General features: G+C 41.9%; 1 protein-coding gene and 1 long non-coding RNA gene across 5 annotated transcripts; one reads left to right on the top strand and one right to left on the bottom strand.

Moving 5' to 3' along the window:
* Nucleotides 1-11,940: 11,940 nt before the first annotated feature.
* On the bottom strand, nucleotides 11,941-54,670 carry FAM193B (family with sequence similarity 193 member B). 4 transcript variants are annotated; one of them, XM_069077494.1, is made up of 11 exons: nucleotides 54,465-54,558; nucleotides 45,358-45,536; nucleotides 38,267-38,491; nucleotides 36,805-37,039; nucleotides 34,113-34,527; nucleotides 33,141-33,336; nucleotides 32,574-32,813; nucleotides 18,396-19,383; nucleotides 17,910-17,985; nucleotides 16,382-16,479; nucleotides 11,941-12,366 (listed from the first exon to the last, which is right to left on the bottom strand). In XM_069077494.1, the coding sequence occupies exons 2-10, from the start codon at nucleotides 45,391-45,393 to the stop codon at nucleotides 16,383-16,385; spliced, it is 2,508 nt and encodes an 835-aa protein (XP_068933595.1). In that variant the 5' UTR covers nucleotides 45,394-45,536; nucleotides 54,465-54,558; the 3' UTR covers nucleotides 11,941-12,366; nucleotide 16,382. The 4 variants fall into 4 exon arrangements, with proteins under 4 accessions (XP_068933595.1, XP_068933598.1, XP_068933596.1 ...); XM_069077497.1 differs by lacking the exon at nucleotides 45,358-45,536 and having other exon boundaries at nucleotides 11,941-16,479; nucleotides 54,465-54,670; XM_069077495.1 differs by lacking the exons at nucleotides 45,358-45,536; nucleotides 54,465-54,558 and adding an exon at nucleotides 53,366-54,067 and having other exon boundaries at nucleotides 11,941-16,479.
* On the top strand, nucleotides 12,600-31,172 carry LOC138153402 (uncharacterized). Its single transcript, XR_011166372.1, has 3 exons — nucleotides 12,600-12,707; nucleotides 17,487-17,672; nucleotides 30,011-31,172. It is a non-coding gene; the product is annotated as an uncharacterized lncRNA (long non-coding RNA).
* Nucleotides 54,671-72,089: the final 17,419 nt, after the last annotated feature.

Genomic DNA, 72,089 nt, shown 5'->3' with positions numbered 1-72,089 from the left:
AAGCAAAAATATTTTGTAGAGTGCTCAACAATTACATTCTCTCATTCTACCACAAAAGCCTTGTTAGGGAGTTGGGGCAAGGATTATCATCTCCAATGGGATACCTCCCATTTCTATAGTACTTTAGGGTTTATAAATAATTTCTGTACAAGAATCACATATGGTAGGTAGTGCAAGTATGATTATTCACTTGCCCAAAGTCACAGAAGTATTAAGGGACAGAGCTGGGACCCAAACTAGGTACCTAACTCTAAGTCTAGGACTATTTCAACTATATCAGACTAGGAGAAAAAGGTGGTGAGGATGAGGGAAAGAATGAAAATGACTTATAAATCACCTATTATGTACCTGGCACTGTGCTAACTATTGTTTTTAAAAATGATAATCCTTGCCCTCAAGGAGCTTATATTCAAATAGGGAGAAACAAGGGGATGGGGGTACAACAGGTCAACAGCCATAGGCAGATGGTAAAATGGCCTGGATGGATGGCTTTGTGACACCTGAAGCTAAACCCTAGTCTGGTGTCCAAGGACATTCTGTAAATTTGAAGTGGGTTTAAGTGGGCAAATTTGCACATACTTAAATACCAATCATCTGGATTGGGTCTGAGGTCTGGAGCTCCAAAAGTTAGTATATTAATTTCTTTGAGTACTGGAGGTATGGATTCTGGAAGAACTGGGTTGGAGGTCTATATCTCAAGTTTAGTGTGCTCAAATCCAGAGAATGCTGGTTCCAGTGGAGAAGTACGGGTCAACAATGGCAAGCAGAGTAAGATGTCTTGGGTGGATGAAATGTGCAGCTAAAGCATGGTTTGCTGTATAGAGAAAGAGCTCCAAAAAACCCTAGCAGATTAATTTCCCCATGGCCTGAGGGAGAGGGAATGAATTCTGGAAGACTTGGATGAGAAAAGATTAAGATCTGAGTTGCCTGATAAAACAGCAAGAGTAGCAGAGGGGAAAACAAATTTACAGACAGCTTGATGAGAGAACCAACTAAGCAAAGACATCCCAAGGGCACTTAAGGATGAAGCTGGAAGTAAAACAGACAAAAAAATGGGAAAGATCTGTAAAAATAAACAAACTTTTTTTGCCATAAAAGACAGTAGTCACCACATTTGGAAAGGATCTTCACAATCCCAGATATGTTGCATGAAGAAGTAGGAAAGGTATTAAAGAAAACAAAGGTAGGAAGGAAAGCTGGACTAGACCAATATATACCTTCTTGATGGAGGTGAAAAAATTTGTCAAGGGATTAATTTTCAACAGAGAAAGATCTTAGATCTTTTTATTACCAAAAAAGTTCATAACCACCAGCCCAAATGACTACTTTTCCATCTGCACAAAATTTTCATGTGAACACTCTATACATGCATTGATGGCATTCTTGTTGAAGGTTTAAAACGGGAACAAGAAGGCTTTTAAAAATCATACTCTAGCTGAAATATCATTGTTCTGTAAGAAATGATGAAGAGGATGGTTTTAGAAACACCTGGGAAAACTTATAAGAATCAAAAGTGAGAAGAACTAGGAAAACAATGTACACAGTAACAATATTGCAAGAATAATCACCTGTGAAAGACTTAGCAATTCTTATCAATACAATGGTCCATAGTCAAATGGTCCCAAGCACTAAAAAAGTTCTTGGAAGAACAGAAAAAGGACTTTAAAAATCAAATAAGAGAGATCAAGGAAAAATTAGAAAAAAAAATAAAAGCAATCCAAGAAAATTATAAAAAGAAAGTCAACTGGGGGCGGCTAGGTGGTGCAGTGAGTAGATCACCAGCCCTGGCGTCAGGAGGACCTGAGTTCAAATTCGACCTCAAACACTTGACACACTTACTAGCCATGTGACTTTGGGCAAGTCACAACCCCAGTTGCCCTCCAAAAAAAAAAAAGCAAAAAAAAAATGAAATAAAAAAAGAAAGTCAACTAACTTGAAATAGAGAATCAAAAACTTAAGGAAGAAAATAATTCCTTGAAAACTAGAATTGGGCAAAGGGATGCTAATGATGTTCTAAAACCAAGAAATAATAAAACAAAATTAAAAGAACAAAAAAAGAGAAGAGAATGTGAAACATCTCATCAGAAAAAAAAAACAACTGATCTAGAGAACAGATCAAGGAGAAATAAAATAAGAATAATCGGATTACCTGGAAATTGCAATTTAAAAAAAGAATCTTGATACAATATTACAAGAAATTATCAAGGAAAATTGCCCTGAAGTTCTAGAACAAGAAAACATAACAGAAATCAAAAAAATCCACTGATCACCATCTGAAAGAAATCCCGGGGGAAAACTTACAGGAATATTATAGCCAAGTTTCAAAGCTCCCAGCTTAAGGAGAAAATATTGGAAGCAACAAGAAAACAATAATTTAAATATCATGTAGCTACAATAAAGATTACATAAGACCTAGCAGCTACTATGTTGAAGTACCATAAGTCTTAAAATACTATGTTTCATAGAGCAAAAGAGCTGGGGTTACAACAAAGCATGATTTACCCAGCAAAGTTAAGTACAATACTGAATGAAAATAAAATGGACATTTAATGAACTGAAAGATGTCAGGTATTTGTGACAAAAACAGCAGAGTTTATGAGAAAATTTGACATATAACATCAGGAGAAATATAAGGTAAACATTAAAGACCAATTATAAAGACTCAGATCAAATCGTTAAATTCTCATATGTGAAAATATTATGAATACTCATTACTGTTATCGTTATTTGGGTAGTTTGAAACTAAGGCTTGGGTTCAGCTCAATATGATGGGATGGTTCTAATAAAACTGTATAGGAAGAGATTATCTCATACAGATAAGGCATAAAAGGAAAAACTGATACTTTAGCTAGTATCGGGAGGGCAGATAGCGCTGGTACCTTACTCTCATTGGGAATGGGTTAAAGGAACAACATGTATATCTAGAAGGGTATAAAGGTCCTAAAAAGAAATGAGGGCAAGGGGATAGGGTTGAGGGAGAGGATAAGGAAGGGACATTTGGAGAGGTGGATAGGTTAAAGAATAGGAGGGCAAGGTAGGGAGTAGAAGTAAAATACAAGGGAGGAGGGATAGGAATCAGCTGAGAAAGATAGAGAATAAAAGTAGAAAGGAGGAAAATACACAAGTTACCATAGCTTATAATGTGAATGGGATAAAATTAACCATAAAATGGAAACTATTAACAGATTAAAAATTTGAATTCAACAATATGTTGCTTTCAGGAAATGCTATAAAAGTGAGAAATATACACAAAAGTAAATAAAAGTCACAAGTAGAATTTATTCTGATTAAAAAAAGCAGGGATAATAATCATGATCTCAAAGTTAAAACTAAAATGTATTTAATCAAAAGAGAAAAACTGGGAAACAACACTGTCACAATATTATTCAATATTGTTTTAGACAACTTAAAATAAGTAGACAGTATAAAATACTACAGGGTGTACCTGCCAAAACAGACACAAGGATTATACACATAAAACACTTTTTATACAAATAAATTCAGATCTAAGTAATTGAAGTAATATTTATTATTCCTGGGCAGGTAAAGCCAATATAGATTTTTAAAATGACAATTTTACCTAACTAATCTATTCATTCAATGCCATCTCAATTAAATTACTAAAAAAAAAAATCTGAGTTGGAAAAAAATAAAGTTCATTTGGAAAAACAAAAGGTCAGGAACTTCTAAGAAACCAGGGAGAAAATATGTAAAAGAAGCAGATTCAGTAGTATCAGTCCATAAACTATATTATAAGGCAAGAGCATTGTTGAAGAGTAAAATGGATAATTTTGATTATTTTAAATGACAAATTTCCTGTGCAAATAAACCTATGCAGCCAAGAAGAGATGGAATGCAGAAAATTGGGGACTTTCATAGGCACCTCCTCAGACAGGGTGTGATTAGTTAGAATATTGCTGTTGTGTAGGAAATGATGAGCTGGTAAATTCAGAAAAACATGGAAAGACTTGGACTTGTGAAGGAAGATGCAATCCACTTTCAGAGAAATAAGCATAGGCTTATATATATGTATATGGTATGTGTGTATGTTTACAGGGGTGTGTTGTGTGTGTGTATCCATGCTTAATCCTTTTGGAGGGAGTGGGAAAAAATTTTAAAATGTACAGAACAGAGAACAAAAACTGGGCAGCTTTGAAAACAATGTGTAGTGTTTATTTTACAGGTTTTCTTGAAATGGAAATTTATTGTTTTATATTGAATCCTCTCATGTTCTGCTGTGTACATGGCAATGTTTTCTTTTCTCATATTGTATTTAAATTTAAATTAAATAAATTTTAAAATTTACAAAGAAACAAACAAAAAATACAATGATCCACAATACTTCCAAAGGACTCATGATGAAAAATGCTATTCATCTCCAAAGACAGAGAACTAAGGGACTCAGTGCAATCTGAAGCACATTATTTCTCCTTTCTTGTTCTTCCCCTTCTTTTTTTTTTAACAGCATGGCTGATGTGGAAATACGTTTCACATGACTTCATATGTATAATGTGTATAGGATTTCTTGCCTTCTCAGTGAATGGGGGAGAAAGAGAAAATAAAGTTTTTTTTAAAAATTTAAATGATATTCTATAAGAGTGGAAATTAAAATTAATTTGGAATTAAAATGGAAATTAAAACCAGTTTAAAGAACGCAAGATATCCAACTAAGCAAAGTCGTTCCAAGGCATTCAAGGATGAAAAAAGAAAAAAAATACAAACAGAAGAAAATGGGAGGAAATTTTTAAAAATTATAAGAAACTGTTTTCTCTATCAAGGACAATGGAACAACTACACTACGACTGAAGCATAACAGTCCCAGATATGCTTAGAAAGGAGGTAGAATGGGGCAGCTAGGTGGTGAAGTGAATAGAGCACCAGCCCTAGAATCAGGAGGACCTGAGTTCAAATTTGGCCTCAGACACTTAACACTTACTAGCCGTGTGACCTTGGTCAAGTCACTTAACCCTAATTGCCCTGCCCTTCCCCCTCCAAAAAGCAAAAAAACAAAAAAAAGAAAGGAGGTAGAAATGGCAAGAAAGGGAACCAAGAAAGAAAAAAGTAGCTTATTAGACAATGTATATACGTATGTGTAAGGGTGTGATGACTGATATACAAGGGACATAAAGGAGGTGATGATAGCCAATGTTGTGGGGGAAAAACCCAGACATTATTATTACTGGAAAAAGGTGACCAAGAGAACATGGATAATGACAAATCTATTGTTCCAACTCTACAAAAGCTTTACAGGAATAAGCTATACATGAATCCAGAGCATCCTCAATGAACAATTAGTAGAAAACAAGCAAGCTTCTGCTAGTGATATTCACTCCACATCTTCATCATTTTACAATGAACTTAAAGATGAAAAAAATAAAAGATTCCATTGCTCTTATCATCTATTATGAAAAAGCATTTGATTTAGCAGAACAGAATGCTGCCTTAAAGTCTCTTGAAATTTCTCCTATCCATACATCAAGATCATCTAAGATTCTTTGAAAAACATAACAGAAATAACCCATTTCAATGACTATCTGAAAAGAAACATCAAATGATGAATAAAACTGAGAGATGGATGCACCTCAATGGTGTTCACCATTATGATACACCACAGAGCCCAGGTTAAGGAGAGTTTTTCTGTGGATGGTGAAGTCCTCCAGTTGCTCACTGGTGGAAGATATCCTGCTTACTGCATCAAGTGCCAGGATATATGGCAAAGGTTTCCTGGATGAGATCTGTAATCACCCAAAGACAGTTTGGCTTTTCCATTCACACTTGGTCTTTCCAGACCAAGTTGATGAAGAGTGTTTATTGATTAGATTTCTTTTTTTTTTTTTAAGCAATCGGGGTTAAGTAACTTGCTCAAGGTTACACGGCCAGGTGTTTCTGGGTGGGTGCTAAGTGTCTGAGCCTAGGATTCGATCTCCAGGTCTTTTCAACACTGGAGCCGGTGCTCTTACTCGCTGTGCTACCTGGCCGCCCCTATTGATTAGATTTCAACATGAATTTAGATGGACACCCTAAAACACTTGTTCATAGTTTTACAGATTTGAGATAGACAGTACAGATGGACCAGTTAAAACTAGAGTTGAACACTGGAGGAGAGTAGACTGGATAGTATTCAGGAAATTGCAAAGCTCCTTTGCTGAACCAAGTTTCCCCTAAAAGAAAAGGCCCATCTTTTTTACTATTAATGTTGTTTGGTGCTACAATGTGGTAGTCAGAGACAAAGAATACAACTGTTTCTGAAATGAGCGTCACACATAAGGCAATAGAGAGACATGCAGTGTGTATCACCTCCAACAGGAAAAAATAACTTCTTAAAAATATGTGTTGGCCATTGTTAATTAAAATGTTCTCTTCCTTTTCTTTCTTTTAAAGAAAATTCTTTGTTATAAAGATTGGCTATGATGAGGGGCAGTGGATAAAGGAAATCTAAAGATTATATAATCCAGTCCTTTCATTTTACAGGAAAGGTCCTGAGAAGGATTTTGATCTAGTATGTTCTCTCCTGTTTATGATGTGGCAGATTATTTTCCACGTCTACAACATAGCCTCTTTCCATGCTTTCCTACTGACACTTCTTCAGCATGGTCCTGCTCAGGGACCATCTCCCCCATAATGGATTTCCTAATCTTCCCCAAGGCAGCTCAGCAGAGGTGTGGTTAGAGCTCTGGACCTGGAGTCTAAGACCTAAACTCAAATACAGCTTCAGATACTTACTGTGTGACCCTAGGCAAGTCAATCTCTGACTCATTTTGCTCATCTCTAAAATGGAGATAACAGCACTTAAGCCTCTCCCTACCCCCAATAACCCCAGGTTATTGTGAGGTTCAAATGAAATATCTGTAAAGTGGCTTGCAAACCTTAAAGCACTATGTAAGTGGGGTTTTTTAAGCTAGAAGTAATCTCTTTCTATTGTAATCTCCTGACACTTTAGTCTTTCCTATGAACTTAATTTTTGAACTTGGATTATAATCATGTATTTCTCCATTAGATAATATTTCCCTGAGGGCAGGGGTTGTCATTTTTTCATCTTCAGTCACCTAGCACATTAATATATCAAATAGCATGCACTCAGATGCTTGTTGGTCATTGGTTAATGAAACTTGAATGGCAAGAGACACGTGCAAAATAGATTTGCCAGTATTTTTGTAGTTATTGCTTTCCACTACACTATAGTACAACCAATGAATCAACAAATATGTATAACATATATTATGTACCAGGCACTGTGCTAGACACTAGAAATACAAAGACTAAAGGGAGTTTGTCTTCAAGGAGTTTATAGTTCAGTTGAGGCAGAAAACATGTATTAATATATGTATACATAAGATAGACAAGATAATTTTGGGAGGAAGTAGCAGCTGTAGGAATAAGAAAGACTTCACATCCAAGTGATTGTTGATTTGAACCCTTTAAGGAAACTAGAGATTCTAAGAGGTAGAGATGAGGATGGAGTGCATTCCAGGCATGAGGGAGAGCCATTGCAAAAACACAGAACTAGGAGATGTGAATGACATGTGTGAGCAACAGAAAGGTCAGTTTGACTGGACTACAGTATGTAAGAAGGTAATACATAGTAAGGTTGGAAAAGTAGGTTAGCGCCAAGTTGTCAAGGGCTTTCAGTACCAAACTGAAGAATTCTTAGAGCTAACAGAAAGACACTAACTGGTTTTTAACCCTGGGTCCATTAATTTATTTTTAAAAATATTTTAATAAATATTTCAATATAACTGATTTAGTAATCTTATGTATTTTGTTTTGGGGGGTTTTGGGGGGGAGGGGAAAAGGCAAGGTGATTGGGGTTAAGTGACTTGCCCAAGGTCACAAAACTAGCAAGTGTGTCAAGTGTCTGAGGCCAGATTTTAACTCAGATCTTCCTGACTCCAGGGTCAGTTCTCTATTCACTGCATCACCTAGCTGCCCCTTATGTATTTTGTTTTGTGAATTAAAAAACATTATTCTGAGAAGGAAGGGCAATCAAAAAAAAGTGAAGAATCCCTGCATTAGAGTTTACTGAGGAGAAGAGTGACATGGTTAGAACTGCCATTTCTGGAAAATCACTTTGGTAGCTATATGGAGGATGATGCTTGGAGATTTGAGGCAAGTAGACCAATTAGGTGGCTGTTACAATAGTCTAGGTGAGAAGTAATGAGGGTTTGAACTAGGGTGGTGGCTGTGTAGATGGAGAGAAGGGAACAGATTAATAGAAGTGAAAATAGAAACAAGATGTATCAACAAATTGGATATGTGGCGTGGGAATAAAGGATGGGGGAAGTAACACAGAAGTTGTAAACCTGGGTGTCTAAAAGGATAATGGTTTCCTCTGCAGAAATGAGGAAATTCAGAAGAGGAGTGGATTTGGAAAAAAGGGTTTTGGATACCTATATTCCTGTGCCCATCCAGTTTGGCATGTACCAAGGGTGATATAGGACTAAAGCTTGAGAGAGACACTAGAGCTGGATATAAAATTCAAGACGGGGGGTGGGAGGGGGGGTGAGTCTTGTTGGCACAATTGAGCCTATGGGAGGTGATGTCAACTAAAGGGAGTGTAAAATGAGAAGAGAAGAATGCCACTTTCTCTCTAAACCACAGTAAGACTACCACAGAAGTGGTACTTAAGATGGAATCTGGAAAAGCAGCCACATCTGATCAAATAGAGAATAAATCAGCATCATCCACAGTCAGAGAAAGAATTGTAGTCTGAACACAGATCGAGGCATACTATTTTCACTTTGGTTTTTTTTTCCCCTTTTTGTTCTGTTTCTTCTTTCACAACATGATTGATATGGAAATATGTTTAACATGATTACACATGTATGACCCTATATCAGATTGCTTGCCATCTTGGGGAGGGAGAAAAATTTGGAACTCAAAATCTTATAAAAAATGAATGTTGAAAACGCTTTACCTGTAATTGAAAATTCCATTTACAAAAAAAGAGGTGACACAATTTTAAAGGCACTCAAGGATTGATTCTTCAAGATATCAAAATAGTGTCTACTCTCTGTGTATGTATATATACATACATACATGTTTCTAATTTAACATGGTAATTCCTATACGATCTTACTTGTCTGATACTTCTGAATTTCCTTCTACTCCCTTCTAATGGATTCAAAATAATCCATTGATGCTCTTTTCTTTTTTTCCTCCCCTTTTTTTGGTATCACTATCAATAGCAGCTAGGTGGTGAGCTGGATAGAGCACCAGGCCTGGAGTCAGAAAGACTTTAGTTCAAATCCAGCCTCAGATACTTATTAGCTATGTACTCCTGGGCAAGTCACTTAACCTTTCTATTTGCCTCAGTTCCTCATCTATAATATGGGACACACCAGAGAAAGAAATGGTCAACCGCTCCAGCAGGTTTGCCAAGAAAACCCCATGGACAAAGTTCATGGGGGTCACATAGAATTAGACACAAATGAACAACAAAACTCCCCACTACCACTTAACTCCACCCACCCCTCTCCCAAACCCTCCCTTGTAACAAGATTAGTCAATACTAAATAAACCTATATATTAACAATGGATAAAAATGTATATATCTCATTCTCTGCCTCCTGTCCATCATCTCTCCCACCAAGCATAACTTACTGGTCTTTTAGACTGATCATTGCATTTATCCTACTTCTTAAGTCTCTCACAATTCTTTCTTTTTTTTTTTTTACAATGTTGTAGTCATGGTGCAATACTATTTAATAACATTCTTATACTACAATTTGTTTAGCCACTCCACAATTGATGAGTACTGTTTCTAGTTCTGTTACAATAAAATATTGCTACTATAAATATTTTTGCATACATGGGTCCTTTCCCCTTTCTTTGATCTCTTTGGGTTGTAAGTCTAATATTGGTATGACTGGATCAAAGAGTCTGCATAATTTAGTGACTTTCCAAAATGACTGAACCACTTCAAGACTCCATCAACAGCAATAAAAAGTGTATCCTTCCATGGCAACTCCAACAATTGTCATCTTTGTCAATCTGATGGGTGTTAAGTGGAACCGCAGATTTGTTTTAATTTGTATTTCTCTTATTATTAGTGATCTGGAACAACTTTTCATATGATAAGTTAAAAAGCTTGATTTCCCTTTTTTGAGAATTGTATAATCATATCCTTTGACCACTTATTCTCTGGAGAATAGCTCTTGTTCTTCGGTATTTCTATCAATTCCCTAGTTATCTTAGAAATCAGAACTTTTTATTAGAGAAGCTTGTGGCAGATTTTTCCTGGCTGTTTCCCTCCTAATTGAGTTGACTTTTTTTCAACTATTTTTATAATAAAAACTGTCCATTTTTATCTCCTGGGACCCTTTTTTTCCCTTGTTTGATCAAGAACTCTTTCCCTATCCACTTGTGAAAGATCTTTCCTTCTATGCTTTGATGATCTATTATATCTAGATTATGTATCCATTTGGAGTTTGTGGTATGTGATGTCAGATGTTAGTCTACATCTAATTCCTGCCAGACTGTTCTTTATTTTTCCACCAATTTTTAGTGAATAGTGAGTCATTACCCCAGAAGTTAGTCTTTGGTTTTATTGAATACTGTTTTGTTATATTCCATTACTTCTGGGCCTTATGCACCTAGTCTATTCTGGAGATTCCAAAAGAAAGTACTATATAGTGTTTCTTCCATAAAAAGGTAACTAAGAGATTGGCAACTACTAACACATATGCTTATTTTCTCATCTCTATGTAAATATTTATGAAAAATTTATGTACATTTTTACAATATCCTAGGTTGTTTTTTTAAATGTGTAAAGGAAACAGGCAGGCTTTCATAGAATTTCCTATATACCACACCTTTATGGTCACACAAATTAAAAGGTGAAAAAATAAAGATGGCACCTTTTAAAAAAAAGCATTAAACCTGGAAGAAAATAAAACCTTGAGGTTCTCTTGAGAAGATGTATCCCATACATGTTAAAATTTAGATAAGACTACATGGCTTTGTTCAATGATCCACTGAGTGTTAATGTCAATCAAGGCATAAAATAGAAACATACTCAATCTGAGCTGTGTTACAGCAGCGTGAAAGAGGTGGACTTTGGAAAGGGAGAAAAATTCACAAATATACTCATTACAGTCAGCCCCACCAAAGGGCTCCTCAATAAAATTCAGTGATAGGAGACTGGTTTGACCATCTACACTGAAAAAATTAACTTTTTAAAGGAATGGCTATTACCCTGATCACCTCTATCTGGACCAGCTGCCTGCTGACCTATCAGCAAATCTAAGTAATTTATGTATTTATTTATCAGTAAATATAAGACAGTCAGGGGACCCTTGCTCTTGGTCTCAGTGTTCCCTCCCTCCTCAAAATATCTTGTACACAGTTATCTACATAAATGCTGTATCCTCCTGGTAGAATTCACACTTGTATACAGGGACAGTTTTTGTTGTTGTTGCTTTATGTGCCTTTCATGGAGTTGGTATTACCAAGTATGTTTGTTGAACAGATGGAAGTAGATAAATAGTGAACTGGATGCAGAATTCAGGAGAGCAAGCTGGATTTTGTCTGGGAAACTGTGCCGTGTTTTTAATGATTCTGATCTGCTCCCCACCCCCAGCCCTGCCACCACCTCCCCAGCTCTCATCTCATGGTGAAGCCATGCTGCTATGCATCAGAGAGTTCAGCAATCCCCTTCGTTTAGAGAATGCTGAAAAAGGAGGCTGAGATGGGCAGAATGTGGACACCAAGGGGAGGTGGTGAAGACACAAAGGTAGCCACTGGAGATAAAATAAGCTTTGCATGTCCAGTGCCCCTCCCCCCCATCGCCAGCACAGGGAGGATGCGTGGTCAGACCTCTGCTGCCCCCTCAGCCCCATGAAGGACCCTCAGGCCTGTGCCTGAAGCAGACCTTGGCCTGGTGTAATGCCATGCAAAGGCATTTGATCCTATGCAAGATGAACAAATCACTGTGCACACTGCCTGTGTCCAAATGTCATTTAATCTTTCAGCATGAAAGATCTTCACAGTATCAAAAGTAAAGAATAAAAAAAACCAAACACAGAGAGAAGCGCTGGGCAGGCAATTCCACCAGCTCCTTCGCCCCACAGTGCCCTGGGGGAGCAGCCCGTCCCAGTCCGGGCTCCAAGTATGGAGGCTGGCTAGCACCAGAAATCGGTTCGAAGATCCAGAGTTTGTTTCCATCACGGCTCAGTGTCAATCCAGGTTTTGGTTCATCCAGGGAGAGGGGTTCTTAGGTGATCAAGTGGCAAATGGACAGGTATGAATGACAGAGCCACCGTGAGGGCAAGAGAGGGGAGGGAGAGTATTTTCTCTCCAGATATTCAGCCAATACCCAAGAGCTACGACATCCTGGAGAAGAATAGTTCAGTGTGGACCAGGCAGGGGCTGGGGAAAAAAGAGGGTGATAACAACCAGCTTCTCTTCCTGTTCCATAGTTCAGGCTTTTAACATACATCAGGAATGGTTTCAATCCCTTCACTACCCCCACCTCCACCCCGTGATCACCATGGCAACAGGAGCAGGCCTGCCCACCATTTCCGCTCCTTGGGTTACAAAAGGAAATCAAAAACATTTATCAGGAGATCTGAATTGCCTTCAATCCCCACCCCCATTTCCCCAATCACAGGTGGGAGAACACATGCCTGGGAGGAGATGGACAGAACAGAATATACTGGGTGCATTCAAAAGGCATTCTAGGCCTCAAGGAAAGTGGATCCGCCTGTGGGGTGAGCACAAAGGGTCCTCTTTGCTACCAAGGGCATGAGGGCACTATCACCTAGGGCACTACCTCCACCAAATTCTGCTCCCCTTGGCTGTGGCAGAACCAGCGTGTCATGCTAAATGCCAGGCTCCTGTCTTCTCTGATGGAAGAAAGAGCCCAGCAATTTTTACTGAGGCCACCGGCCCCAGCAGTTAGATGACCTCTGGCTATGGATCTTTAAGACCCTGAGATTCTGCTCTTCTCTATAGGTGTTTAGCTCTCTGGTACCTTGACCCCTGCTCCTCTAGCTTCCCATCCCCAGACATTTCCAGATAATTATCAGAACCTGTTATTAACAACCCTGGCTGCTTAGCTCTCCATACCTGTCAGAGGGGAAAGGGGAAAAGGAAAGGGAACTTGCCTTCCAGTTTCCAGCCACTCAGCCAATTAGCCCAGAAAAGACTGGTGGGAATGTTGGCTCCACAGATCCAAGGGAAAAGGACTGAGATTAGGGAAGGAACACAAGAGAAAATAGGGGCAATAGCTCCCATAAGCCTATTGGTAGAGTTAGAAGGAAACCAGGAGAAAAGTCAGAGTAGTAATTCTGAGCCTGTGTTCTTTGTGCTCTGTCTATTCCTTCATCCTGCCTACCTGATTCCCCCCTAGAAGGGAACTTGGGTAATAGGGGATAGAAGGGAAGGAAAAATTTGTAAAAGTGAAGAGTTTCATAAAGAACTGAATCTCATCAGCAAGTCCATGTCTATCCTGAGGAAGGGCTTTCCCCACAGGTCAGAAGTATTTGTTCTGCTTGTAGAAACTTGATCCTCCTTAACCTTCTACATCCTGGATGAGCTAGAGAGGGCAATTCTGATTGCCCAGAGGGATGCTTAGGAGTCTGTGGACAGACTAAGTCTCCCAAATGGAAAACTGGTCAAGGGAATCCCAGCTTCACTCGAAGGATACTCAACATTCTTGCTGCATTCTGTAAAGATTCCTTACCCTACCACTGATGGCTAAATTGGAAAAAGAACCCTAGGAATTTCCAGTGCTCATCCCAGGGTAGAAAAGAGAGAATCTGGAATGAAGTTGAGGGGCTGGGGTTAGTCAGCTAATTGGGCACATGATGCAAAGGGATTTTTAAAAAGAGAGCATCAGGGGCAGCTAGGTGGTGCAGTGAATAAAGCACTGGCCCTGGAGTCAGGAAGACCTGAGTTCAAATGCGGCCTCTGACATTTAATACTTACTAACCATGTGACCTTGGTAAACCCCAATTGCCCTGCCCTCTCCCCTCTAAAAAGCAAAAAAATAAAAAGAGGGCATCAGTCAGGTCAATGTTTAGCAGCTAGGGAACCTGCTGCCACTAAACTCTCAAAAGCGGTTATCACCTCTGTGTTCAGCAAGTCAAGTCAGAGGCCTAAGTAGCTGGTTCAGGGGACACTGATAGAAGTAATGAATTTGGAGTCCAGTTAGAACCTGGGAGGTTCTAATTCTGGCTAAACTACTTATCAACTTTAGCCTTGAGCAAGCTACCGTAAAGGTACTAGGGGTGCAAGGGGTGGTCTAGATGATTTCTAAAGGTCCTTTCAGCTCTGGATCCTATGATTGTGTTCAAGGGATAGAAAGTGTCCCATTTTCAGAGGAAGGCAGGAGTTTCAGACAGCACTCCTAAAGGCAAGGGGGAGGGAAAAGGAGGAGCAGTGAGGGAGATTCCTGGAACCATTTATTCTAGAATGAAAATGATTCTGACTGTAGCTAGTTACTTGGGATGGTTCCCAACCTCACTGGAAGGGAAGAGAGGAGAGCTGGTGGGTAAGGGACAAGAGAGAGCAGGCTCTTGCTCCATTTCTGAGGACAGTATGCAGCTGCCAATGTGTCAGGGACCTGATCCAGCCCCATACTGCTGAGTGCAGCTGTGCAGCCCTGATCCACTCCCCCATCCCCAACCCTCCACTCCCCACTGCAGAGGGTGCTACAGAGGTGGGAAGACAGGCCACATGGCAGCTGGGGCCCTGTGCCAAGTTTAACAACAAGACCATTGTCCCATGAGTTTCCCCTCAAGAAATGGAATCCCACTTTTCTCCCGTTTCCAGTCAGTTTCCCCACACCCTGAAGGACAGCTGCTACAGCCTTCAGTATAACAATCTAAGCTCTCAGGCAGACAGCTGACCGTGGAGGCCAGAGGCCAGTAGGGTGAGGGACATGCCTAGAAGGGGGAAATGGGAGGGAGTGAGGGAGGGAGTGGTGGTTCTCTCAGTCCACAACAATGTAGGGTGGGCGTGGTGCTTTCTAAAGGCTCCCTCTTTCTGGGGGCCAAGCTCCCTATTTTCAGACAGTTTTCAACCATCCTGCTGATTCCTACAAAACACTCCTCATATCCCAAGGACCTTCCTTTCTCTTTGATGCCCCTGTTCCTGGCTTACAGCATAAGGTTTAGACTCAGGGCCTGAGTCCAAATTCTAGCTCTATAGATTTACTACCTGGTTTAACCTTGGAAAAGTTCCTTCCCTCTCTAGGCCTCCGCTTCTTCAGCTGTAAAATGAGGGGGCCAAACAAGATGATGTATAAGGTGCCTTCCTGCTCAAACTCTTATGACTCTACCCAACCCAGACACTCCTGGGTTGGGGGTGGGGGAAGGAAGCTGGCTCTGTATAAGGGTGTCTTATTACTTTGCATCTGATATGCTTTGTGTGTGTGGGAAAGTACAAGGAAAGCCCTTCCCCTGGAGTCCAAGCTGGATATGAAGTGAAGGTTAAACACCAGGGTTCCATGCTCCCTACAACCTCCCTGTCAGCAGAAGAGATGCAGGGTAGCCAGGCCTTCTGGCCTGTGCTGGTAAGGTCATGTAGGAAAGGGATGAGATGATGCCCAGTGACTAGTGTTCCCATGTATCTCAGGAACCCATAGAGAAGGGAAGCTGGAGTAAAGGAGAACAAAAGGACCAGGCAGGAGGAAAGGCAAGGAAAACCAATAAGAAACAACAAAAATTATATCCTTTTTTTAAATAAAATAAAAAATTAAAAAGTTTTTTTTATTGGGTCCAGCATGGCCCTTCTATACACTTAGTGGGAGGGTCAATGTGAGTATGATACAGAGAAAGGACACGACCAAGGCCCCCAATTCTTGGGGTCTGTCAGTATTCTACCCCATTTTATCAAAAAATGAGACATGAAAAAGACAAAAGGGACCTGGACCCATCAGAGTATTAACTCTGGGGACTTGGTAGCTGGGGAAAGAGAAGGCCCCAGGCATCCATATTAAAGGGTCCTTTAGAAGCTAAGTCACCCTGGGATGGGGGAATGGAGCATAGGACACGATCTCCTTTCCTCCTAACTCCTTGCCCACCTGACCACTAAAGACAGATCCAGAGTAAACAGGGCTCAGAGTCAAAGAAGAAAGGAAGGGCAGGAAGAATACCTGTGCCTTCAGGCTCACAGAATGATGTGCAGAGGGGAAACAATGCCACAATGGGGAGTAGGAAAGGGGAAGGAGACAGGAATGCTACAATGGATGCCAAACTTTCCAGTCCACAGAGCGTGCATACGGGGCCTCCTATAGCCAGGCCAGTCCTGGCAAGAGGATGCAGTGAGGCAGAGTGTCTGGGAAGAGGAGTGGGTGAATGGGGAGGAGAAGCCCTCCCTCTCCTCCCCCTTGCCCCAAGTGGCACACCCAGAGGCCTACAATGCCCTGCCCCCATCACACCTCACTGAGCTGCGCTGGAAGTGATTTTCTTGAGGGTGAAGTTGGTCCAGTTCACAGCCACTTTCTGACGAGTCTGCTTTGCAGAATCTAGGCAGAACCTGGCAGGAAAGACAAAAATCAGAGGATCCCTTATGTTCCTCCCATCATGCTATGCTGTGGCTTCTCCACAACTAAGATGAAAACCAAACTGATCAGAAGAGTCTGCTACACTTGTCCTAGCCCCAAACCAGCAGCACCACTTTCCCTCCACTCCTTTCACAGATCAAATAATGCGATGTACTGGAAAGAGCACCAGACATGGAGTCAGCTTCTGTTGTTGTTGAGTCAGATTCTGTTGTTGTTGTTCAGTCATGTCCAGCTCTTCATGATCCCGTTTCAGGTTTCCTTGGCAGAGATACTGGAGTGGTTTACCATTTCCTTCTCTAGCTCATTTTATAGGAGAGGAAACTAAAGCAAGCAGAGTTAAGTGGACTTGTCCTGGGTCACACAGCTAGCTAATAAGGGGAGCCAGATTTGAACTCAGGAGGATGAGTCTTTCTGACTTCAGGTCTGGCGCTCTATTCACTGTGCCACCTAACTGCACTTGAATCAAAAGACTGGTATCAAATCCCAGGGCTACCATTCACTACTGTGGGAAATGTTGGGCTAGATGATCTCTAAGGCATATTCCAGCTCCAAATGCTACAACCTGGAAATGCTATCCTATGACAAAGAGATGGAAAATTGGAAAAATTGAGCACTCATCTATTCTGATTTCCAGGAGGGTGGGATCTGGGGGAAGTGTAGGAAGACAGATAGGGGACTATTCGGAGGCCAGGTATAAACCCCCCAAATCTCAAGTTAAACAGGGCTCCCTAGTCCATTGCAGATTTGGTACAGCCTAGTCCAGGACCACCCAAGCTGGCCAAGGTATTTTTTGTTAATGGACCAGATAAGAGTAAAATCCTAGTCAATGGGAGTTACTTATGACTGGGATATACGTGACCACTCAGTGAGAAGCCACAGATGTCCAAGGACTTAAGGGACAAACCAGGAAAACTATTAATACTTGGATCCTCATAGATACCTCACCTAATCACACTTTTTTCCCTGTCATGTATTCTAGAAACAAAAAATAACTAAGCTGACCTTGGTAAACCTGGAATCAATTCAACTAACATTAAGTAACTACAGAGAAGAGGGAGAGGAAAGAGGAATAAAGGCTACTCCAATCATCCTGATTGCAGCACAAGATGGGATAGGAGGGCTCTCCCTATACTTCCAACTCAATGTCACCCAAAGGAGAACACAGGTAACACAAACTTTGGGGCAGTATTGGCTAGAAGGGAAAGGTTCTCATCAGATTTCCCTGTTAAGAGTGTCTAAAATTTTAATAGCTCTTCAGGGTCTAAAGAATGATAAAGGCAGCTGTATGACAAGAGTTTCCTGATGGAGCAAAGGTCCTAGGCATTAATTTTAAATGGAGAAGGCAGTGACAGGCCCTCAGACCCAGGGTGTCCCCATGGATTGTATCCCCTTCCCCACCTACCTCTTGAAGTATTCCACCTCCCGGTCTGTCTCATCCATCTCTACTCCATCCACATCCTTGGGCAGGAACACATCATCTAGTAACACATATCCAAAGCCACTCAGCACCACTGTCTAGTTCCCTGGTCCCAAAGTACAACCTACCCAGAAATGGCCGTTTCTTCCAGCCCAGGACTCCCCAACCACTCCCCAATAAGGACTTAAAACCTATCATCTCTGCCTCATGGACAAAGACAAAGTCCAAGACAGAGGTTTGTCTTGTGACAAACAGAGCCAGTCCATGGTCAACAGGTGGCCTCCTAGGCATGGAAGAAGGGAGGGTCACTGATGAACGAGGCAGGACAATGTTTAGCTTCATATTCTGACAAGTCCCCTAACTCATCCAAACTGAAATCCAAAGCTAGAACATACCTGTCCTAAGGTGACACACGTGGGGGAAAAGGGCTGAAAAAAAAAATGAAGTCATCTGGCTCTTTTTTGCACTCACCTAGAGAGGTGGTAGATTTCTCCATCTTGTTCCGGTTCTTCCTGTGCTTTCCCTTGGTCTGTGGTGAGGCCCCCAGGCAGGCTGGGCTCCCAAGTAGCCCATGGCCTGGCCCAGGTGGCTGCATGGATTCCTGCTCTGGCCGGTCCATTTTGGCCTCACTCTTCCGGCTTCTCCACAAGCTTCCCTTCTCAGCCTTGGCACTCCAAGCCCAGTTCTGTCCTGACCGGCTCCCCCGGGGCCCTTCTGGGGGCTCCAGGCCCTTGGCTGTTTGCCTGGCTCCTGGAGCCTGTCCTTTGCTGGGGGGGCTCTCCAGTTTGGCCTGATGCCCAGGAGCTACATATGTCTCGCTCTTCTTGGCCTGACTGTTCTGCCTCTTATTCTTCTTTTGCCTCCCTCCTCCTCCAGGTGGGGGCTCAGGGAGCTCAGGCCCATTGATAGAGACTGCATCCTTCACATTCCGGCCCAGCCCTTCAGGGGCTGAGTCAGCAGCCTTTGGGGACTGAACCCAGATCATCCGGGAGAGGTTGGGCACAGTACTAAGCCTTTTAAGTAGCCCATTCTCAGTGGTGGGAGGTGGGGGAAGAGGCACTCTCTCATCCTGGGGAGGGTCCAGCTCACTGGGGGAGTGTAGTGTGTGGTTTTGGGAGGAACCCAAAGTCAAAGGTGAGAGATCTAGGCCAATCTCCTGCAGGTCAGATGAGCCATTGAGGCGGGAAAGCAGGTCCCTCTGCTCTAACATGGCTGCCTTTTTAGGAAAGTCATTCACATCCAGATTAAGGTCATAAACACTGAAGCTGGCTCGGATGGACTCCTTGATGGTATTCTTGATTTCCTGCAAGCGACTGGTCAAGAAGCTGTTGACCCGCTCCAGTTCAAGCTGGGGCCACTCTAAGAGCTTCTCCCCTGATGGTTCTGCACCCCGACCAGCCATGGAGCTGCGATCACCACGCTTAGAACCCTCAGCTTCCAGCTGGGCTTTCTCCTTCTCCTGCAAATACAAAATGCAGTTAGCTGGGAGAGCCATTCTAGTAGCAATGACATAGGACTTGAGGTCATGATACCCAGGAGTCAATTCTCTTTAATTCATTCAAAACACATTAAGTGCTATGCACCATACTAGTCACTGGGGACACACAGACAAAAACAAGGGCAGTTCCCCTGCCCTCTAGAAGCCTATAATCTACTGAAGGAATACATTTAAACATGTATATCTAAAAATAAACAATACACAATAAAAAGTCATTTCTGGGAGGGAGAGGGTGCTAACAACTACAGGAGATCAGGATAGGCTTGGCACTTAAGCTAAGCTTTGAAGGAAGTCAAAGATTCTATGAGACAAAAGGGAAGAGAGAAGGCACCGGCCCATGCCAAGGCCACGATATGTGTCACACATGATGAACACTGCAGCATCATGGATATGGAGAGCTGCCAGTAGTTTATTTTGGCTGGAATATAATGCAGAAAATAATATACAATGAGCCAGGTAGGAGAATTTTAGTTTTATAACGTTTTATTAGAAATTGATTAATGCTGTCTTGTTCATATCCTCTAACAACTTGTCATGATGATGGTAATCATTGCTACCTTTGAGAACACAGAGATAAAAGCACAAAGTATAGAGTAATTTTTTTTTTTTGCTTTTTGGAGAGGGGAAGGCAGGGCAATTGGGGTTAAGTAACTTGCCCAAGGTCACACAGCTAGTTTTGTGTTAAATGTCTGAGGCTGGATTTGAACTCAGCTCCTCCTGACTCTAGGGCTGGTGCTCTATTCACTGCACCACCTAGCCACCCCTAGAGTAATTCCTGAAAACAATGAAGATCCATTTATAATTTCTAACAAATTGCCTTCTCAAGGAGGAGGGAGGGGATGGAGAGAGGAAGAGAACTTGGAACTCAAAATTAAAAAAAAAAAGAATGTTAAAAATTATTACATAATTGGAAAAACAAAATACAAAACTGTTATTCACTTGGCAAAAATAAATAGAGAGGATAAGGCATGGCACATCACCTCCTATATTAGATATCATATTGGGTTGTTATTTTAAAATTTTCTTTTATAGGGAATTTGCATTTCAGGGTCTTGAACCATTGACCTTAATGTATAATTAGCTGGTACAGCCTGGCACACTGGCATACAGAGCAGTTAAACTGGCTTTCATAGGTCATCATTAATTAACGCTTTTTTCTGATCTGACTTCCCTTATACCTCTTAGGAGACCTTGTAATAAAAACTTTTTTTTCCTCATAAAAAAACCCAAAGGGGCGGCCAGGTAGCACAGCGAGTAAGAGCACTGGCTCCAGTGTCAGGATGACCTGGAGATCGAATCCCGGGCTCAGATACTCAGCACCACACCCAGAAATAACTGGCTGTGTAACCTCGAGCAAGTTACTTAACCCCGATTGCTTAAAAAAAAAAAAACCCAAAAAGAAAAGAATGTGCAGACCACAAAACCTAGGAATATTTGGAATGTAATCAAAATGTGAGAAAGGGTAGTCATACAGTGCTTAAAAGATGCTACTGGTGGGGCGGCCAGGTGGTGCAGTGAATAGAGTACCAGCTTGGAGTCAGGAAGACCTTAGTTCAAATCCGCCTCAGACACTTAACACAAAACTAGACAGGTGACCTTGGGCAAGTCACTTAACCCCAAATGCCCTGCCCTCCCCTCTCCAAAAAGAAAAAAAAATGCTACTGGCACCAACATATATATGGAACTGTGATACCAGACTGTCACTATGATTGTGACCCTATAGGCAGTTGGCACTGCAGGATGCTCCTTATTATGCAAGCCCCTAGTATATAAGGAAGAATAAATAGTTTGGATAGAGACAATGGAGACCTGACAGATGAAAGCAAGGTGATGGGAACATATCCAGATCTAAGTAACAGCACAAGGTGAGTTTCCTTTACCATATTGAGGGTATACCAAGTGTCCAGTGTTAAGTGTTTACAACCCTAGAGCTCCATCTGATATGGGAAGGGTTTCCACTATTCAATAGAGGCTTGGTCCCAAAGGCCTTGAGGAACTAGACAATCTGAAACTACATGAGTTTCAGGTCTGGCACAGAGAATGTTAAGTCAAAAAAGTATGACATATCCAACTATCACCCCATTATCCATGTCATTCTAACTATTTCCTCCTGAAACAGAACATAGGGAGACCACCTCAAAAAAAACGAAAATAATGACCTTGGTACTATGTGGTGATTTTCCTGAGAGTGTTAAGTTTTGCTAGTGTTTTGTTTGAAATGGGGGAGACATATTTAAACAGAGGTTTGTCTAAAAAATTTCTGGGGGTTTTAGTGGACCTGTAAGTTCAGTGAGTTAGCAGTGTGATGTGGAAGCCAAAACAACTAATGCAATCTTGGACTGCAATGAGAGACAAGGTATCCGTGAATAAGAAGGTGATCATCACCAGACCATATGTGCAGTATTGTGTTTTGGGTGCCACAGTTTAAGAAGGACATAACTAAGCTCAGGAACATCCAGAAGAAGACAATAAAATTAGTAAAGTGCTGCAAATCCACAATGATAGGTTGAAGAAACTGGGGATATTTAGCCTGCAGAAGGAAAGACTGGAGGAAGACATGATAGCTAGCTTCAATTATTTGAAGGATTGTCATGTGGAAGAAAGATTACACTTGTTTTGTTTGGTTCCCGAAGTTAAAACCAGAAGCAATGGGTGGAAGTTAAAAAGGCAAATTTGGGCTTGAAAAACTTCCTAACAATTAGAGCAATCTCAAAGTGGAATGAGTGACAAGGGAAGTGGTAGCTTCCCCCTTATTAGATGTCTTCAAGCAGAGGCTGGATAAACAGTAAGGTGTAACAGGGACTCCTCTTGGGTCTGAGTTGAACTAGACTCCAGAGATCCATTCCAAAATTCTATGAAAAGTTTTCTGAATTAAATGATATTATAAATGTAAACGAGAAACCCAGAGAGCCTATGCACCTATATAGTGAATCTGAAAGAAAAAGACAGTGAACAGAGGACTATTCGAGAGGAGAGGTGAGGCCCACAAGACAAGTACACAGGAGCTGGTCATCCCGACTCTGAGTGTGTGTGTGTGTGTGTGTGTGTGTGTGTGTGTGTACATATGCATGTATGTGTGACCCCACTTTCACATGTCTTTTTAGATTCTCTGTGCAGCCTTGACTAAACATAGCCATTCCATCTATTAGCCTTCTAATAAATTTCAGTATCACACATAACTTGGTATAAATCTTACTAGAACTGCTTATATCATGGCTGAGATGTGAACCATGATGGAAACGAGTATCTGGCTCATAAAATCTGACCCCTCCTGCTGTAGTGGGTCAGTCCCTAATTAGCTGTGGGACAAAAGGCAAAGAGGTCTGGTCTTAGACTGAATCCCAGATCAACCATTTCCTAGCTATGTCATCTTAGGCAAGTTCACTTCCCTTCTCCTTGAGAGCAGGGACAGATTTTTTTGTTTTGTTTTTGGTGAGGTTTTTTTTTGGGGGGGGGGAGGGGGGGGGGTGTTTTTCTTTGTACCTTTGGCATTTAGCACAAACCTGGTACAGAGAAGTACTTAAATGCTTATTACTGACTTACACCGAAATGGGAAGACCTTTTCACTATAAAAAGGGGGATAATACCTGTTTTACCAATCTCACAGGGCTATTGTGAAGATAAAATGGATTGAGGATATAAAACTGCTTTGGGCACAGTAACTCTGAGTAACTCTGAGTATCCTTATTGTTGTAGCCTAAGATTGCAGGGAGAAATATCAAGGAACCTTAGACAAATGGCTTAATCTCATAGGCCTTGGCTTCCTAATTTCTACAATGGAAAAAGCACATCCCTCAGAGGCATGGTGAATTTTCAGATACTAGAGGCACTGAAACAGAGGACAGGTGCTATAAAGAGGATTTCTTCTTTGAAGATGTTTGGCTACAGAAGTCATAGAATGTAGAGATGAAAATAAGTCATGTAGTCCTACCTTCCAATTTTATATATGAGGAAATAGAGGCCAATAAATGTTAAATGACTTGCTTAAAGTCACACATATAGAAAGCAAAAGAGTCAGGACTCAAATTCAGGATCTGAGACGATAGTATAGTGGGGAAAGCACTCAGACTCTGGAGTCTATGGGTCTGGATTGAAATCTTATCTCCTACACTTACTACTTATGTGACCTTAGAAAAGCCACAACTTTCCTGGGCCTTCATTTCTTCCGACGTAAACCAGGAGAATAGGACTAGAGGACTTCTGATGAGCCTTCAGAAGGTTCTGTGACTCCAAATCCAATGCTCCTCCCACTACACTGAAACTGCCTTTTTACCAAAGATTTTCAGTAGGTGACACACAGTTTGTGACTGTGATGAGGTGCTAAGCACTGAGCTGACTCTGTCTGACCCTGCCACACCAGCTAGAACAGTGAACCTCCAGTCACTTAAGATACTAAGACTTTAGGTGAGTTAATTTGTGTGAAAGTATTTTTAAGACAGCCACACTAAAATAAGTGAGGGCTTATCAGTCTTATTCTCTCCTTCAGAGCCATCTGGGTCCAGTGGCAAGATATATTTTGATCATGACTGGAGATGACCCTGGATGCAGTGGGAGACTTGGGCTTTTTTAAGCTAAGGTCTTTGACAGGTCTCAGTTTGACTGAAGCAATGCCCAATCAGTGGTTAAAGCTAGGTAAGAAAGGAGGCAGAGAAGGGTCTCTTTTACTTAGTAAAAATAAAGCAAAACGAATACAGCACCAGCCCTGGAGTCAGGAGGACCTGAGTTCAAATCCAGCCTCAGACACTTAACAATTACTAGCCATGTGACTTTGAGCAAGTTGCTTAATCCCAACTGCCCTGCCTTCCTCCCTCCAAAAAGCAAAAAATAAAATAAAATAAAACAAAACAAAACACAAATCAAAAACAATTTGGGAGGGGAAGACCTTTACAATTTCTGGCAAAAACAGAAACAACTGCTATTTACATTCAGGAGTAGCCATCAGGGCACAAATAATGACAAAGTAATGCTTAGCCTGGGATTTACAGTTGGCCAATCAATGAAAACTAGAGTGATCTGGGATATCTTCTCAAGGGCCACACTAAATAAAAATAAATATGTAAAGGAATATTAAGATAGGACTTCTAATCTACTTCACAGACTTCTTAGAGCTAAAAGTTACATCATAAGAAAGTAAGGAAGAGGGGCAGCTAGGTGGTGCAGTGAATAGAGCACCAGCCTTGGAGTCAGAAGGACCTGAGTTCAAATCTGGCCTCAGACACTTGACACACTTACTATGACTCTGGGCAAGTCACTTAACCCCAATTGCCCTCCAAAAAGCAAAAAAAAAAAAAAAAGTAAGAAAGAGTAAAATTGAAGCTAAAAAACTACATACCCCTAAAGGTTCTGCTTCCTTAGGATAAGGGGATAAAAGGGAATAGATTCTTTATCCTCATCCCTCCACAGAAAGCAGAGATGCAGACCACCATCTTGTTCCCTTCATTATTCAATAACAGCATCAAGATTAACAGCTTTGCAAAGGGAACCAGTTTAGCATGATAAGGGAAATCTAACTCAAGATTATCTAAGTTTTTTCAGTGATCCAAAATTCATGTGTGCAGAATGCAAGAAATTAATTCAACAATAATTTACGTGTAGCTTCAGTAATAACTAGTAATGGAGCTGGGGATACTAGCATGCCACCTGGTGGCATGCCACACAATGGCAGGAGTACACAGAAGTCAGGTATACAGTCCAGTTTAGTATTGTTGTTGGTTAGTTCTTTTCCCTTGATCTTATAATGTTATCAGGGTAAGGAGCCTCCTGGGAGGGCATTCTGCCACCAGGCAGATCAAAATCTTGGTTGCAACTACTAAAGATGCCTGCCTCGGGCGCTGAGCAGTGACTTGCTTTTCCTCAGGTCACAAACCCAGGTGGTGTGTTGGGCCTCCTGTGGGCTTGGTCTATCCACTACACTAGGCTGCCTTCCATTAAGGGCCCATCAGAGCTCACCAATTAGGTAAATCTGCAGCAGGCCATTTTTCAGAGTAAGGGAGTTAACTTGCCCTAAGAACTATAAACCCTTCCAGGCTACCTCCTAAAATAGCTTCAGGGGCTTCAATTTACAAATCCTTTTAGTATCCATTAGCTCATCCAGTCCTAGGTAGTAAGCAAGACAGAGATTATTATCCCCATTATATAGGTGAGAAAATGGAGACTCACAGAAGTTCAGGGATTTTTTGAAGGTCACAGGACTAGTAAGTGACAGAACATATAAGAATCCAGGTTCAGATCTCTTTCCACTCTAGGCCAGGAAACACAAGAGCATTTATATGAACTCAGGGACATATCTAAAGCAAAGTGACATCAAAGTCATCAATCAGTAATGCTAACTATAATCAGCAGATTGAGGTTGACAGAATCACAGACCTCAGAATCTATTCCTACCTACCTCCCTCCCTCCTTCAATAGTTGAGGAAACCAAGGTTTAGTGAAGTGGTCCTGGGTATCTTTCCAAAGAAGTCAAAATCAAATACCAGCTTTCTCCATGAAGAATTCCCTGATCTCCCAGCCTCAAGAGAATCCTCCCCTCCTCTGAAGTCCTGCAGTATTTTGTTCATGCCCCTCCTGTGGCCTCTATTACATCTTAAATCCTAGTGTAATTATTTATGCCCATGTCTTCAAGACCCTACCACTATACTAGAAGCTTTTTAATGGGAGGGACTGTGTCCCTAACTCATATCTGTATCTATCCTAGCACCTAACACAGGATCTTGCAAACAAGAAACACTAAATAAACGTTTGCTGAATGAAGTAAATTAATATAACGGTGCTATTCTCCTCCAGTGGACTTAGTGTGGCACAGCAGAAAAAACAAGGGACATCAACTCTGGCTCAAGTTTCAGCTCTACCTCATTTTGTGACCTTGAGCAAGTCAAGCCTCTTAGGGCTCATCTATAAAAGGAGGGGTCTGACTAGAGAGCTCTGAGGTCTCTTCTAGCTTGAAATCTATGATCCCATGATCTGTAAAATGAGCAAACTAGACTAGGAGATTCTTAAAGTTCCTTCCAGGCTCATATAGTCTACAAATCTATGATTTAGATTCTTTTTTTTTTTTGCTTTTTGAAGGGGGGAAGGTAGGGCAATTGGGGTTAAGTGACTTGCCCAAGGTCAACGGCTAATTTTTTGTATTAAATGTCTGAGGCCAGATCTGAATTCAGGTCCTCCTGACTCCAGGGCCAGTGCTCTATTCACTGCACCACCTAGCCACCCCTATGATTTAGATTCTTTATGGATATTTGCTTCTGGCAGTTAGAATGTGAAGGAAAACTCAAAAGAAGCCAGATCCAAAGCAAAATGGCACTGGGTATCTAATTGAGACCTTAATTTTCAAGGTTATGTCAACAGACAAGCTCAGGCATACAATCTCTCCAAGGAGCCCTTTGTTACTCAGAGGGCAGACTGTGACTTTGCTAAGCCTGATACATCTTCAGTCTCTCCCTCTCCACTGGCTTCTTCCTCACTTTCATGGACAAACTTACTCGAAAAGCTATCTATACCCTAAATCTCTACTTCCTCACTCTCCTCAATATTTTTAATGTGGCTTCTGTCTCCATGTCTCTGCCTGGATTGTTCCTTCCAAGATCACCAATGACTATAGTAACCCATTACAATGGCCTTACTTCTGTTCTCCATCCTCTGTCTCCTCTGCAGCTTCTCTTATGACTGTTGAATACTCCTTCCTACTGGATACTCTTTTGGCTTTAGTGACAACACATGCTCCTGGCTCACCTTCCTTCATAGGCTCCTCATCCCCTTGAGAAAAAAGTGTGTCTCCCAAGGTTTTACACTTGTCCTTTCTACTTCTCTCTACAACTTTTCCATTTGCAACCTCATTAACTCCCATTAACTGCCCATCATTTGCCTACCCAAATGTCTTCCAAACCTGTATCTAGATCTGACCCCTCTGAACTCCTGACCAGCACCATCTACTGACCACCAGATACTTCCACCTGGATATCCCAAAACTTCAGTAGCTCCAAAGCTGAGCTTCAACCTTCCTTCAACATCTGCTTTCTCAGCTGACTTATCTTATCACCATTTACTCCATCATTCATGTTTATAATTTGGAGTTATCTTTGATTCTTCCCTCCGTCATATCTCCAGTTACCAAGTCCTGCAGATTCTTTCATAATACCTCTTGAATCTGTTCCTGTTCTCTCTTCCCATTGATTTCATTCAAGCCCTGATTACTACTTGCCTGAAACTAATGAAACAGCTTCCTAACAGGTCTTCTCTTCTCTACTTTTAACCCTCCAACCCATTCTTCATGCTACTATCTGAATAATCTTTGTTCTGCATGGATTTAATTAACACATTCCTCTACTCAAAAATCTTCAGTGCTCACAGGGAATCTTTGATTACCCATATATTTCTCATGTTTTCCTGCCTCCCTGCTTTTGCTAAGGCTGTTGTTGCCTCTCCCTGGAATATCTTCTCCCTTTTTTCCTGTTAAATTCTTTATTTACCCTTCAAAAATCAACTCAAAGGTCACCTTCTTCAGAAATCCTTCTCTTATTCTAACTTCCAATTGGTAATGACATTTCCCTGCTCAGATCATACAAAGCACTGTATGCAATTTCCCAGTGCAAAGATTATTTGCATGATAGTTGTCTCTATACCTGTCATACAGCTAAATTAAAACAAACTCCATGAGAGCAGGGACTGTTCTATGTTTTACATAGTGTCTAAGGAGTGTTTAAGAAGAATGAAGTAGGAAGAGAGCAAGTCTGAAACATGAGGGAGACTAGGAAAAGCTCATATAATGCTTAGTGAAAAGTGGCATCTTACATGGAGGAGAGAAGGAGCAACTGAGGCTTATAAGATATGAAGAGAGAACCATTCAAGGACAATATTATACTAACAATCACATGAAGAGCACGGAAGGAATGAGAAACGTGCTGACCTTGGAATCAAGAGACCTGGGATTCTTTAGGGCATTAGCTGTGTTGTCTCAAGCAAGTCAATTTACCATCTTAGTTATCTTGCCTATAAAATGAGGACAATATAACCTACTTCTCTGGGTGCTATATGAACTATTATAAGAAAGTTATCATGTAAAGGTGGAAGGAGGCTATAGAAGATGACTGCAAGAAGTCATTTCAATATAGCATGAGGCTCTAATTCTCATTTTGGGGTGAGATGGTCTTAAAGAGAGTTCAGTGGCCCCAGAGTAGCTGCCGAGTAAAGAGAAAAAGTAAGTGGAGAGTCCAGTACAGGGTGGCTGAAAGAGGGCTAGATTTGGAGCCAGAGGGTTTTGGTTTAAATATTGGTTCTCCTTTTACTACCTGTGTGACCTCTGGTAAGTCACATCATTGCTCTGGATCTGTTTCCTAATCGATAAAATGAAGCAATAGGAAATGATGACTGCTGAGGTGCCCACCACTTCTAAACCTATACCCTCTCACCCAACCCTTTGCCCTTAAAGAGGGGCTGATTGGGGCTGAGCTACATCAAAGCCCATCTGTCAACTCTAACAGCGAAAAAAAAATTGGTTGTCAATAGTTGTTTGACGAGCACAGACAGGACTGGCAAAGTGCTACATATATTCAAAGTCTAAGAGGACAAGACCTAATAGCCAAAAAGATGGTGGTACAAATGCTGGATAAAGAAACCTTCCCTGAGCAGTCTGAAAATGGAAAACATGGAAGGCAGCTAAATGATTAAGTTAGGTAAACATATCTATGTATGTGTATGAATGTATAGTTAGATGTATATCAAAACCCATTACAGTCTGATCTCTTATTAAAAGTAGCTGCAATTCTGGGCACCACCCAAGAAGTAAAGTACAGCTGAAAAGAGACAATGAAGAGTTCATTCAGCTTCTTCATTCACTCTCTGGGAACACCTCCATAAAAAGACAGACAAACTGGAGGCAATCTAAAGATTAAACATACAAAGATAGGCCTAATGCTAAGAAAGGAATGAAGCTATCTGGGTAATCAAGGATCTAGCTGAGAGCTTCTAATTGAAGGCAAAAAACTACAACAAAAAAGGAATACTCCCTTAGTCTGGTAAATAGGAGCTATATAATTAAAGGCAAATATACTTTACCTAACATGAAGAAGAGAAGAGTACTGGTTAATCCAGGGAATTTAAGAATACAACAATGGAGAAGCTATACACAGTGACCGTGAACTGGTTAGGGGGTGAGGGGAAGATGCACCAATGGCCTGAGAAAGGGGAGCTAGTCATCAACTGGGGAAAAGTTAGACAAACGGTAATACAAGAATGAAATGGAATATTACTGTTCCATAAGAAATGACTAGTATGATGAAGACAGAGAAGCATGGAAAAACTTACATGAACTGATACAAAGTGAAGTAGAGTCAAGAAAAAAAACATGCAATGACTACGACAATGTAAATGGAAATAACCACCACAAATCAAAAATGAATGTGACAAAATTACAAAGAACAAGCTTGGCCCCAAAAATAAAATATGAAAAAACACCCCCTCCTACTTCTTTGCAGAAATAGAGGCTCCATAGGTATGAAACAGGGAACATAACGGTATATATTTTTTTACTCACTGATCAGTTTTGCTGAATATTTTTCTTCTTTCTTTTTTATTTAAAAATAATTCTTTCTAGGGCAGGTAGGCACAGTGAATAGAACACCGATCCTGGAGCCAGGAGGACCTGAGTTCAAATCCAGCCTCGGACACGTAACACTAGCTGTGTGACCTTGGGCAAGTCACTTAACCCCAATTGCCCTGCCTTCCCCCTCCAAAAAGACAAAAATAAACAAAACAAAACAAAAAAATAACTATTTGTTGTAAGAGATAGTTTTCTGGAAGGGAAATCTAGGTAATAAACCAAAGAAATCAATTAAAATCTTTTTTCCCCCAAAGAGAGAGCTTAAAAAACACAGATTATTTTTTAGACTGTACTGTAAAGTTGTTTCTCCATTCAGTTTCTTAGATGCTTGACTGTGGTGTAAAGGTATCCTCAAATTCTCAGAAGTTATGGTGACAGAATTCAAGCATTGGCAAGTCTGACCAAGTTGGAAAGGCTTAAAGTACAGGCCTATTGATTGATCTCTCTTCAGAGGATCAATCTAACTAAATGTGAAGAGACACAGAAACAGAAGGTTGGCTAGTAGGTGAATTTTTTTCTGTCTGTCAAAGGCCAACTACTAAGGTGTGGCAGGGCTGTATTCTCCATCAAGTGAAGAATATACCTAGAGGTCATGTAAACTTGTAATGTTAAAATAAAACACTCTCATGCAAACTATATCCCTAAAGCAGTCATGGTTCCTTAAATATTCCCAGCTGGAAACCACCAATCCCACCCACTCCTGCCTGTCTCAATCCAAAAATTTTTCTTATGAAGCTTTATTCTGGATTAAATTCTCATTATTTTGTCTACATTTTATAAACTGCTCTTTCGGTAAGAATCAAATGTACGGTGGAAAGTACACTTTAAAAGGGCATAAAGTATATTAAGAGCAATATTTTTAAAATGACACTTATGTAAATGTGAATGGACAAAGATCAGATGTTTATATCATTTTCAGTGTCATTCTCAACTCCTTAACCTTTCTTCTCTCTCCCCATATCCAATCAGTTGTTAAGTCCTGTCCATTTTACCTTTGTATAAACCCTCTCTTGTCTCTTGTATAGACCCTCTGCTCCTGCAACTCTGTCACCACTCTGGTTGCAGGCCTCATCACCTCATGCCTGGAATTCTGGCCTGCAGTTCAGTGAAGCAGCTTTAGAGATCAGACATTAAGTTTCCTACCCCACTGGAGCTCCTTGGGAAATGAAGGAGTTCAATACACATCTCCTTTATCTTTTCCCTTATTCTCTATTTTTTTTAATCAAATGCTTTATTAACTTCTAGTTTATATCATTCATTTCCGCAAGATTTTGACTTACAAATTTTCTCCCCGTTTTTGCCCTACCCACTACCCCAAAATAGCGATCCCACTGGATATCCCCTCCTCTAATCTGCTCTCTTCCATATCTTCTCCCATACCCCCTCTGACTTTCCAGTAGGGGATGATGGATCTCTATGTGCCTATATGTCTTATTTCCCAATTACGTATAAAATAATATTAATAATAGTATATATAAAAACATATATATATATATATATACTTTTTTTAAAAAAAAACATTTGATATTAAAACTTTGAATTCCAGATTCATTCCCTTCCTCCCTTCACCCACCCTTACTGGGAAGATAGGCAATTCAGTATAGGTTGTACATGCCTCATTCTCTGTTTTGAGCTTCATGAAATACCCCAGGAGTACCCTGAGCTAGAGAAACACACAGTCGTTTCTGCACAGACCCTGACTAACTGGAATCATGACTGAGCTACAGCCAGGAGATTCAAATCTCCCAGGACTCAAAGCTATTTACTACCTGTGGCATGGCATAGGGACAATGAGACCATGATCATGACTAATAATAGAAGGTTAGGGACAAACTACAGAATTCCATCCACCTAGCCCTTATAGCAACAATGCCTGTGCTTCCTATTCCAGGAGAGCAACATCCTCTCCCTTTCTCTAGCATGTAATTGGCCCAAATGCCTTTCCCTCTGTGTCCAAACCTTCTCCAACAACATCTTATTACTTCCCCTTCTTTCAGTTGTTCAACAGACCTTTCCCCTGCTTCCTCATTCTTGTCCTACTTTTGTCCACCTCCAAGTCTTTGTTCACAATGTTTTTCATTACTGTAATGAATTACTCTTCAAACCCAACTCCATTTCCTGACGGCCAGGCTCTCAAGACACAACTCAGGTGCTACTTCATCCACAAAGCTTTCAGTGATGATACCGTATCACCCAGGTTAAAGTGACCTCTCTCCTCAAATTTATCCTAGAACTTTATGGGGACCTCTCCTTTTACACTTATCTACCTCTCTCTGATCATAATTTTTGTTTCATTAATTAATTAATTGAAAACACACACACACACACACCACCACCCCCAACCTTATGGATCAGCTCCTTGAGAGGAGGGTCTGTGTCATATCTGTCTTCCTGTCTCTGGTACTTATTACATGGACTTGCATAAGGGAGGTATTTAATAAATGTTTTAGAAACAGAACTGAAATAAGTTGAGCCCACCCCAAGCTGAAGCAATTCATAAAAAAGTACATTTCTTAAAAGTGGGGGGGGTAGTAGAAGCTAATCCTTTCAGACCTACCTTCTTCTTCAGTTTGTGACGGGCTCGCTTGGCTGCCTTGGCACTGTTGAGGGGTTTGGGTTCAGTACTGTTGATGTAGTCCAGCAGTTCATCCACATCCCGATGGTCCACAGCTGGTTCACCTGGGCCACTCCCTGCCAGGCCCATCTTCTGGGGCAGCTCCTCTTTCCTCTTTGTCAGCCGTGAACGCAGCTTCTCTCGGATCTCAGCATAGTTGCGACTTGTTGGGGCAGCGGGGGGCTGGAAGAGGGGCGTCCTGATGTTAGACTCCGAGCTTGGGAAGCCCACACCTTTCCAGCCCCCAATGCAGGCTGTGTAGTGAGACATAAGAACATTCTTCTTTCCAGCACTAGAAGCAAGGGCCAAGTGGCACCAACCTGCTTCAGCTCACAGATCAGCTTCTCCCCTCAGCAGACTCCACTGAACTCAGCCCAGGCTCTGAGTCTGGCTGGAATAGTTCAGAGCTGTCACAGAGTGGCACAGCTCAGGGGGAAGAGAGCCTGAGGACCCAGATAACTAAAGTGCTCCCTCTCCCTGTCTCCTGTTGGTCTCCAAGGATTCACTCACCGCGTTGTGCCCAAAGAACTCGCAGTAGCAGCAGTCGCAAAATTTCCCATCTTTCTGAGTAGTGGAGGATGAGGTGCAGGAGCTTCGTTCGGAGCTACTGTCCTCATCCTCTCCAAGCCCCTCATCTGCATCACATGATTGTGGTGGGTGGCAACTAGTACCATTTGTAAACTTGTGCCCCTTGCATCCAGGGTCTCTGTAGACAGTAGGAGGACAAGACGTGAGGATCTGTTAGCAGAAGCCATGGCAAGGCAGAGAGAGCCACTTCCATGCCATATCCAAGGACAACTCATCAGGTCATGTTTCACTGCATAACACCCCTGACACCCTAAGTCTGGGGGTCTACACTGCTACTGAGTTATCAGAACTCAGGAAAGTCCATTCCCTAGCCTGAGGGAGTCACAGAGCTGAAGCAGCTTCTCTGGATTTTCCCAGGCACTAGTGACATATTGAGGATGTTTCAGGATAGAAAAAACTAACCAGAAAAGGCCACACAGGACTCAGGCTGGGAAGGAGAGGGAAAGAAAGTTAGTTTTGGTACTCACTTCGTAAGTAGCAGCTACAGTAATAATTAACACTGATGCAGCCCTTACTATGTACCAAGCACCGTACTTTATGGTAATTTACAACTATTATCTCACACAGAAGCCAGGGCCAAAGGCTAAAATTTAGGTAGCAGATCAGCAAGCTAAAAATAGGGTCCTCTGTATATCAAAAATTACCAATCTGAACTTGAATCCCTGCCATGAAAGAGAGAAAGAATGGGATACTGCTAACAGCTCCTGGGTTGGAGGAAGGAATGTTCAGAGGATCTTGACTGCATCTCAGAATTTATACTGGTCACTTCTGATTTTCTAGTTCTTGCTCCTTGCAAAGAATACCACCCCTCCATCTCCCCCCAAACATTCTCTGGGTCGTTTCCATATCCCTTGACTATCTACTATATGTCCGCCAATGCTTCTATTCACTGACCTGTTAGTGCTGGGAAGCTGAAGTGAGGCAGCTTGAGGGACCAGAGATCCAGTGCAGTGCCCGTTGCAGGGGTGATTACACCCTGAGAGTGGAGGAGGCATCTTCAGAAGCGGCATGTTGGCAGAGGATAGGTGAGGGCTCTTACATGGTACTGGGCCGTGTGGGGCAGCAATGGCAGCGGCAGCGGCAGGTGACTCAGAAGGTGTCTTGGGCACTGGAGCATGATTGTTGGGGACAGGTGTGGGGAAAGATGCTGCCTGGGTAGTAGGGGTTAGGTGGGAATGGGGTGGAGATCCAAAGGGTCCTGGGTGAACAGGGATCAGTGATACTGGTGGTTGGGGATGACCAGTGGGACTGTTGGGGGGGGCGGTGAGGTCTGAGTGCCGGTGATGTTCAGAGGAGTGGAAGGCCTCACCTGCAGGCAGACAGGAGTGAAGAAGTATCAAGGCAGGTCAGGAGAATGGAAGCCAATCACCTCCAGAAAGGGAGGAAGGGAAAGGAATGCATAAACGATCATTTTCACTTTTGTAGGATAAAGTATTTCCCTAGGTAAGCATATAGAGGATGAATGCCAAGTTGATGGAAGGAGGCTAAGTCCTGGATATAGTCAAAGTCCTTCCACATTCTCCCAAACTTGGAGAGAAAAAAAGACTAGGCTTTGGATCTGGGCATGAATCTTTATAATGATTCTCCGCCCAAGAGCAAGCCAAGCAGTTCTGTGATCAAAGGAGAAAGAACCTAGAATGCCCTATTCATAATGGTAGGCTCCAAAAATATCCTTGGTCAATTCCATTCTGAAGGGTGCTGATATATGAATATGCTATGAATTTCATTAATATTTTTTAAAGTCCTAAATAGAAGAAACACCAGTCTGTAATCTCTTAAGGCTTCCAAGGCTTCATCCAGGAATTCTCATAGCAGGAGCTGGAAGCATCATCTTCTTGGGGTGATTAAGCTTCAGGACAGAAATGATCTTAAGGAAGGGCAGAGAACTGATCTATTCATAAGGTTTTAAAAGTCCTGTGAAGTATCTCTTTGAACAGTAGACCAGAAAGGTTATATTGCTACCAGTGGGTAGGGAATCAGAGATAAGAAATTCAGTGGGATCCCTCCAGCAAGAAGATGTTGTAAGAGGGCTTGACTTCTAAGCACTGTGGTCCTAAAACAATTCAACAAGCAAGAAGAATGCCAGGAGAGAGATGCCCAGCTGTGAAATGAGGTTCAGTATCTGAGTTGGCTACAGGCAGTATGGAATGTGCCTCACTCTTGGAAAGATGGCTGAATGATATCAAAGTAGCTCCTCCCAGCCCAGGAGACCTCAGAGGTAGATACTACCACAATCCCTTCCTGTTTGACTAGAAGGAGAGGAGCAAAGATACCATCTTCCCTCGAATCAGGAACCAATAAAGCAGTGGGGATCAGACCATACCTAGGGCTACAAGGAAAGCTGGTATGATCTAAAACGGAGAAAAGAGGTTCCAATTCTACCATCTCCCAATTGGCAAGGCTCCAAAAAAAATTGGTAAGGAAGAGGGGGTATAGTAAGGAGCAAGCCGCAATCCTCAAGCCAAAATGATCAAAGTCCAGCCCAGAGGTAGCAGCAAAAGGCAAGGAAACAGAAATATTTCCACTTCCACCAGGGCAGTTATTGCTAGATAGCCTGGGCCCCTGCTCCTCTGGCACATCCTGGCAGCAGGTATAATAGACTTGGTGGAGTGGGTCTCCCAAACATGATCTTGAACTGCTTGGGAAGTGTTTTGCAGAACTTGAGTGAGGTAGGCAGAGGAGAGCCTGTCAGGACTCTACTGGAAACCACCAGAGAGGAGAGCATCTGGCTGTAGGGGCAAGTCTTCTGGCCAGGGGCCCCCAAAGTTGGAGGCTGGCTGATGCACTCTGGAGATGGAGAGGGAGACAGGGTGGGACTGGCATGTTTGTTACCTGAAAAAAAAGGCAGAGGAAAAGGAGGATTTCTCCTCTGCAGTTTAAAGGTCTTTCTTAGGAACCTCACAGGTTGACTCTTACAGCTCAAAGCAGGCTATCTCCAACTCTCTGGGAGGTAGGTAAGCCCAGAATATTCAGTGGGCCTCTGCACAAAAATAAATATGAGCAAAGTAGAGCCTAGCTTCCAAGGACTCTCAGTACATGTTTTGCTGAGATCAGCTTTTCAGTATAGATGCAAGGTGTGCTTCTCCTAGGCCTCCTGATATTGTCTGAGAGTCTAAAAAGATTTTTTTTAATCCCCAAATCTCTTAAAAATAAGACGAACCCTACGATGCCCATCTGATCTACTGATCTCCTTTGGGAGGAAAGAGAATGCCATTTATGCCCATTTTATAGATAGGGAAAATGAAGTCAAGGAAGGGATATCCTTTGTCTAGATCATCAAGGCAGCATGTGGCAATACTGGCATTAGCTCTCCAAGGATCTCCCTCTTAGTTTCCTGGTGGATATTATCTCCTGCACCAACACCTTCTCCCATCTGGACATTACTTTTAATCTCCCATTAGCCCATGTAATGTGCAACTGTTACCAGTCATTTGATATAAGGTATATTTGACATAAGGTAGATAAGTCCCCTTTTCATTATAGCTAGCCAGTACCTGGAAACTTCATAGCTTTATTCTTTTAGGAAAGGGCAAAGGGCCTAGCTGTCCAATTGGAGGGAGAGGGCTCTGGTGAGCTTGAGACTCACCAGGTGCAGCAGGAGGACCCCCAATCGAAGGACCCTGCATGGTACCGCCAGCCTGCTGGGAATTCCAGAGGCCTGAGAGTTTGTGTGCAGACAGGAACGAGCTGGGATCCCAATCCCCTGAGTTCCCATGGCATGAGGAGGAGGAGGACGATGATGACGAAGAAGAAGAAGAGGAAGAAGAGTGGGAGCCACCCCCACAAGACTGTGACTTGCAGGACGTGTGTGATAATGAGACCTGGAGGAAGGGGAAAAAAATGATCAACACAGAGCACCTTACTTCCTGAAACAGCTCCCTCTGCCTTCAGTCTCTCAGGAAAGGAGGCCCTCCTGCAGGAACCCTCTGCCATGGCCCAAGCAACATCTACCATGATCCTAAGAAACAAAGAAAATCAACATCCCACTGCCCTGCTGCAGAAATAAAGCTGGGCCTGAGAGGTAGACAGAAAGCTGAGCTAGGAGTCAAAGGAGTGCCAGGAATCTTGGTGAAAAGGTAACAGAGACTACTTAGAGAACAGCCCACCCCCAGAAAGACAAGTGCCCTTGAAGGAACAGTCAGGATTGATGGGCTGGCCAAAAGGACTGACAGGCAGATCAGGCACTCACGTTGAAACTAAAACAATGCCTGGTAATGGTAGAAAATTTGGAGGGAGGGAAGGGAGGGGTAAATCAAGTTTAAATATCAGTCAGTAGGGCAGGAGCCAGATCACCAAGCTTTATAACAAAGAGGCCCTCAATGGCACATGCCTGATTTTGTTTTATGTATTTTTATAGGGCTGGTCCTTTGAAACTTCTTGATGTGGCTAATTCCAAGCCTTCAATATTTGTTCTCAGGCCTCCATAGGGTACTGGTTGCCTTTCAAGATGCTACAGAACTGAGCAGAAAAAATGGGGAGGAAACATGGTACAGTGGAAAGAGCACTGGACTTGAGAGTCAAAAGTCTCAGAAGACTTAGCTTTGAGTCTCAATTTTGCCACTTACTACTTGTGTGACCTTGGACAAGTCACTTCACCTCTATAAGACTCAGTATCCTCCTCTGTAAAATGAGGAGGTTGGTCTAGATGACCTGAAAGGTCCCCTCCAGCTCTAATATTCTGAGAAGTAGCAGCTACTAGGCCAAGCTTGCTATCATCCAGTCCATGCAGCTGTGCCCTTCAGGCTGCTCTCAGACTGTCCCAAGGGAGTAACAGGCCACCTAGTCCTCTCTCCTCTTTACAAAACCTGATTCCAGAGTTTTGCTGCCACCTCAAAACAGTGACTCCAGCCTCTCGGTGCATGGGTCAGTGGAGTCATCCAACAGAAGTCACCTGAGGGGATATATAAGGAGACATATATCCCCTCAGAACAGAAACTAGAGGATCTTTTCTGAGGCATCTCCAACATCTTCCCCCACACATCCTGAGACTGGGACAAATTCTGGTTCATGGGCACCTTCTCTGTAGTTGTAGGACACAGTGTACCTACCGCCAGGGACTGTTCTTGAAGGGCCTTCCTTTCCTCATCCTCCACACTCTTTCGGCAGCTCTGGCAGATCCATAGAGGCATCTCTCCCAGCAGGTTCTGCACGATCGTTGGCACAAAGTCAGGTGGGAGCCTCTCCCCATTGTGGGAAGGGTCTCCCCAGTCCTTGCGCTCCCGATGGCACAACAGGCAGCAAGTCTGCACTGACTCGTCAGAAGTTGGGAGAACCTGCATGACAGACACAAACAAGGTTCCTCAGGGGGTGAGGCTGTGGGGAGGGAAAGGGAAGACATCTACTGTGGACCAAGCAGTCAGGGCAGGATTGCTGAGAAGTTGGGAAATTCCAGCATAAAGAGAAATAACCAGGTCTAACTAAAGCTCATTATTTACCCAGTTGCCTAAGCAATCTATATAGTAATCAGCATATCATAAAAAAAAAAAAAAGAGTAGGAAGCCAATCCAATTCTTTGTGGGAGAACATAGGTTTGGGAGAGATCAATATAATCCTACTTAGATCATCATAGCATAGTCTACCTAGCATTCATGATTAGATCTAGTTGTATGGATCTAACCAATCCAGACTGGGAGGAGGAAAGAGGGGACATGATGGAAACCCAGTGTTTTAAGTATAAGACCAATGCAAGAGACAAAACTCTCTATGTTCTATTCATCACACCACTGAGGGCCCCTTCCTAAAACTGTCCTACTCCAGGTTACTAGACAGCTACAAGGAATCCAATCACTGCAGTGATAAAAGGATCAACTTCTCCAGAAGAAACCTAGTAAAGGAAATGCAATGTTCCCAGCACATCAGCTCCTCAAATTGGGCCCAGATACAGAATCTTTGCACTAAGTTATCTTTTGGTTTTGTTTTCATTTGCAATGTACAGTTACACAGGCACATGGCCACACGATTTATTCCTTAGGTAGCTTATTAAGAGAGGGGAAAAAGTAGCTCTAAGTAGCTCCAAAAGTACAACAAAAATATCTCATGTTGCACTGGATGCTCAGAAAAGAGACACTTAGGAGTTCAAGTGGCATAAATGAGATGTTCGACACTTCCATAATTGCTGCTCACAGAGTTTCTGCATAGGGTTTCTTTTGGGAAGCTAAGCAGCTGTTTAGTAGTTACAGCAAAATAACATGTCTAGAACTCAGCAATAAAGAATGGTGTGTCCAATGGAAACTCCAAAGGGCATTCACAAGAGCTGAGTCCACTGAGAACAACTGGAAATTTCACAGAAGCACAGAATTTAGTGCTAGAAGAGTCATTAGAGGTCATCTAGCCTAACATACTCAACTGAATGTTGAGGAAAACAAGGGTCCGGACAGGTAAAATCACTTGCCCAAGGTCATACTAGCAGCAGAGCTGAGATCTGAACCCAGGACAAGGGACTTCAAATGCAGTGAGCATTCCTTTTGTTCTACCAAAGACACCCTGTCATTTGGACCTCACAGATATGAGGGAACAGGCACAGGCAGGGAGCTGACCTTGACCTTGCTACCTCCCGCACAGTAATCATTAACCATCTGACCTCATCACTAGTCCATTGGAAATCCAGTTTACCTTGAAGACAGCAACTGGAAGCTTTCTTTTCAAAATAATTATACACATAACGTCAAAAAGAAAACTGATTAAGCAAACTTTTACAAATATTCACACTTTAATAAATGAATTTCTATACACAGCATTCCATGACAACATATTAGCTACCCTTCTGCATCTCCTATTCATATCTGCATTTAGCCACCTATTTTTTCTTTATAAAAGCAGCTTACATATATATAGAGCTGTAGGGCTTTGAAAGTACTTTCCTCATGACAACTCTGTAAAGTCAGTATTTTAAGTATTATTATTCCTATTTTAATTATTTAAAAACAAACAAAATCTGCCCCCAAATTAAGTGACTCGCCGGCTAGTAAGTGGAAGAGCCAGGACTCAAACTCAGGTCTACTGACTCCAAGGTCCGTGGAATGTCCTTTCTACTATATGCCATGCTACCTTTCTAATGTTCTATTTCTCTTCACATTAGTTTATACCACTTCATTCCAGTTTTTCTTTATATTTTTATACTCATTTTAAATGGAATTGTAGTCTTCCATTAAATTAATCTCCTATCATTTATTTAGCCATTCACTGTTGGACACTTAGGTTGTTCCAGTTCTCTGCAATCACAAATAATATTGTTTTATGCGTTTGATTGGATCTCCCCCCCACCCTTTAACAACACTCACAGGATACATCCCCAATAACAGGATTACTAGATCAAAGGATATGATTATTTCGGTGATTGTGTTGCCAAACTGCAGTCCAAAAAGAATTCAATCTGCAATTCCAATTATATGTATGTGGTGACCATTTTCTACTCAACCCTGCCAAGCATTGAGTTGCCTCACTTTTAGTTATACTGGAAGTCATTGATTCCAATATTCCTCAATAACTAGGTGTCCAAGAGGAAGAGCCCAAGACAATGCCTACATCACATTCCCTATAACGCTCACCTTGGTTTCAGGACACACAGAATGTCATCCCATGGGAATTTGACTTGAAGGTCCCAGCTATTTAGGAGAGAATAGCAGAAACACAAAGGCTAGGAAACTGCGCTGCCTCAATTCAGGAGAGGATTTCTCCCTCTACCATCCCTCTCTTTAACCCAGGCCCTGCTTCGGGCACCCTTTGATTTGCTACATCCTTCCCACCAACCCCACCTCCCCCTCCCCCATTTTCCCTCTACTGAGCTCCAAAGCCCACAACACAGGGGCCCCTGCTGCCCCCACCAGAGAGCCCTCCTTCTGCCAGGATTCTCTCTCACCAGATATGTGCCATGGGGAGCAAATCTCAGCTCCCTTCACTGTTCTTTCACTCCTCTCACACAATAAACCTGGGTCTTGAAAGTTTGTTCATTCCCTGAGTGGCATTAAGCACAGAAGGCAGGTGGAAACTCCAGCAGTCAGAGTGAGTGTGACAGCCATGAAGAGCACAGTTCTAGACCAAAGAAAGGTCCCCTATTGTCTGCTGAGGGCAGGGAACTCCTGGATAATAGGCAGCACCACTGAGAGGCTGCATGGAAACACATGGTGTTCCTGAGCTGGAAGGGTAGGGAAAGGTCAGAGGCCAGAGATGAAACTGAAGCACACAGAGAGAAAGGTGTTTTCATTCCCACTGCAATAGAGGCACTCTCAAGAAGCTGAACAGGAGATTTTTCAGGAAATGGGCTTTTTGGTCAGATATTTTCCCAAAATGCTCTAGGAGGAGGATCACATGGAATGGGTAGAACTTCAGAGATTATCTACTCCAACTCCCTCATTTTACAGATGAGGAAAAAATTAAGGATAAGGGAGAGAAGATGGGCAGTTCTATCCAAAATTATAAAGGTCGAAACTGGAAAGCAGATAGAGAATATCAAGGGGCTCCTTAAACAAGTAAGCACTGCCATGTGGTTATATTTATGTCTAATATAAATCTTTCCCTTTTGTGTCTATACAGAGGTGTGTCAAAATATGTGTATTGTGCCTAAAAAATTACAATCTCTAGTTTATGTGACAAACATATAAATACTATCCACTTCAGACTTTTATCTCTCGGAAGGTAAGAATCACTCTCGTTTAACTTTGGAACAACTAAGAAGATTTGGAATGTTGCTAAGGTAATGGATGGGAAAATGAAGTTCTGTACAATGAAGTTTCCTAAGTTGCTGGTTTGATGCTTTTCACAATGGCCTTACCTTAGAAATGAAACCTCATTTTGAAAGGGCAGGCTGGGTTTAGCAAGCAAGAAGTTGAAGGCACATGCCTGTGATCAAACATTAAGGAGCCATTGGGACTGGGGGTGGGGTGGGAGGGTATCTGGTCTTCCTCAAGAGATTCTGTGACAGCTGTTGCCTGACACATTGAAATGAACCACCTTGTTCCCTCTATTCTGTGACTACAGTAGTATGACAAGGCTGGACTCTCTCCCTCAGACACAAGGGCTTCTACCTAGGAGAGCTGGCACTCTCCCTGCAGGTGGGAGAAGAATGCCACTCCCACTCCTACCCCTAACTGGCCCCTCTAGCTATCTAGTTAGTAGACAAGGATGCCACAGAACATTAAAGGGAGATTAATACCTTATCTGGGAAGAAAGTGCACCCAACTTCCCAGAAGAGGACATATCCTGAAATCAGGTATCTACCCAAGTGTCTCCAGCTCTGAGGAAAGGATGAAGAATTGCAAAACCCTGCCCAGTCGATTAGCACTGCTGCTCTATGGAAGCAATCTGGAGGTTTTCTGTGGCTGCTAAACTACCCCTTGGATCCCTCTTCCTCAGAATGCCATATTTAGAATTCCATTCCTAGAAATAAAAGATTTGATATTATGCCCTTTTAACTCTGCTGGGCTACTCTGAACTTTCCTTTGAAACCTAACCAATCAAATATGGTCACCAAACAACATTGCTTAGCCAGTCATATCATTAGTCACTGATAGCATCCCAGAACCGGAAGGGGTCCAATCCCTATCTGAGCAGGAACCTCAATTACAGCATCCCTTATAAAAGGCCATCCAGTCTCCACTTAAATACTTCCAGTAAGGGGAAGTTCACTGTCTATGGAGGCAGCCCATTCCACTTTTGGACAGCTCTAAATATTAGAAATTTTTCCTTACATCAAGCTAAAACTTGCCTTTCTGTGATTTCCACCTGCTGCTCCTAATTCTGCTTTCTAAGGTCAAATAAAACAAGTCTAATCCCTGTCCTATGTGAAAGCCCTTCACCTGAAGACAGCTATTATGTCCTCTCCCTCCCTGCCAAGTATTCACTTCTTTAGACCAAACATTCTCAGCTCCTTTAGCTAATCATAGTATGACGTGGCTTTAAATTCCCTCACAACAATCCTGGATGGCATCTTTCAGAAATGCTCCAGTTTATTAACTTTCTTCCTAAAATGTGGTAACAAGAATTAAAACCCTAACCCCAGATGTGATGGGACCAGAACAGAATATGGCAGGAGTAGAGGCTCTCTTGTTCTGAATATAAAGCCTCTATTAATGCAGCATAGGACTCCATTTGATTTTCAGTTGTCAGGTAACCCTGTTTATTCATATTGAGCTTGCAGTCCACTATAGCCTCCAGGCCTTTTTCACTTAGCAACAGTTTCTATCCATATGCCCACCACTGTACTTGGTACAATTGATTTTTGGTTTCCAAGTGCAGGATTTCATAGGTATCCCTATTAAATTTCATCTTATTATATTTGGCCCATCACTCTAAACCAAGCTATCTTTGGATCCTAATTCAAAGGTATAGCAAAAGTTATATAACACATTAGCTATTTTTAAATTCATGTCACCCACAAATTGGTTATCATCAATACCTTTGGCTAATTCATCAATACAATGAACTTATTAGGACTTAGGATAAATTCCTAGAGTATTCCTCTAAAGAATTCTCTTTAGGCAGTTTTGGGTAAATGAGGTTAACTTACTACAACTTTCAAATGGTTCCAAATCAACCTAATTTTATCAACTAGAACATCTCTCTCCCCATCAAAGATACTTTAAAATTCTGATAATATGTAAACACGTAGGGAACTTTGGATGAGAAAAATGAATCTCTAAGAGGTTAAATGAACTTTCCAAGACCACAAAGGTAAGAACTGGGATTAAAGTCACATCCTTTTGAAACCAAAAATTGGAAAAGGTACTGGATTTGACTGTCAAATGTGTTGCTGAAATACAAGTATATAATGATGCTTATGATATTCTCTGATCTACCTTTTTAATAACTTATCAAAAAAGGAACTGAGGTTAGTTTTATTGATATCTTTTGTTTTCACATTATCTAAATTTTCTGTAAAATGATGAACAAAAACACCCTAGTTCCTAGAAGTGTCTACATTTCCCAAGAATTCCATCAGCACTGTGGATGAGGAAACACATTTGTCTCCCCTTTATTTGAAGGGATTCAGGACTATGGGTATGGACAGCATGCATACTGTCAAACTTAGCTAATGTTAATTTTGCTGAACTGCAAATCTATCCTTTTTCTTTTTTGTTATGAGGTATGGATTGCTGGTAGGAATGTATGTATTCAGAAATGAAGGTACAAAATATAGCAATACAAAAAAAATTTTAATTATGTTGAATAAATGGGCATTATATAATTTATATAATATACATATATGGGCAAAAATCAATAATAAACTCACCAGCCTCCTTGAAAATCAGAACTTTTGCTTGCCTCAAATCCTGTGATAACTTTTAGCTCAATCACATGAATGTATTAAAGTCCTTTCAAGTCCACTGGAATATAGTTCATCTGTGCCTGGTAGCAATAAAGACATCTAGGCGCTCTCTTACCATATTCCTAACTTGAGTTTCAAATTCCTGTTGACTTCCCCCCCACTTATAATATCTAATCTAAAGTTCATTCTCCTTGGTAGAAGAAAAACAAAAAAAGGGTTTGAACAGTTTTACCTCCTCTCCATCACCTGTTATCATTATTTCATATACCCTGAGTAGGATTTCCCAGCCCTTATCTTCCTTTTGCCCCCACCATAAGCCCCCACCCACTTCTTTATGTTTAGCATTCAATAAGTTTCAATTCTTTCTAGATTTTCACATTCTTAACATTCTAAAAGGACTTCTGTATGCATTCTCAGTTACCTGCTCTTGCTTCCACCAGTTTTGTACATGTCTTTTTAAAAAGCCTAAGCTGGTCAATGAGTTCCTTGTATAACCACATCAATCTACTTAGACAACTACACCTTTTCTTCATTTGGTTTTTACTTTCAGAATTTTCTCCAGTGTTGATGGCTGCTTTGGTATGCATCTTAGGCTCTTCTCTATTTTCCCAGTGTTAGTTGCTCTCAGGGAAAATCACATTGTCTCCAGGTTACTGGCCCCACAGTTCCTTACTTTTTAAAAAAAAATCAAATATTTTTTCAATCAAAAATCTGTCTTCTCTCCTCCCCACCTTCCCACCTCCCAGTCCCTGACTTTTTGCAATTATTCAATGTCCAGGAACAGTTTAGCTCCCAATTGTTACCCAATCCTACCTACGAGTCTAGGTTCTGATGAATATCAATCAGATACTTCAAAGATTTCCCCCAAGTTCTCACCCAAGATTCAGACTGTTCCATCTCATTCTGTTCCATCTTGCCTGCATTTTCAACTTTTTGTAGGGCCCTTACTCCAAATACTTCAAAAGATCCATGATTTCATCAGTGTGGGTGCTCCATCCCCTGATGCAGATCACAAACCTTCCATGCCTGAATACAGTCTTTATGAGTAGCTGTGGCTGAAAAAAAAAATTTCTTGGTGACCAACCTTCTCATGATGAGCCTGTCTAAATTTCACTAAGCTAGACAAGAGATGATTTCTAACTGGGACCACACTGAAAGTTTTCCAAACTGAGCTGACCCACAAAGGCTTGTACTCTACTGGCATAACCCAAGACCACTGCCAAGCCATGATGATGCAGAGAAGACTTTAATAGAGAAGTGTCCATATAATGCTTTAAACATTATGGCCATGTCCTGTGCCCCACCTATTTTAATAAGTGTTCCTACCAATAAGTTTTCACATTCTCATGAATCAGTGAGCAAAATGTCTTCTTACTATAAACTAGAATATGGCTGGGGTCAAGGTTACCAATTCCCATTCAATATATATGTGGTCACCTGCCAAAAGCATTCAGAAAAGTTTTCAGAGACATAAGGCAAATATCCTGGCATACCAAAACAGAAGTAACCACAAAGAAAAATCTGTCAGATAATAAGTCCATTCTTCTTCACTCAATGTTGGTTCTAACCATAGCCTCAATGAGGGAAAAGAGGCAGGCTCCTGCCAGTTCCTCTGCCTTTTTAGTGGGTTCTGAATCTCTCCCCTAATCTTTAAGGAGTTTTAAAACCATCTCCCAGTGTCTGTGGAGAAACTGTCTCATTTCAAACACTACTAAGTCACCAGTCAGGCCAAGGATCAATTTTCTTTGGGTTACAGACTGCTCTTTTGAAAACTAAATGGCATACACAAAAAGATTTCACAGTTTTCAAAGCTATCACATCTTTGGGATAGGAGTAGGGACAGGTGAGGCAGTAGGGGCATAAGGTTATCTCACTGGATCAGTTTCCCTTCCTGCTTCAAGTATGGTTCTCTAGAAACCTGCTCACTCACAATCATAAGCCTCATGCTCATGGAAAAAACAGGTATAACATGTTCTCACTGGTTTACCTATGAAGAGAATTAATGTCTTCATTCTAGAGACTTTCTCGGAGGTACAATGTAGGCAGCAAACACCCATTGTCTGTGGCAGACAGCCATGGTGCAACCTCCTCACAGGGTGCTCGGAGAACCTACTAAATTTCTTGGCAGTTCTTACTCCACCAAATGTAGATAGGACTTCTCACACTTAAAAGCCCAGCACAGTGGTTAACTGACCCCTCCAACCCACCTCCCCACTCTCCTCCCCCTAACCTGGTCACCAATCCCTGAACTGGTCAGTCCAGTGTTTTTCTGGGCATTTGTCCAGATCTGAGCAAGCATAAGGAATCAACTGACTTAGACTCCTGGGTAAAAAAAAAAAAAAGATAGATTCTGGGGGTTTGCCTTTTATCATTCAAGTCTACTCAAGGAGTCCCCAAATCATCATTTCATTTCCCTAATAGAACCCTCTCTGAACCAGGAATCTCAAAGAAAACCTGAACCTAACCTACTAAGCATTTTCTAGACCTCCAAAGACAACCCAGTTTCCTACAGATCAATCAATCAATAAGGATTTATTAAGCACTTATCACATGCTAAGCACTATACTAAGCAATGGAGATACAAAGAAAAAGGAACAGCTGTCCCTGCCCTCAGGGATATCAAGAGTACAAGTCTGTACTCCATATTCCAGGGTGGATAAGCAGTCACATAAAGGTCAGGGCAGAGGTGCTGCAATACCGAGGACCACAGCTATCTGTTATTCTTACATTCTTTCCCTTCTCCACTACACCTCACCACTCCTCCAATACAAGAGAAATGAACACTAAGCTAGGACATTCTGGTGCCTCCTAAAAATGTTATAGAATCAAAGGAAGTTGGTGACAATGTAGCTACTTTGTTCTCTAGTTCATTCACCAAAGCTTGGTTTATGGTAAAATAGGAGCTCAAAAAATGAAGCTGTATGCTAAATTTATAATCATTTTTCTTTTTAATTTGTTCTTGTCACAGGATCTTGCAAAGGTCTAAGTAACAACCATAATCACCCAAAGGCTCTTGGTAGTTAGAACTTGTGACTGTGAAGTAACAGGAAATGGGCTGATTGATCCTCACCACTGCTCTCTGAACAATCACCAGTCATTTGAATTCCTTACCTTTTTACAAAGTCCCTGGAAATCTTAATCATCTGGTGATAGGAATAAGATGGATTTAAGGAAATATATCAGCAATGGGGGAAGGAGGGACAGGGGGAAGAAGCTCAAAGCAAATTTAAAAATTCCTTCTGGTAGCATGAATCAAAGCTCTAAATCTCAGCCATCCCAGAGAAGCCTCCTGACCTACAACAAGGATTCTGGAAGTTGCTGAGAGCTATCCTGAGACTGAGCTCTTACTCCCAGCATGTAAGATTGCAGTACTTTCTTCAAAGGACTTGTTAGACCCAAGATTCTACATTTGCTTGTTGAGGATACACCCAAGATGCACAGTATGTATCCAATGGGTCTTCAATACTATCAAAATTCTAATTTTGGTCTGTGCAAATTTCTTGGCTCTCAGGTATCCCCAAATTTCCCCAGAATATTATTACCAGAAAAAGCAACGGACAGTGAGAGTAAGGTTTTCTTTCAAAGGTAACCAGTATGACTCAATCAGCACCCTAAAACACTCTTTTCTAATCATTCCACATTCACCACCACCTTCTTGCCAGCATACTACATATGAGTAAACTCATGTCTTCGAAACAGATAAATGGATAGGGCTATAATAAATGATCTCCAGCTCCCAGCACAGAGGGCCTCCATCCTCAACTCTACCAAAATGTGTTTTTTTCTCACCTAGCCCAGATTTGGAAACTCTTCAAGGTCTCCTGGCTAAGCACAATTAACTCTATCATTCAATAAATACCCTCTTAGAAAGTAATGGAAGAATGAAGCATGAGCCATTTCTCTGGCCCTTGAGCTATACATGGCTGATCTCTAAGCAAAAAAGCAAAGTACTGATCTATCTAGTGAAGCACCTACTTCATGAATGATTTGAGAGTCATTCACAATATCAAGGAGGGGAGTACACCAATTAAGAAGTCTCAGCAAATGTGTTTTGGATCCAGAAGGTAAACCAAAAGTTTAGGACTTAGTAGAATCATATAGCTTTTAAGGAAAAGAAGGATGTTCTGATGAGATAATGGTTTCCAAATTCAGAGCAGAACTCAAATTAGTACCACTGACTGAAAAGTGATGATGATAGATAGCATTTATCCAGTACTTTAAAATTTGAGAGGTGTTTTACAAATGTTCTCATTTGATCCTCATAACAACCCTGGAAGGTGGGTGCCATGATTTATCTTCATTTTACAGATGAGGAAACTGAAATAGACAGAAGTGTTTGACTTGCTCAGGGTCACACAGTTAGTTAATTGTCTAAATCTGGATTTGAACTCAGGTCTTCCTGACTCTAGATCCAGTGCTCTATCCACTGCATCACCCAGCTAGCTCTATACGATGAAAAATACAGAGAGTTCAACACCTGGAAAGAATATTTTCACATACAGGATGGGCAGACATCCTAGTGTCCATTTCCACTCCCCACCCCCACTTTCCATCTCCTGAGGGATATGCAGGGAGCAGAATCCAAGCTAAAATAGTTTTAATGGTCGCTGAGAAGTCACTAGGAAGGTTTTCCCTGCTGTCCACAGAAGTTAACACTGTCCAGTGTTACAGACTCTTTTTCAATTTCTCATGACTGAAGTCAAACACACATAAAAAAGAAAAATGAAGTGTACTTCTGTAGTTTCAGGTAAGACTAGGCAAAAATATTCGTTACCAAGATGAAACTGCTGGGTAACATGCTACTCTAGCATTGGGACGTATCAAGCCCCAAAGTAATTAAAATATTGGGACATTTAAATTCTTTCAAAGAAAACTGTAAATAACCATTAGTGAGCTACATCCTAAAAAAAAAAAATCAACTTCAATATCCTTAAGCCTTTTCCCATAACTGCCTACACAAGCCAAACCAACATTCCTACTGAAGCTGCCAAATCAGCTCTAGGGGACAGGACAATTCAGTACAAGTCAACATGTGGGGAATCTGCAGCAAGTACATTGCCAATTCTTTAGCTGACAACTTAAGCTTGTGAAAAAGAACAGTTCCCCTGATTCCAGTACCTAGCAAACCCACTTGCAATGATCAATATTATGCAGCTTCCTAGCAGGGAAGACAGACCTACACAATCTTGTTTAAAGAAGGTTCCCCATCTCCACAGCTAATATCCCATTTACAGGATTGAGTAAACCTATAACTTTGGACTATGGAAGAAACCTTAAGGGATTGGCATCATTTGAGCTAAAGAGGGCCACTGCTATCATACTTTTGCAGTATAATGCCTAGACAAGCAGGAGAGTATTTTAGGCTTAGAATAAAAGACTTAACGTCACTTAGAGTTGCCAGTCCAGTACTTACTTGTGGCCAAAGCTACCTATGCAAAAGATGTTCACTGTTATGCATCTTAGCTCCCAAACTTTGCTCAGCCCTGCCTCACTTAAATTCAATACACTTGCAAGTCAAGACATCACCCTCCTGATGTCACTGGTCCTCTTCAGGATGAACAACAAGTCATACACTCACTCTGCATCTCCATTTCCTATTTTCCAAGGAAGTAAAGAATATTTTGGCTATGAAAGGTGCACACTTGTCACCTCCCAAGATCCTATCAAGACTAGAATGCCCAGGAAGGGAAAAATTACAGAGAGAACTTGAATGCTAATGGCTTGAAGTAGGAAAGATGTAGTAAGAATTAACTGATAAGTAACAACCAATTGCTCTATAAGAATTCGAGGAGGGGGAAAAGGAAGTTGCTGAAATTCACAAAATGATAGAGGACCTACACTCAAGATAAAATACCAGATTCATAGGATTTAAAGCAGAAAAGGACCTCAAGGATCATCTGGTTCCAATCCCCTTCATTTAACAAATAAGAAAATTGAAGCCAAAGTAAGTTACTTGCAGTAAATTCCACGATTTAAATCCACTTACTTTGACTCCAAATCCAGATAGCAATCTAGTGGGATGTATACTAGACTAGTCAGAAGAACCCTAGGATTAACCCTAGTTTTAAATCCTAACTTCTTAGCAAGTCATTTCACTGCTCTAAGCTACAGTTTCTGCATCTTTGAAGTGGGGATGAAATTTGTACACATGGTATACGGAAAATACTTTAAAAATGGGACTTATGTGATCATTTCCACTTCACTTTGATCAGACACAAGAGATATAGACACTGAGCCACCCCTTCTTTCCCCAAGAGAGGAGAGCTCCTTTCTATAACCAGCTCCCTACCCAGAAGAAATCCTTCATTAAGGTGGGGTTGAGGGGCACTTAGAGCCTAGGATGCTTCAATTTATTTACAAGCAACAGCTCCCAAGTGGGAGGTTGATTTCAGGAGGCTAATCTTTTGAAAAATGTTTTAAAGATGCTTTCCCATAGAAGCAATTGGTACAGTTTTTTCTGAGGTTCTCTGCCTTGGGGACAGAGAGTGGGACAGGGAAGTGTTCAGGTAAGAGCAAACTGTTAGAAACCTAGTAAAAGGCAAGTTAATGGAATCTGTATCTCTGACCTCAGGTTCCAAAGATTAAATCCTAATTATAAGATGAACAGAAATAAGCCTCCACATATAAGATCTCAAGGGTTCCTCTATAGCAGGGGTGAGGAACCTGCAGCCTCAAGGGCACATATGATACTCTAGGTCTTCAACTGTGGCCCTCTGACCAACAATTAATAAAAAAAGGTTTTGTTCTGTAAAATTCGGATTTAGTCAAAAGGCCACACCCAAGGACCTAGAAAGCCACATATGACCTCAAGGCTGCAGCAGGCTCCCCATTTTTGTTCTATAGTATGATTATACATTGGATATGTAAATAACCACAAAATAGCCTTAAACATAAGCATAAGATAGTGGAAATAACATAAGATTACAAATGAGAAGAATCAAGTTTGAATTATGGTCATTCAGTAGCTATGCCACCAAAGGTAAATCACTTCTCTCTGGATCTCAGTTTCCTCATCTACAAAATAAGGCAGTTATAATAGATGATTTCTAAGATCTCCTCTAGCTCAAAGTTCTATGACTTTTTGGTCATCTGGTCCAAAAATTGAGAAGGAAGTTAGAACTGGATGAGAAATCTCAGGCAGCTAGGTGGCACAATGAATAGAGCACTGGCCCTGGAGTAAGGAGGACCTGAGGTCAAATCCAACTTCAGACACTTAATACTTACTAACCGTGTGACCTTGGGCAAGTCATTTAACCCCAATTGCCCTGCCTTCCTCCCTCTAAAAAGCAAAAAAAAAAAAAAATCTCATATCTAAGGGGGACACTTCAAGGAAAGGAGTTTAGAACAATAAAAAAGGTCTTAAAAATATGAATGTGATTGTTTTAAACCTATCAAAATACTGACTACCTGAAGAATGGTGATGGTAGAAGAAGAGAGTCTAGGGAATCATCTCATCTAGAACAGTAAGCAAAACCCAGTCTCTTGAGTCATTTTAAACTAGACTGGGCAAAACCCCGGAGGACATACTCAAGGGGATCAGAGGCCCAAAGAGAAAAGGGGTGGGGAAAGATGAGGATGATCTAATAATTACAGTCTTTTTCTCATTTCTAATTCCTGATTCATGGCCCTGCAATCCTCATCTTGACAAGTCTCACTGAATGCATTCCTGGGTTGCAAAGCTGAAGGAGCCAAGGTGGCCCATGTCAACCTTTCAGGTAAGCTGAGAGTAGTTGCTGGCATAGTAATCTGAAAAGAACTTGTTAACAAGGGTCTTAGGAGTGAGGTGATCTTGGCAGGGGCTCCATCAATCCCTCTGCCTTCACTCCCAGAGAGGATTCAGTGTAAATAGTTACAAAGACAACTTGTCCCTTAAAAAAAAATTTTTTCTACCACAGAGTTTAATGTATTTAGTACTATCACAAAGTTAATATACTCAGGCAAAAGTCTCCTGTTTATCCTCAGTGTACAGCACTGAGAAGGTAAGAAAAGCAGGTGAATGATAGTACTTGTCTGTCTGTGTGCTTTAATCAGAGAACAGCCTCCACAAACTAGGCTTCTGTGCGTCAGCTGAAACACAGATGAAGAAGAGAAATTTTAACACCACATCAACATGTTTGTGTGGCAATGTTCAGTCCACAAGCAGGACAACTAAGCCTTAGGTAGGGTCTCAAACAACTTTATACATGGTGAATCTCATCCTGAGCAACAATGAGATCAGTGTGCTAATTTTTTATAAGTGGAAAGATAGGTGTGACACTATGGGACAGAGAGAAGTTAAGCAATCTGAACAAGACTGAAATCAATCAACAGGAGAGCTGGGAATCCAGAAGTGATAATTCAAAGCTAAGGCCACTAGTAGACTCTCACCTATTCATGAGAAGTTGGAACTCCATTTTATTTCCCAAGAGGACTACAAAGCAACTACCTTCTAACAATTTCTGGCAAAGCCTTTAGAAATACATAATAAATTTCTATAGAAATACTTTCCTGTCACCATGAATCTATTTTTAGGGACCTGCAGAAAAATCAAAGAAAAAAATTGTTTTAACTGCTTATGATTTTAAAATTAAAATTAAAAGAGGCCAACATGATACATGGGTTTCAGAGAAGAGCTCATAGCTATCTTTGGCTTCTCAATAGCCCCCAAATATAATCCCAATCATTCTTTCTATGCATAGCTCCTTTAGCTATGGTAACAAAAGTGACATATTCTGCCTGCTCCCAGGTCCACTAACCTCAAAGGAAAAAAAAAAAGAGTCCATAGAGCCATCAGATACTCCCCTGCTGACAGATGTTTGGTTCTTGCAGTGAGTACAAAATGTATTTCCATCCCACCTCATCCAGCACACACAGCCCTCCATGTCTCTTTCGGATTGCAGCCTACCTCTTCCACAAGGTTAATTCCAGAATTCTTTGTTAAAACAAGCCGAGGGGAAGTCTCCTGTCCCTGTGATTCTCAAGTCCCTCCTGGAGAATCTGTAGCACGGGCAGCGCAGCCTCCCAAATACCTGAAAAGGCACTGACAAGGTACCCAGTGCTATGCCCCTGAACTCCATCTCCTATGCCTGAAAACATCTGTCAAGGGGCAGGCCCAACACTGGATCAACAGGCACAACTGTAACTCCCCTTCCTTCCCTCCCTCACCCCTCTCCATCCCATCAATTCCAGCTACTAGACAAGGGGGTTGATTGCAAAGTAGAATCCTTTTTCATCTACTCTCTTGGGGGCATCTTCTCCTACCTTCCCCTGACCAAGATTTGCCAATTCACCTCGACACTAGGGTGAACCCTAGACCCTGGCTTGGACACAGGTTTAAGCACTGGCAGCAGAGAAGCGATTCTCCTTTTCCCCCTTTCCCCACGATCAAGCTGCCAAGGAGGGGGATGAGTGAAGAGCCAGCTGGCCTTGTGAACTTGGGTGTGAGACCAAAGACTCAGGCAGAGGGGAGGTACTGCTTCCCGCTCCCTCCTTCCCTTTTCCCCCTACCCCCATCCAAGGATCAGATGGCAGGGAGAATGTGTGCAAAGCCAGCTGGCTTCGAAGGCCCTGGGTGTGGGACTGTGCACCCCCAGTCCGGGGAGGTCATACTCCCCGGGGCCTCCCTTGGGCATCTCCCAGGGAGGGAGGGGCGGGCAGCCAGGCGAGCACCCGTGCACCTGGGGACTCGCGCTCCCTCCCGGGCTCCCCCGTGGCAGTGGTGGCTGGGGAGGGGGTGTGTGCACGAAGAGAGCTCCTGGGCACAGGGAAGGTCACTCTCCTCCTCGGCGGGGCAGCTGCCAGGGAAGGGAGCCAGAGGAGGACCCCCCGACTCTGGCCCGCTTCGACCCTGTAGCCGTGCCCGTGGGAGGAGGCTGAGCCCGGCGCGGGGCCACCTGCAGGGGTGCGCTGCCCGGCGCTGCAGGCGTGGATGCGGGACCGCAGGGGAGGGACCCGCCCGCTCGCCCTCCCGCCAGCCCGCCCGCGGCGGCCGCTCCAGAGCGTACCTCAGGGGCCGGGCCCTGCTCCTCCTGCTCGGGTTCCTGCTCGGGTTCCTGCTCGGGCTCCTGCTCGGGCTCCTGCTCGGGCTCCTGCTCGGGCTCCTGCTCGGGGCCCTGCTCGGGCTCCGGCTCCGGCTCGGGCTCCGGCTCCGGCTCCGGCTCCGGCTCCAGCCCCGGCTCGGGCCTGGGACGCACGGGCTCCTCACAGCCGTCCAGCCCCGCCGCTGCCTCCTCGTCCGAGAGCCCCGCGCCTGCGGCGGGGCAGGGCGGCTCGGGCTGCGGCGGGGGCGGGGGCGGCCCCACGGCCCGCTCCCTGCGGACCCCACCGCTGCCGCCACCGCCGCTGCCGCCGCCGGGCTTGTTCCGCCGCCGCGTCATGCTGCCTGCCCCTTGGCCGCCGCCGCCGCTCCCGCCGCCGCCGCGGCTCCCGGAGACAGGACAACAGCCAATATGGCGGCGCCCGCGGCTCCCCCACTCCGCCCGCTGCCAGCGGTTTAAAGGTCACGGAAGCCCAGCGCAGCCGCCAGCCCTGAAGTTATAGAGGCCGCCATGATGAGTGAGGGCAAAGAGATCGGTGTGCTGGGGGGCGGGACAGGGGGCGGGGCATTACCCTGGTTCTCGCGGTCCCAACACCGGGAGGCCTGGGCCCCTCTCTTCCCTCTCAGCAGGGGAAGCTTGCCTGTCTGGTCTTGCTAGGCTTGCATGAAGAGGAGAACGGGATGAGGCGGGGAGAGGTGACTGAAGTGATGAAAGGGAATGGAGATTGGGGGAGGTGGGCTTAAAAGAGGGGTATATGGGTTTGTACTGAGGAGGAGAGGGAGTTTGGGGGAAGAGCAAGAGGGGGGAGCTGTGGCAAGAGATGGGTTTGAGCGGAGAAGGGAGTGGGTGTGCACATGGGGAGAGGTGGATGTTAGGGGTTGTGAAAGAGAGAGCGGGTTCAGAGGACAGAGGAGCTAAGGGATATCTCAGAAGGGAGAGGGGCAGGCAAAGGAATGAATTGTGGGGCAGGTGGGTTTTTTAGTCAGGAGAGGAATCACAGACCCTTAGGACTTAAAGGGAATTTAGAGATCATTGAATTCCATTCTCTTCATTTTACAGTAAAAATGAGGCCCCAGTGACAGAGGGATTTTAAGGAGAGAATTTTTAGACCACATAAAAAAAGAATAGAATAATATTTTTATTTATATTATTATTACACACAAGTTAACCACACACTCCTCCTGGATACTCTGTCCTTTCTGGGCTTGGAGACACAGCTCTCTTGATTCTCCTCCTACTTGTCTGACCATTTATTCTTAACCTCCTTTGCTGGATCATCATGACTGGGTGTACCAAGATTCGGTTCTGGGTCATCTTCTCTTTTCTCTAGTCTACACTCTCACTTAATGACCTCATCAGTTAACTTGAATTTAATGATCATTTCTGTGCAAACGACTTCCAGATCTCTACATACAGACCTAGCTTCCCTCCTGAGCTTGATTCACCCAATCAATAAAAGCCTATTGCATATTAAAAATGGCATGACCCATAAGCATCTCAAATTCATCACATTCAAAACAAAGTTTATAATCTTCCTCCAAAATACAACGAACCCATCCCTATTGCAACCCCTCTTCCCTATGTCTGTCAAAATCTTTTCAGTAGCCAAGATTTATCCCCAACTCCTCACTCTCACTCAATCCACATAGCCAATCAGTTGTCAAATCTTGTCCTTACTACCTCCACAACATATCTCAAATCCATCCCCTTCTCTCAGTTCACCTAGCCACCAGTTTAGTACTGACCTTCATCTTCCTTTGGCTGAATTATTGCAATAACCTTCTAATTTATCCATCTTCCACAGAGATTTTGCTAAAGTTTGTCTCCTTTCCCTCTCCCCACCCCCCACACCTTTCTACCCTCTCTCAATCAAACTCCAGCAGTTCCCTATTACCCCCAAGATGTAATAGAAACACTGTTTTGCATTTAAAACTTTTAACTACCTAGCCCCATGCCAGCTTATTATACACATTGATGCCCTCTGTGAACTCTATGATGCAACCAAATTAGCCTTCTTGCTTTTCCTTGAATACAACACTTCATCAATCCTTTCTATGTCTTTGCATTAACTGCTTCCTATGCTTGTGATGCATTCCCTCTCCATCTCTACCTCTTAGAATCCCAGAATTTCTTCGAGGCTCATTTCAAGTATCACCTTCTATATGAGTCTTTTCCTGGTGTCTACAGTTGCCAGCACCTTCTAGCCCCTTCAACAAAAAGTTACTTTGTATCTGTGTGTGTGATGTTTCTTGTGGCCCAGGGTGCCCCCTTCCTACAAAAAGGTTTCTGCTGTGTAATCTTCAACTTCTTTGTGTCTACAGTTGCCAGTGCTTCCTCCCTCCCCTTCCAGCAAGGTTGCCTTGTATTTGTTTTATATGTGTTTTGCATGTTTCCTTTGACCCAGGGTACCCCTGACTACAAAAGGGCTCTAGCTGAGGACTCAAATGGACTAGTTTCCAATCTGGTGGGAAGCCGACTTTTTTTTTTTGGCTCATGTATTCTTCCTGAAAATTCTTATCAGAGTCTTTGCTGGAAAAAGTATTCAATTAGAAATAGTATAGTTATTTATTTCCTCCACCACAAAAGAAATGCTTAAAACACAAAATAAATATAACTTCACACTGACAAATATTTAAAACATATATGTGATAAATAATATATAACAAAAGACTTTATAAGCAAAAAGAGAAATTCAGGAAGCATTCAAAGGACTCATAGAAACCCATAAATAGGTACAGAAATATATTGCCTAACACTTCTATTATATTCTCTAAGGAGGTAAAGACTCCTGGGACACTTGGGAGACCACTTAATATATTTTGTTTTCATGTCACTCTGTACTGTTTGAATAGTAGTAACTCAAGGTTGATGAACCAAGGCATGGTTTATCCTTCTGACAGTGGTCTCCTCCAAGAAATGTGTGACTGCAGAAAGCTCCAATTCCCAACCTCTTGAATACATAACATAACATATAAGGCTAGAAACATCTATCTCAGGATCTTTATTTAAGTGCCTGTATTCAGGGAAACATAAAGCAGAAAAAGCAGCTAGACACTTAAGAAACAGTCTTAGACTCACATAGGAATACATATTATATACTTACAGACACTCTGTGTGTGTGTGTGTGTGTGTGTGTGTGTGTGTGTAAAACCACCATAGCTATTCCTGGGAAGGTGGAAGAAGAGAAATCCTCTCTTCCCACATTGGGAAATCCAAGGGAGGAGTATTGGAATTCCTAACCATATAAAAAAGTAAAATAGAGTGGCAAAGACTTTATTCTCTCCTTTTAATAAATTCTATTGAGTAGACAACTTCATGATTCAAGGCCAGTCTTCTTTATTACCACTCCCAGTTGTGGGGAGCAGCATCACTCTAAACAGAACTGGACATGTCTTCAGACATGTCTCTCCCAATGGAACCAAAGTATCCATGCCAAAGCTCCATGGGAAGTATTTCAGTCTAGAAGATGGTATATAACCCTATTTACCTCATTATGCTCTCTCCCCCAATTATATACTGATTGTCCCCAGAAAACCAACTGGAGTACATTTGGTACTATTTGTATATATTTCCGAGTTCCAGAACATTCTCTTGGGATCTTTTGGCAAACAAAAAAGGTAAAGCAGTCTTGGACTACATTAAGAAAGGTCTAGCTCCTAGGAATGTGGAGATGATAACCCCACTGTTCTCTACCCTTATCAAAGACCTAAGCTTTGGGCATCACACTTTGGGAAAACAGGAGGATAAAAGTCCATATCATACAAGAACTTGTTGAAGGAAGTTGGAATGTTTAGCCTGGAGAAGAAAAGACTAAAGAGGTATATGTGACAACTGTCTTCAAGTTTTTGAAGGGTTATACATGTAGCAGAAAATATTAAACTTGTATGGTTTGACCCCACTGAGCAGAACAAGGAGTAATGGGCAGAAGTTGCAAAAAGACCAATTTACATTTGATGTGAGGGAAAATATCTTAACAATTAAAACTGCCCTAAAGTGGAATGAGCTGCCTTCAAAGGTGATGGGTTTCCCCTCTTTGGAGGTCTTTAAGCAGAGTCCAGATGACAACTTCTCACATATGAGACAACAGGGATTCCTTTTATATATGGGTTAAACTACATGGCCATTGAAGTACCTTGCAATTCTCAAATCCCATGATTGTATAACCTAGGGAGACTCATGAAATGTACTTTCAACTACTTCCCTCAGTACCTTGCACTAAAGATTCCACTCTGCATCTGCTACTTGGCCCGGTTTTAACTTCCCAGAATGAGATGCCTCTCCCAGGTTACTCATCACCTCTAATCTCATCATTTTACTGCTAATTCAAGCTTTGACTGACATCACCTTCCTCAGTCTTTTCTCCCTTCTAATTGGAGGGCTAGAGGGTGGAGTACCAAACTCCTCCTAATGCCTTTCTTTATAGTGGGCAGAAACTGGACTTTTTGGCCCACTCCACTCTACATCTACTGCCCTTCCTGGTTTCAGTTCCAGAGAACAAAATACCCTCATGCCAGATACCCTTTGGGTCTCTCTTCACCCCTTTTTTCCTGCCTCCTTTTGTCTTTTATCTCTTCTCTCCCCTCCCCCCCCCCCATCAATCTGTAAGCTTCCTGAGGGCAGGAATTGTCTTTCTTTTATTAATTGTATCTCCAGTCAGTGCCTGGCACATAGTAGACATTTAATAAATACTTACTGGATTGGATGAAAGAGTCTCAGCAAAATCTATGTGACACAGTTCTTAATGACATTTTAAATTCCAGCTGAATTGTTTGGGAATTCCTAAAGATGTGCCAAACCTAAGTTTTGTTTAAAGAAATTTTCCATGATCTCAGGAAAAGTCCATTTGGCATAGTCCTTAGAAAATGACAAAATTAATAGTCTTTTCGAAGAGCCCAGGTCTGGACTCCAGAATCCCAACTGGTGGACCTGGAGATTTCACTCATCTCCAAATACAAATTTATTCAGATTCAATGAGCAAACAACATTTTACAAAATTCTTATAGCTTATCAGTTGAGGGCTTTTCTCAACCCAAAACAACTAAATGGGGAAAAAATATAATTAATAAAGGTGGGAGGGGAAAGAAAATTAAAGGATAAAAAGGATAAAGGATAAAAAATGAGTTTCCTCTCTCAAAGAGTATCTGGTCCCACATAAGTTCTCAAAGCATGTTAAAGGTCTTTCCAACAGTGATTGTAAACTTAAAGTTTGCTGAAAATAACCTCTTCACCCTCATGAAAGAAACAAAACTGCAGGGGCATCTAGGTAGCAAAGTGAATAGAGCACCAGCCTCAGGAGGACCTGAGTTCAAATTTGGCATCAGACACTTGAAACATTTGCTATCTGTGTGACTTTGACCAATTGCCTTGCCTTATCCCCTCCAAGAAAAAGAAAAAAAACTGCTCTGGAGAGGGTAGAGGGTTGAAGGGGGGAGGTTGCCTTAAAATTCCTCCTATGGGTACTCTCAGTACACAAGGCAACCCATAAATGTGTCTCAACAAATTCCACTACTAATGCTCACGCACTTCCAGGTGGAAGTCTGGACAAAATAAATTCAAAAGTCCCTGAAATACATATGAATCCATTTTTTCAGATATGCATCTCTGTAAAATCATAGGCCATTCCAAACAGAGGCCCAAATTTACCCAACAATAGGACTAGTAGATTTACTTTTAAAAAGGGGGAGAAATAAACTCAGATGTGAACCCCAAACAGAAAGAGCTCCCCAAAAGGGGGTAAGCATTTGAAGTTGAAGGTAATTAGCTTCCCACAGATCCCAAATGAAGCCAAAGTACAAAGTCATGGAAAAGTGAAATCTGTTTAGCAGACCAAGAAAAGTGGAGCTCCTGCTCTGGACTCAGGCAAACCAGATTCAATGCCCTAAAGAGAAGATATTGGGATTTTTCTCCTACTTTATACCTCATTATGCCTTGATTTCAGAGTCCTAGAGAAAATCCCTTTGAGCAAGACCTAGGTTTGTCTCATGTCTAAGATCTTCCCAAAAATGGATTAGCAGAGCCATTTCTAGAAAAAAAAAGTTATTCATTGTACAGTATTCTCATAATATTCACTGCTAACACATCTCTGTTTCCCCCACCCCCACTCCATAGGTTTTCCAACAGACTGTATAGATGGTCAAAGCTAATTGCTTTGCAGTATCCTGCTAGTATTGTGAATAGACTGAAATTGGTTCCAAACACCTGATCCTTCTTTGATGGTGGGTGGACATACTGGAGCCAGAGTATCTGGTTTCTTGTTGACACCACCAATTTCCTTGGGAAACTGCATATTTACTCTGATAGACCCAAGATGAGTTAGTCTTCTTTATCACTCAGTTCTCTAAGTCCCAGTCCTTCAGCAAGCTGGAAGAGTATTTTGCTCAACTGTCATGTATAAAATAACTAGAATATATAGTAATGGTCACTTGAGATCTACAGTGTACAACAACACTGCGATCATATTCTCAATCTTCACCATCACTTCTATACAGAGTCCTATGGGACCTGAGGAGAAGGTGAAGAAACTCAAAAGGATGCCTCACAACACTATAGATTGTTAGGGCACCTCAAGAAAACAGAAATAAGGTTTTATTAGGGAGGGGGGACAGTCCTGTAATGGGGGGAGGACTTAGCCCTCAGATGAGATAATATCTGTAAAAGTGTTTAGCACTTTGCATCAGGCTTGTAATCTTTTCCCCAAAATCCTCATGTGTTTCCTCTTTCTATGGAGGTGGTCTCTAGTATACTCCAGTGACAGAGTCAATTGATTCTCCTCACTGTGAACTTCATTAAAATACTCTCTGACCTGCTCCCACACACCCTGACACACAATAGGTGTTTAATGAGTGCTTATTCCTTTCTTCCTCATTCCTCCCTTTCTTCCTTGGATGATAGAAGATGGAAGATTATTACACAGGAGAAAGGGAAAGGGGAAAGGACAGATATACAATTTGAACTTAAAAACAGATTTGAGTCCATTCATAAAGAGGAACCAGAATGCTTTGAGGAGGAAGAAACTGCTCATCCTCCAAAAAAATATTACATCCTAGAACCATAGAAGCTATCACCTAGTAAGGGAGAGAGGTAAAAGAAAAGCATTAGTGATTACCTGCTTAGGAGACCTGATGCAGCTATTTGTTGACATGACAACACCAAGAGAAGGGTCTGTTGTCTATGATGGGGGGGGGGGGGTGAATATTCAAGATATAACAGAGAAATTCCCAAGATTGATCAAAATAGAGGACAATTGCCCACTCCTGGTGATTCACATGGGCCCAGATTACATTGCTGTGAGGAAATAAACATAAATGACAAAAATTATGAAGTATGAGTCAAGAAGCTGAGGACCATAAGAGGCATGGGTTGTGTTTCCTGACTATCATCCACTGAGGGATTCATAAGGGAAAATGTAATTTGGGAAGCAACTATTTCAGGTGTCTGAAAATAGGATTTGAACTTCTGAACCATAGCTTAAAATACAAAGATGTCAGATTCCTGGCCAGAGATAGAGTATACCTGACAAAGGCTTCTAAAAATGTATTGGTCAGGTGTCATGGAAATTAATCAAAAGGGCTTTACATTTAAAAGGATGGGGGAGGGAGAAGATTGCCTATGTATCTTCCCCAAGTTAGATACTATAGGAAATGACAAGGTACAGTAGAAAATAATTAATGGTAAAATAGAAGGACTCAAATGTCTACACAAAATGCTCAAAGTTTAGAATTAAAAAGAAGCAAGAAATTCTAATGCAAGGGGGTAAATTTGAACTCATAGATGTCACCGAGACTTGGTGGAATGAAATCCATGCATAGACCGTGGTTCTGGATAAGGTATGCCATATTCAAAAGAAACAGGATGGGCAGCAAAGCGGGTAGAACTTCATGTTTAGAAAGTACACTCATGAGGAAGTCCAGGAATTGGGTGTGTGGGAGCAGGTCGGAGAGTATTTTGATGAAACAAGTGATTTTGTCATTGGAGTATATTAGAGACCACCTCCATAGAAAGGGGAAACAGATGAGAATTTCTGGGAAAAGATTACAAATCTGGTGCAAAAGTCTGATGGAATAGTGATAGGGAATTTCAGTTATCCAGACATCTGCTAGAACTGTCTATGTGTCAGGAACAGAGCAGCTGATACATTGGGATGCCCCTTAGTGATAATTTTACCCTTCAGAAGTCCCAGGAACTAAGAACATAACATGTCATTCCAAAGTGCAAAGTCTTTAATGTTCTCCCCGTAGTCAGAGCATGCATTCTGAGCTCCATGGGAGGTATCCTGGTCTAGAAGACCAGGGATCCCATGACAAATATTCACTTAGATATGTACATATTGTCAATCCCATTAAAATGTAAACTCCTGAGGGCAAAAGCTTTCACTTTTCTCTATCTCCAGTGCCTATCATGGAAATTAGTACCTAATAGATGCTTGATTAATAAGAATTGCCTCCAGGGACCAGGTATGAGGGTTGGGAAAGAGGCAGGGGGAGCAGTGAGTGTACTGGATTGTAGGACTTTGAGGACAGAAGGCACCAAAGCTTTGTGGATCCTTAGAAGAGTAGTGGTCAGTCTTAAGGTTGAATCTGTCTCCAATCCTAATTTCTACTTAGAGAAACTGGTAATGGTCCCTTCTCCACCCCCAGAAGTGCTCATTCATCCCTACACTGTGTGTCTATAAGCCAATCCCCTCCTCACAACCATTCCAACTCTAGTTTCATAGCAACAAATATTTTTTGGCTAGTCTTTGGTATCAAACTTTGTCAAAGGCTTTTTGAAAATCTAAACAAACTATGTGCTTAGCCTGGTTGTAAAGCTTTCCACAAGCTCACTCCAACCATTTTCCCCACCTGTTTTTTCCAGTCTTAATTTTATGTTATTTCCTCTCATTACTCCCTCAGGCAAACTGGGATTCCTAACTTTCCTATTATTGTCAAGAGTATCACTAGTCACACTAAAATTAAGCTCAGGAGGGAGCTCCTCTGTCTCCTAAACCTCATGCTCCTCTTACACAAACCCTAACATCTGCCTCTCCTCATGTGCTCCTTGCAGAAAATGGGACTGGGAAACCTGGTAAGCCAAGAGGTAGACATGATGAAAAAGACCATTCCAGGAATGGCTGTGGGCAAATCACTTAACCCTGTTTGCCTTAATCCACCGGAGAAGGAAATGGCAAATCACTCCAATATCTTTGCCTATCCTCCCAGTCACCCTGACTCAAGAATTTGATGTCATCCTGAATTCCTTACTCTCTCTCACCTCCCCATCCCACCCCACCCCCATATTCCATCAGTAATCAAGTCTTATCATTTCTACCTTTATAACATTTTTCTCATGCTCCGTTCTCTCTCTGACACTGTCACTACCCCCAGGCAGCCCTCAGCACCTCAAACCTAGACTATTGCAACGCCTGTTAGATGGTCTCCCTGTCTAAAATCTTTCCTCACTCAAATCCATCCTCCACTTTCCTGTCAAAGTGATCTTCCTTAAGAATTGATCCCTCTATAGTTTATCCTGCTGAAATTTTGTAGTGCCTTCCAAACTCAGTTAATGTGCTCCATACCCCTCCTTGTCTTTTTTTTTTTTTAAAGCAATCGGGGTTAAGTAACTTGCTCAAGGTTACACGACCAGGTGTTTCTGAGTGGGTGCTAAGTATCTGAGCCCGGGATTCGATCTCCAGGTCATTCCAACACTGGAGCCAGTGCTCTTACTCGCTGGCCGTCCCCCTCCTTGTCTTTTTTAATACCTTCTTGACACCTCTTCTACCCCCATTCCCCAACAGAAAATTACTTTTCCTTCCTTAAATTTTCAGGTAGCATTCTGCCTGGATCTTTTCACCAATTCTCCCTGGCATCATATTCATTAGTGGACATGTCTTATTCTCTTATTGGATTATAAACTCATTAAGGATGTGAGCTGTGTCTTTTTTATCTTCATATGACCAGCACTGAACTCAGGACCCTGCACTTAGTCAGCAATCAATGTTTAATTGAATTGAAAATATCCTTTGGTTCCTCCTTAACCCCTTGCTTATTTACTTTCTCTCTCACACACACATGTTTGAAAAAAAAAAGGGTGCACATCCTTAGGGTAGAAAGAGTCCTGGCTTAGGAGTCAGAAGACTCAAGTTCTAGTTCCATCTCTGTCACTAACATGCTAGTCATTTCCCTTATTTGGGCTTCAGTGATAAATTTGGAATACATGATTTCTAAGGTCACTTTCAGTACTAACATTTTAGAATTCATTTTCTTATCCCTAACTGTGGATGAGATGTACATCCCAAGTGTTCACTCTACCCTAATCCTGGCTCCTCCCTTTACTCGAAACCCTCTCTATCCATTACCATGATTTCAATGATCACTTCCAGGAAGATGACTCCTAATCAATCAACCACTATGTATTTATTAAGCAGTCACTATATGCTAGGGCACTGTGTTATATACTAGCACACAAAAAGAGAAACAATCCCTACTCTCAAGGAGTTTACACTGTAGCAAGAGACAAAGACATTATAACTATACTATACAGACTAAATATAAAAATATACAAGGTCTGAAAGGAGGATAAATTTCTCTCACCTTCAGCCCTGATATCTATCAGACTTCCAGTCAATCAATCAACCAATAAGCATTTATAAGTGTCTACTATGTACAAGGAACCACAGTGTTAGGCACTGGGTTAGCTGCCAGGACTAGATGTTCATCACATCAAATTCAACATATAAACCACCAGTAGAATATAAGTATACCTCACATTCTTTGTCTACCATTTGTGCTGACAAGCTGCATCCCCAAATCATATCAACTACTTAGCCCCTCAGTGTTCTAAGGATAACCCTGAGGAGTTGAGAGGGTTCTCTAGTATTATTGTTTATGAGCCCCCATCTGGTGTGTTCTCCCTAATATCATTCATCAGTTAATGTCTCCTCAATATCATTTAGTCAATTAATAATAGAAATATTTTGCAAAAGAATTTTACTGAGAGTATATAGCAAGAACCAAACTACAACTTCCTCAAACTGACAGCATAATCTCCTCTATATACCTCTCTCCCTAATGGGAGTGGTCTCAAATTAAAGTGATTAATACACATTGTCTCCTGGGAGTCTTTTCTTCCCTTCATGGAGTCCCCACCAAATTCACTTCTGGTTGTGGCATTGCTAATGGAGAAATCAGCTAGGCTGACTCTACTGGGCTGAGTCAAACAGGTTGACTACTCCTCAGAGCTAACAGGTGTGGCTTCTATGAATATCAGTAGACTCTGCTACTGGCTCCAGTTGCTGGACCTTTGATGGTTGTTTCTCTAAAAATAATGTATTTATTTTTTATGCATTTAGCCAATAAACATTTATTAACTACCTACTCTGTGCCAGGCACTGTGATAATCACTAAGGAAACAAAAAGAGGCAAAATATTTGTAATAAAATTTATAATCTGTTGCTCCCCAACTTCCCTCATTGCACCAGAAAAGAAAAAAAAACAAAACCCTCATAATAAACATAAATAGTTCAGCAAAACAAATCCTCACACTAGTCCCAAAATGTATGTTTCTTTGAATTTTAAATTCATCATCTCTCTGGCAAGAAATGAGTCACATGCTAATGTGGAAATATGTTTAATATTGCACACAGTCTTGGGAATGGGGAGCAGAAGGAGGGGAAGAAAATTTAGAACTCAAAATCTTATAGAAGTGAATGTTGAATACTAAAAACAAATATATAAATAAAATTTAAAAAAAGAAATGAGTTACATGTCTCTTCTTTAGTCTTCTGGACTTATGATTTTTCACTGCATAGATTAAAGTTCTAAAGTCAAAGTTGTTTTTTCTACAATGTTATTGTTATTATGCAAAACATTCTCCTAGTTCTGCTCACTTCATTCTATATCAGTTCATAGAGATCTTCCCAGTTTCCTTTGAAACTGTCCATTTTCATTATTACTGGTTGCACAATAATATTTCATTTTTGATGAGGCAAATAGATGGTACAATGGATAGGGGGAAGGAAAAGGGAGGGAATAGGCATTTATATAGCACCTACTATATGTCAGGAACTGTGCTAAATACTTTTATAAATATTTTCTTGTTTGATCCTTACAAAAGCCTTATTCTATCCACTGTGTATGGATAGGTCCAAAGTCCTGAGGTCCAGAGGACCCAAGTTCAAATCCAACCTAAGATACTTCCTAGCTGTGTAATCCTGGGTAAATCATCTGTCTGCTTCAGTTTTCTTTTTGCTTTTTTTTTTGAAGGGGGAAGGTAGGGCAATTGGGGTTAAGTGACTTGCCCAAGGTCACAAGGCTAGTTTTTGTGTTAAGTGTCTGAGGCCTAATTTGAACTCAGGTCCTCCTGATTCCAGAGCTGGTGCTCTATTCACTGTGCCACCTAGCCTCCCCTGCTTCAGTTTTCTTAACTATAAAATGGGAGTAATAACAACACCTACCTCCCAGGGTAGTTGTGAGGATCAAATGAGATAATATAAAAGTGCTTAGCACAGTGCCTGACACATAAGTATTTTATAAATGCTTTCCTTCCCTCCCCCCTCCCTGCCAGTACATTCATAAATGATGATTTGTTTAGTCATTTTCTCTGATGGGCTCTATTAAGAATATAAGGTTGTTTATTTCATCTTTGGATAGTCATTCATCTAAAATCAGAAAAGACTAAAACATAACATAGATAGAAAAAGGAGAGGAGGTCATGATGTTCAAGGATACATGGTGGCCTGGAAGGGAGGAGACAAGGTGACTGGTGGCAGCTTTGCTTCCTACCATCTCTACACCTTCCCTCACTGGGAGATCCACAGCAATTCTTGCTTTTCTATGATCCAACCTGGAAAATCAAAATTTAGCTCTCTAAGTCTTTTGTATATACATTTAATTCCTGTCCTACAGACAATTAAAAAGTTTTTTGACACCATTCAGTAAACCTATAAGAAATACTCCAGGAATACCTGAACAGGCATCGTATTATGAAGAGAAAGGGCCCCTCCATCACACATGCCATCACAGAAGCAGGCTTCCCAAGACTCCATATGGAAACAAAGCAGACAAAGAACACCATGGATGTTCTAAAGATTAAGCCTTTCATTGGACAGACCCCACACCTATCCTCACATTACTTCTTGAAGGCAAGGACTATTTTAATTCTTGACTTTGTATCCCCAGTACCTAGCACAGTGTCTTGCTTACAGTAGATATTTATTAAATTCTTAGTGAATTTAATTAACATCTTAAAAGTGGTCCAGTGAAAGGAGTCCTGGCTTTAAGATCAGAGGACTTGGGTTCAAATCACAGTTCTTCTACTTGCTACCAATGTAACAATGTAAGTCATGTCTCTTCTTTGCACCTCAGTTTCCTCAGCTGAAAGATGTTGTTCAACCAAATGGCTCTAAGCTCTATCCAGCTATAAATAAATCTATGATTCTATGGTCAGTCCTTTTTTCCCTAAACCAGTTCCACACTCCTGGGATCCCCCTTTGTGTTTATATCATTTGGATGCAGCTCAAAAACCTACCCTTCCTCCACCCCATTTCTTAGGATTTGCTGAGTTCTGTAAAGGTTTCTTTGTCATATCTCTTTAATTCTGCCCCTCTCTTCCATTCCCAGCATACTCACCCTGGTCAAGGCCGTCATTCCTCCATGCTTAGATTATTTCAGTTGTCTTCTAACTGATGGTCCTCCTTCTGGTCTCTTTCTTCCCTTTCCATTCATCCTGCCCAGGTGTCCAGACTACTCTTTTTTTTTTTTTTAAAGCAATTGGGGTTAAGTAACTTGCTCAAGGTTACACGGCCAGTTATTTCTGGGTGTGGTGCTGAGTGTCTGAGCCCGGGATTCGATCTCCAGGTCTTCTCAACACTGGAGCCGGTGCTCTTACTCGCTGTGCTACCTGGCCGCCCCCCCCCAGACTACTCTTAATGTGCACCTCTGAGACCCTGTCACTGTTCTGATCAGAAATCTCAAGTGGCATTTGCTGTTAACCTCCCTTCAAAAACACTCCCCATTCCAGTAGTCAAGGGCCTCCCTCATCTGCCCCATTTTATCTTTCCAGTCTTATCCCCCTTCTATTTGCCATAATAACACATCACTACAGTGAAACTGGTCTCCTTAAATATACAACTTTTGTAGCTTAAGTAGCACTATGACCTTTCACCTAATGCCTTCTAAATTCTCTCTTGCCAGCTGAAACCTAGCTTATTCTCTTTCCCCCAAAATTTACTACTTTCAATGAGGTTATTTATCTTTGACTATCCCTCTCCCTTATGTTTCATATACAACCAGAGCCACCTCCTGTTGATTCCACTTCTGGACCATCTCTGGAATAATCCCACTGCTATCCATGTAGTGATTGCAATAGCTTCCTAACAGGTTTTCCTTCTTTCATTCTCCCCTTCTCTAATTTATTCTTTATCCCAATGATGGACCAACATTTCTTGTACATAGCTCTAGTCACACCATTCCTCATCTTAAGTTTTCACTGATACTAGGACTGTGCCCCAAGGCAGTTATTAAGAGTGTAGCATGGGCCAGCCCCCTCTCCCTTCCATAAAGCATGCTCAGAACTACCTGTCTTGGTCCAACACCTGACACAGTACTTCTGGGCATGTAGTAGCTCAGGTTCAGAACTGAAAGAGTTTGGCATTTTAAAATGACATGGCAAGCCCTGAATTATCCCTTGGTCATCCTCCCCACTCCCCCCCCCCAAGAAACCAAGTGCTTGCTATATCTTTTCAATGAAGAAAGAGCTTCTGACTCAGGTCCTCTTGGCTGTGCAACATGTGAATCTAGTGAGAGATGAAGAAGGATGCATCATAGTCAACCCTAGGCTCAGGGCAATCCTGCTGCCACATGGACTCAACTGGGTCCACTTGTGTCAGGGCCCCTACGTGCCTTTACCCCTTTTCTATTTATTTCTTCCTGATCTTGGGTAAATGGGCTCCCTGAGGAGGGTGTGTCCAGGATTGGAGGGGACATTATGAGTTCAAATATAGCCATAGTCAAAACTAGGTGATGGCAAGGAAAGCTTCTACATTGTAGAGGATGATGACCAATAAGAGTATTGCCCTAACACCAGCAGATACCTATACCAGTGAATATGTACTGTGACTTGTGCCCAGAGAAGAGGAAATGTGAAATGCCTAATAAGCAGTTCTGAAAACTTCCTTGTGTTCTGACGAGCTTGAAATATTAACTAACCTCTTGGCAGATGGTAACAGTAATTTTAAGTTAAGTTACTGGATTCTGTTTTAATTGTTCTGTTAATGAATTCTGTGATATTCTTATGTTCAACACTTCTTTTTATGTGTAAGAATCAATTACCTGTGCCATGACCTGATTTAGATTGTGCGATGAATATTTCCTTTACTCATCCCTTTTGGGGAACCCCTTAGACTTGTGAACTATATAATCTAATTTACTATAATTAAAATGGTTCCTGGACAGTTGGGATGGGAGAATTAATGAGAAAGGGTGTCACTTCTTACCAGAAGGTAGATGATTGAAGCTGGTCCAAACTGCCTGCCTGAGTATAGGACAGTGGGTGACTATTACTCCAACCTCTGTCAGCTGCACATCAGTGCTGACATGCTAGAATAGCAAGAGAAAATCCATACATGCAAAAACATTCATGGCAGTATGATTTGTGATATCCAGAACTGGAGAATAAAAGACGTGCCCAACAATGGAGCAATGACTGAACAAATGACAGATACAGAAAATTCAGAAAAACATGGAAAGACTTGTCATGCAGAGTGAGCACAGCAGATGCAAAAGGGCAGTACATACTCATTTGCCCTCTAAGGAGGATCTATAGTAGTTGGCAGAAACAAGGAAATGACCAAAGCCAGGAACATCACCTTATATAGGAAATTATTCTGTTGTACTTCTCTGGTTCCTATTCGCCACCCCCTTTCTTCATACCTTTGTACTGCAAACTTGAACATAGCAGGAATGCCATGAATTATCATATTGAATGAACTCTTTAAAAATATAGAGTGGGCTTTAGTGACTTAGTCATGCCAGTCATGCACATGCAAATAAAGTGGGGGAGACAGAGACAGAGGGAAAAAGAGAGGAGACAGACAGACAGACAGAGATAGAAAGGGAGAGAGAAGGAGAAAGAGAGAGAAAGGGAGAAAGGGAGAGGGGGGAGAGAGACAGACACACAGAGACAGAGAGAGAAGGGGAGAGAGAGAGAGAGCACCCAGATGAACACAGAGAAAGATACTGGCAGGTAGGCAGGGGTCACCTTTGTTCGGCAAATGACTCCGTATCTCTTTCTTGGGTGTCTAGGGGTCAGAGGTCAAGGCTGTCCTGGATATTGTAGACGTGAAAAAGACCTGTTGAGGCCAAGCCAGAGGAGAAACTGAGATGGTTTAGCCAGTTGCTGGGCAGAGATTCCAGGGAGAAGACTGATATGGCTTGTGACCCAGACTCCTCTGGTGAACTATGTACGTGCTACATGGAGTGCAGTGAGACAGTTTATTCAACAACTGTACGATTATTATATTTGGGGGCAAGGGACAGATAGAGTTCTCCCCTCTGCCAACCAGCTGGGCTTTGTGCCTTTGGAAAGAGTGAATGTGTGAATTCAGCTATTAACAGAAACTACTACTGAACACAGAAAAACCTGACCCTTTATTTGAAAGGAATGACACATGTCACTGCTTCTAGCTTTACTGCTATTTCCTTTTAATTACATTTCTTATAGAAAAAGGTTTATTAAAACATAATGTAAAATATAATATAAGGTTTCCTTATGGGTCATGTGGAGCAGGAAAGGAATTAAGAACCTTAATGGGAATTGAAACACAAGCTCTACCTAAGCTGTATTTGCAGATCTTTCCAGAGTAAGCTCTAGGTGGAAGTATATAATGAGCCATATTTGTAATTAGTTTATGAAATGTTTTATGTGAGCAATCCTTTTTTTTTGGAGGGCAATTGGGGTTGTGACTTGCCCAAGGTCACATGGCTAGTTTTTGTGCTGAGTGTCTGAGGTCGGATTTGAACTCAGGTCCTCCTGACTCCAGGGCTGGTGCTCTATTCACTATGCCACCAAGCCACCCCCTGTGAACTCTCCTTTAACATTTAAAAATGCTAGACCAAACCTAGGGGAACCTGGGCCAAGGGAGAGGTTAGAAAAACTTCCTAAACTATTTATGGCCAAAAACATCAGCCTTTACCTGAGGGAATAAATTGGCCACTCTTTGGGGAACCCCACTACCTAAAAGATAGGATATGCTCTTTACTCTGATACTAGGTCAGCCTTGACTGAGGTCAGTCCAGTGGTTTGAGTTCCCAAATGGAATGAAATGAAATACTCATAGACCATATATCATATACCAAAGAATTTTTGTTGTTATTACTTCAACAATAACATGGAAAGGATATTTATTTGGTTCAGTTGGGCATAGCTCCCCCTGTTCTTGAATTTGACATGATAGTCAGAAGAGTGGGTTGACTTGCACTTATCAAGCCTGAGAAGTGCCAACTACTTGTGTACTAGGAGTAAGCAAACTAGAAAGCTATGGTACCAGTCCAAGCCCTAATCCCCTAGACCAGTGGTGCCAAACTCAAACAGATACCCTTAATCCATACATAAGGCTGC

Source organism: Petaurus breviceps, unplaced genomic scaffold (genome assembly GCF_028583685.1).
Source record: "Petaurus breviceps papuanus isolate PSGF00001 unplaced genomic scaffold, PetGlider_PUasm1.0 90994, whole genome shotgun sequence".
Taxonomy (NCBI): Eukaryota; Metazoa; Chordata; class Mammalia; order Diprotodontia; family Petauridae; genus Petaurus; species Petaurus breviceps.
This window is presented reverse-complemented; position numbering and strand designations above follow the sequence as displayed.

Coding starts and splice junctions, on each gene's coding strand:
- FAM193B (XM_069077494.1), bottom strand. CDS start 45,393: ATGGAACAGAATGAGATGGAACAGTCTGAATCTTGG. Junction 38,492..45,357: donor TGGAACAGTCTGAATCTTGG/GTGAGAACTTGG, acceptor TCTGTCATGCAG/GTTCTCCCAACTTCTGACGA. Junction 19,384..32,573: donor GTCACAAACTGAAGAAGAAG/GTAGGTCTGAAA, acceptor TTGTATTTGCAG/GAGAAGGAGAAAGCCCAGCT.